General features: G+C 60.9%; 2 protein-coding genes across 2 annotated transcripts in view; both read left to right on the plus strand.

Annotated features, from left to right (window-relative positions):
- The first annotated feature begins 13832 nt into the window (after window positions 1-13832).
- On the plus strand, window positions 13833-35466 carry ANXA5 (annexin A5). The gene is made up of 13 exons (XM_045831302.1): window positions 13833-13986; window positions 14142-14183; window positions 20323-20407; window positions 21561-21655; window positions 22672-22785; window positions 25614-25704; window positions 27554-27633; window positions 28043-28099; window positions 30934-31027; window positions 32041-32136; window positions 33603-33661; window positions 33863-33985; window positions 34962-35466. Exons 2-13 carry the CDS (start codon window positions 14175-14177, stop codon window positions 35022-35024), a joined length of 966 nt encoding a protein of 321 aa, XP_045687258.1. The 5' UTR covers window positions 13833-13986; window positions 14142-14174; the 3' UTR covers window positions 35025-35466.
- Window positions 35467-49630: 14164 nt separating this feature from the next.
- QRFPR (pyroglutamylated RFamide peptide receptor) overlaps window positions 49631-53945 on the plus strand; it is a 17650-nt gene continuing 13335 nt past the window's right edge. The window contains exon 1 of the mRNA XM_045830805.1: window positions 49631-49970. Within this exon, the coding sequence (XP_045686761.1) occupies window positions 49631-49970 (340 nt within the window). The remainder of the gene's footprint in view (window positions 49971-53945) is intronic.

Consider the following 53945-nt stretch of genomic DNA (forward strand, 5'->3'; position numbering starts at 1 on the left):
GGCTGGGAAAGGGGGCCTGCTCGCCCCGCAGCCGGCTGTGATTTCTGGAAGGTCGGGAGAGGGTGAGCCGGCCGGCGTCCTTCCACACAGAAGGGAGCCCGGCCGCCTCTGTCCCTCCCGGGGTCCCCTGGGGCTTCTCCTCGGGGGCTCCACCCCTGTCTGCTGCTGAGATTGTCTTCCATTCTGGATCCCGGCCCTTCGTGCTTGTTTTGGCTAACCTTTCGGTTAGTTTTCAGACGAGCGTGGTCCTGCAGACCCCGGGCTCAGTCCCTGGCCGCCCGCGCTCCCTCTCAGGACAGCGCCCTCCCCCGACTCCCTCCGGATTCAGCCTTCCCGACCAGACAGCTGGAATTGATCTGAACTCTCTCTCTCTTTCTCTCTCTCGTTTCAATGATACTGCTCCCTCCGTGAGGTTTTTGGTTTTTTCAAAATCAACTCTGTGACTAACTACTCCGTAGAACAGCCCACACATGTTTCCAGAACAAATTAAAAATGGCTCCTAGAAATACACACAAGATCACGAGGAGCGGGTGAAGGAGGAGTGCAGGACTAGTGGCAGTTGTGCTGTTCCTGATGTTTGCAGTGATGCCGGTCGGTGTGGGAGGGTGCCTGTGAGCGGAACCGTGAGGGGGGGGGGGTGGAGGGCGTTGGTGTGGGCCGGCTGGGAGGCCCCGTCTGTCCTCAGACGTCCTGGGTTCTGGCCGGGGTTGGGGCAGAAGTGACTCTGCTGCTGCAGACACGTCTTGGTGGATTCGGGGGTGCGCCGCTGTTCCCCGTTGCAGTTTCAACACCCCACCCCCGTGCGTTCTGTATTCGAGCCGAGGTGTCGGAGCTGGTGAAGGACGCAGGAGCGGTGCTGCGAACGTGTCGTCACTGTGCTTGGCACGGGACCGCGCTTCCTCGCCCCCTCTCAGCACCGCTGCCGCTCTCTGCGCACTGCCCACGGCGCGACTGTACCGCGGGGAACATGCCTGTCTCGGGCCCGGGCTCGGGCGCGTGTCCGTCACCACCCCAGCTGAGTGGGGGTCATGCCAAGGGCCCCCGTGAGTCCCCCTGTGCACATCCGCCTCCCTGTGCCTGCCATGGGACAGCAGCTTTCCTCTCCTCCCGAGGAGCCTGACGTGCCCAGGTGGCAGTGGTGGCTTATGGGACTCGCGCTGTGTCCCCTGGGGGGGGGCCCTAAATGCACAGGACCCCGAGTTGAAGGACAGAACAGGAAACATATCCTGCAAGCAGATCACCGGGAGTCACAGCAGACGAGCCATTTCTGCTTGCATCCCTCAGCCCTGGGCTCCGAGGTTCCACCTGCTGGGGACGCAGCGCCATCGGAAAGCCATCCGATGTGGCAGGTTCATCGTAGGGTCTGGGGGTGAGGCCCCACCCTTGCAGAGCTGTCTGGACAGGGACGTGCTGGCGAGAACAACGCAGGGAGGCCGAGGGAGAGCCGCGTGGGCGGCCGGAGCATCAGGGGTGAGGGCGGCGTCAGCACGCTGTGGCCAGTGACGCTGCATGGAGATCTAACAGGAGGAGGAACCTGGGGCTGGGGCGCACCGGCGGGCGTGGGAGCAGAGAGAGCACAGGTCTGTGCTGGAGTGTCCTGGTGTGACCCAGGGGCAGCGAGCGATGGGGCTGGCCGGCGCCGAGAGTGGGAGGGAGCAGCAGTGGTGACAGATGGCCGTGCCAGGTCCCTGCGGCAGGCTGACTTCCACCCTGGGTGGACTGGGAATGTGCAAAGATGGGTGCAAAGACAGGACTTCTGTTTCCCCGGAGTCTCGGTGGCCTCGAGTCGAGGGCAGACCCGAGGGCGAGGGCGAGGGGGTGGACGCACATACCAGCTGTGAGGCTCCTGCAGGAGGAGGCAAGGCGTGGGGCTGGGCTCAGATGGGGGTGTGGGGGTGGCCTCAAGGACCAGCACTTCCAGCGGCACTGTGAGAGGCGGAGAGAGGGGAAGCCAGATGGCTTCAGGCCTTGGCCGGAGCTGCTGGGGCGGGGGTTGTGGCTGATGGAGATGGGGGGCCAGGGTGAAGGCGCCTGCGTCTGGTGGGAGCAGCAGCAGCAGCCCGGCTGGGGGCGCGTGAGGCTCGGGGTGCCTGCGGGACGTCCAGTGAGCGCGTGGGGCCGTGGGCCTGGAGGGGCCCCGAGTTCCATGCGTGGGGACAGCTAGCGCAGAGACGGCACTCGCAGCCCCGAGCACCAATGGCAGGGCTCGGGGAGCCTGGGGGGAGTGGGGTGTGGGCAGGAAGGATGGAGGCCGGAGCCGCCGAGACGGAGCCCGCGCCTCCCCTGGTGGGCGTTGGGGGGCGCGGGGAGGACCCGGTGGTGCAGGACGGCAGGGGCAGTGGGGACAAGGAGAGCAGGCTGCAGCGCTGTCCTGGGTGGGAGCCGGGTGGGCGGAGTGCTCCGGAGGGAGATGGAGATGGGGGGAATGAGGTCCCGGGGACTCTTACCCAGGCTGGACTGGGCTGGACTGGGTGCTGGGGCCCGAGTGTGCCAGCGTCTGGGCTGTGCCAGTCGAGCGTTAGAGGACGCAGGCTCTGTGGCCTTTTGGAACCTGGGCAGGAAAGGTCCAGCCTGCCCCTGCCAGCCCGACGGTGTCCGAGCGGAGGGAGCCGCGCGCAGAAGAGGGTCCTGGCACGCCACTGGGGCCGCGGTCCCGGCATTGCTGCCTTTCTCCAACACGGCAGGTAACAAGCCGATTTGGGGCCCTTTCCCGGAGAGCTACGGAAGGGCCGGCAGCTGTGTGTCCTGGTGAGTGCGCAGCCCCGCCCCGCCCCCGCCCGTGGGAGGCCGTGGGGCCCGTGGCTGGGTTCTCGTGGTGGCTGGGTTCTCGTGGTGGCTGGGTTCTCATGGTGGCTGGGTTCTTGTGGTGGCTGAGCTCCGCCCGCTCAGAGGCCGAGCCCGGTGGAGCGCACCTGCCGACGCCTTCGCCGCAGCCGACTTCGGGGAAGCTCCGTGCTCCAGAGACGAGGCTCTGAGGCGAGGAGGCAGCGACGGGCGGGCGCCGTAAAGCAGATGTTTTCAGAGGACAACAAGATTAACATATGCTGCTGTTAGTCATTTTAAATAGCAACGTGAAATCGCTTTTTACAAACGTAGTGAAAATCACCTTTTCTGGGTATGGGTGCCGTGTCTGACCGGTGCCGTGTCTGGGGAGGATGTGGGCCGGCCGTCTTCCCAAACACGCTCCCCCAGACCCCGGCGTCGGGACCGGCTCTGGACTCACGTAACGGAGAGCCCACGGCAGTGCGGGTCCCGGGCAAGGGTCCCTGCTGCACAGGGGAAGCACTTTAAAAACGTCTAATGCCGTTTGTTTCTAATTTCAGTGTTATTCACGGGAAAGCTAATGAGAACTTTGTACCTCTGAGAAAATTTTTTTTAAGTTAAAGGAAACAACTTTTTTTTTTAACTTTTAAATACCTTAATAGGCAATTGTGGTCTGCAAGTAACATTAATTTCTAGCTTGGTGAGGCAGGTGTTGTGAACATGAGTGGCGGTTACCTTCTTCAAACTCTGGGTCTAAACAGGATCAGAAGAAACGCGATGGACTTCACTGTTGCCCAGACCCCAAACCACGTGCCTTCTCCAGCTTCTCCAGGGATCCTCTGCCCCCTGCGATCCCGGGAGAGACCACCTGGGGGCGACATCGCACAGCCCGCCGCCCCACTGGCCCCGGAGAAGGGGCGGGGCCCGGCCCCAGGGCTGGAAGTTTGGTTTAGAGTTTGGGAGAAGGCAGCTCCTGCCAGGCTGTTTCCGTTTTGCCATGTCAGCCTGAGGCAGCGTTTCCCCCGTGGAAGCGGCTCGCTGGCCTGTGGCTTGAGGCTGCTGCTTCTCCAGTGGGGTTTTTCCAGTGGGTTGTGAAATCAGTGTGTGGGTGAGAGGGAGCTGCTCATACCCCCGCAGGGACAGCGCATGGGGCTGCCGGGACAGACTGGGACTGGCGCTCACCCACTGTTCCAGTCCAGCATTTGTGTGTGTGTGTGTGGGGGGTCAGAGCAGGAAGGGGGGTCAGAGCAGAACACACGGACCCTGGGGCTCCGGTCCCGAGAGACTCTCGCTGGGAGCAGGTAAGCCATTTCCGCTGGAGTCACTGGAGCCCCAGCCCTGGGTCACACCCAGCACCCCCCGAACACACCGTCTCTGCTTGGAGGGCGATGCTTTTCCTGTCGGGGATCACTGAGGAACATAAGCGGCTCATCTGGTGTGAGGATATCCAAGCTCGAACTCTGGTGGAAGAGAGGCTGGCGTGAACTTTCCCCTCCGTGCACTTCCTGAGGGCTGGAGCCGGGGGAGAGGCCGGCACCAGGCCGACCGGCCGGCGGCCTCGGGCCCTCTCGCTGGCCCCTGCTGGTCTGATGGCCAGCGTTCTCTCCCACAGACCCCGATCGCTGCGTGTCGCCTACTTACTACCAAATGTCTGGGGCAAAGGACCACGAGCGCCTGCCTGAAACGCGTCCAGGATTATTGATCGGAGCGTTGTTATTGCCTAGCATTCATCGCACTAATCACACCCGCCGCAGCGAGCGTGTGTAAGACGGAGTGTGCCTGCATTGTCCTCTGGGTTTCACGCTTACTAACTCGCAGCCCTGTGCAGGAAGTTCTGTTATCTTAACGGATGGACGGGGGACGGACGGGGTTAATTGTGCAATATCGCACCGCTGAAAAGTGGGGGGGCGGGGCGGGCGAACTGAGAGACACGGCCGCCCACCCGCCCGCAGGCTCCTCTTCCTGGCCGGCGGGCCTCACCGGGGACGGACGGCCGTGCGCTGTGTGTGACGCGCCCAACCAGCACCCGGGGAACCTGGGTGGTTGGCTCCAGGCAGCGAAACCGGGAAGACAAAGGACACTTGCAGCCCCCGCGGAGGTCACAGTCCAGAGCCCCAGACAGATGAGCAAACAGACGGCTGCCGTGAGTGTGACAAGGACAGCCCCGGAGGTCGGTGTCGGGTGTGGCATTGCACCACAGCGGCGGCTGAGTCCTCCCAGACAGAAAGGGGCCCCTTGGGGGACGAACCGGAGGCAGCCCCAACGGCGACGTGTCCCCAGCAGTTGCCACAGCCGCTCAGATGCAGGAGTCCCTGAGTGCCCTGGCCTGAACCCTACGCAGAGGCCAGAAGGTGACATTCGTCACCCAACTACTTGTGGGGGCAGCCCTTTCGACTTTGAATCGAGGTGCACTTGAGAGTGGGTCTTTTGTGTGTGTGGATTTCATCTCCATGGCATCTAGTATTTACTCCTGTTCTTTATGTATTTACAGATTTATGTTTTAATACATTTTTATCGTTGTTCAAGTACAGTTGTCTCCATTTTGCCAGCTCCACGCCCTGCCCCGCCCCACCTCACCCACCCCCACCTCCCACCCTCGAACCCACCCCCTTTGGCCTTGTCCACGTGTCCTTCACACATGTTCCTTGACGGCCCTCCCCTCGCTTGCTTCTTCACCCTGGACCTGCCCCTGGCAGTGTGAGACGGGGCCCCAGTCCGGCCCGAGAGCGGGTCCTGAGAGGACGGGTCGGCTTTGACCTCACCTGCGCCGGTCTGTGCCATCCAGCCCCTTTCACTCCGCCCTCGGTCCCTGCGTGGCTCCCGTCCCCGCGGCGGCAGCGGCCCTTCCATCTCTCCTCTCTCCCCAAGGAGAGGTGAGCGGGCTCTCGGGGCGGGAAGGGGACTGAGCCACGCTCCGCTCTCACAAGGGTGTCTGTCCTGGTGACAGAGCCAGACTCCCAGGAACAGGCCTGCTCAAGGTCGGACCGCTGATAAGCGATAGGGCCGCTAATCAGTCAGTGATCAATGAATGACTCACCGAGGAACCCAGCCAGGCCCCATCCTGTCCCTCCCCGCGGCGGCCTTGTTTAAACAGAGGCGTCTGCCTTTGCCACCTTCCTCCCCAGTCGCACCAGCCTGTAGCGGCGTCTCTGGTGACTCAGTGTCGTGTCACCCGCCCCCCCCCCCCCCCGGGGCCTGAGTGGAAAGCCAGCTCAGGGGCCATCCCAGGAGCCCGGGGCCGAGCGCAGGGCCAGCTCCTGGGCCTGGTGTCTGGGAGACCAAGGCTCAGTTTTGACGGCAGCCAGACTGCCCTGTAAAACCTCTTAACAGCCTTGTAACGGTTCGCTCCCGGTCGCAGGAGAAACTCGGGGAGCAGACGGGGGTGTTACACGCGCAACCCGCTGCTGCTGTTGGAAAAAGTGGGTCCCGGGGCCCGTCCTGCTGACACTGGTCGGGAGGGTGGCTGGCCCCCGAGGGAAATGTGGCCCTGTGGGCTGAGCACCGCGTTAGGGGACCCTCTGCTGTCCAGTACAGAGGGGACGAGGCCGCAGACCGCTGTCCACCCAGGGAGAGGTTTTAACTGTGGCCTGGGCGCTCTGGGCCCACCACGTTCCCTGACCGCACGAAGTAGACTGGTAAACCCGCGAACACTCAGGCCCGCACGCTGAACAGTTGGAGCACAGCACGCCCCCGAGGCTTCCGGGCGTTACCCAGAGCAGCGGGAGGACACTGCTCAGCGGAATCCGGCTCTGAGAGTCGAGGGGTTCACTTTACTCTCTCACCAGCTTTATTCGGGTCTGCTGCCATGACCATTGTGCCAGTTCTGCTAAAATGCATTTGATTCCTTTACATTTCTCCGTTGCTACCCACATCACTGAACCTAATTATAAAGCCATCAGTTACTGAGCACCTACTGTGCGCCTAATGTCACCCTAAGCGTATTCCTGCTCTGATTCCGTGCCTTTCTCGGAAATTCCGTGCGCTGGCTCAGAGCGCTGTCTCCGCGCTGTGCTGACCGAGCAGGCAGCAGCCCTGGCGTTCATGTTCAAAGTCATCAGGACTCGCGCTCCCTAACGCCCCCGCCACAGGCTGCCTCCCCCCCCACCCCCCGGGGAGCCGGGTGGGCCACTTCGTCCACTTCCAGGAAGGCAAAAACGATGGCAAGTGTCTGACTTCTCCACGTAAAAGAGACTCAGAGGAGCCAGACCTCGTGGTAGGTTCTTACGCTGGGAGTGCCGCGGGGTCGTGGTGGCGCTCCCTGGCCGCGTGCCCTGCCCGCCGGCGGTGAGTGAATGAGTGAACTGTCGTGGTGCGGCCGTGAACCCACGGGCGGTAATTACGGTGGTGAGCGGGTGCCGGCCGAAGTGTGCAGAGGGAACCGGGGCAGGGGCGATGGCGCTGTCCGGGGTCACCTTTCACAGTGCTTGTCTTTGTTTTCTATGTCTAGTCTGCCTAAAATTAGACGCTCTCCGCAGCGACTCGTGCCCTCGGGCAAACATGGGGCGGCGCGGACGCAGAATGCATCTCTGTGCGGCGCAGGCTGAATCGGGATGCTCACGCTCTCGTGAGAGCGCGGAAGACGTGGTGGAAATCTAGGTGGTTGGCCCGGGCGGGGTCCGCCGTCCCTGGATCCAGGACGTGGCCAGCCGGCAGCTGCCCCATGCACACGCACGGCGAGGCGTTGTTATCAGGGCCGGGGCTCTGTGGGGCGGCCTGGGCCCCACCCCTGGCTCCACTGTGGGCGCTCGCACACCATCAACGTGGCCGCAGAGACAGAACCCCCCCCCCACCCCGCCCCGTCCCTGAAGGCGAGCCTGGCTGGAAGCGCAGGTGCCGCTGGGGGGTCAGTGGAGGCCCTGCCAAGAGTCCGCACACAGGGGACGCCCCTGCCCACAGGGCCCGGGCCCCTCCTCCGGCTGTGCCGGGCGCAACCCCGTAGAAGCTCAGATGCAAAAAGTGACATCAGGTCCTGACTTCTGTTCCCTGTCGAATTTGCTACTAAGTATGAAGGCACATTAAAGACAGTTCAGACCTGCAAGTCAGGAAAACTATTTGCCCACTTTTCAGAAAAACGCTGGAGATCGGTTTCACAGCGGAAGGAAACGAACCAGGAGGGAAGGGGGTCCGGGAAATGGGACTGGAGAATGGGGACAAGGCCGAGGGACACCCAGGTGGGTCGGCCGCTCGTCCAGGTTTCCAGTCCACTGGGGCCAGAAGGGGGCTCTCCGCGGTGAGCCTGGGCCCATCCCCGGCAGCCAGCCCGTGTCCAGGACAGCGGGGAGGGGCCCCACGTGGAGGGCTGGCCGCCGCCTTGCAGTGACCGGGCCAGACAGGAAGGAGGGAGTGCTCCAGAGGGGGGTACCTGGAGCCACACCAGGAGAAAACATGCACACATATGCACACACACACACGTATGTGCGTGTGCATCTATTTCCTGGGGACTTTGAATGCTGCAAAGAAACCCCTCCTGGGGGGAGAGTTTCAAGTAAGCACGCTGTGGGCGTGTCCCAGGGGATGGGCCCGGCCCTGAGTGGCCCGGCCTCGGGCTGCATGCGGGTCCCTGACTCCAGGTGGGGAAGGTTTCACAGCACGGGCTCAGGTGACCGTGAGGGCTCGTTGGTCAAAGCTGGGGCAGGGGGACGAGGGCGGGCTCGGAGCACAGGACGCAGCGGGAGGGCCCAGGCCCAGCTGCCTGAGCTCAGGGGGCGTCAGAGAGACAGGGGCTTCAGGGACAGGCACGGGGAGGGGTTGTCCTGAGATGCACTGCCCACTGCTCCCCTGGGTGCCAGTCTTGGGGTCCCTGAGAGCGCAGGGGAGGCGCGCCTGTGGGGGAAGAACAGAGGGCGGAACTTGGGGGGGGGGGGGGGGGGACGGCCGGGCTGCTCCAGGAAGGGAGGGTGTGTCCCTGGGTCCTTGGTCCTCAGGCTCCCCTCTCTCGCCGCAGGCAGGGACCTTGGGGGCGGAGTCCTGTGTCCACGGAATGCACACGGGGCTCCTGGTGTGCCCTTTCGAGGTCGTGGTCTCCGCTGATTGGCTGGCGCCCGGGTCCTGACGTCACCGCCCGGTTTTGCGGCTTCTCTGGGCCTGGGCTGACGCGCACCGAGGCCTGGATGTTATCTCGGGGAGGTGACCTTCTGCACCCAGCTGCAACGTCCTGGGCCCGCGGGTCCAGCTGTCTGCCTGAGCGTCCCTCCCTGCCCTGGCTCGCTGGCCGCCTCAGCCACAGGGGCTGCGAGAGCAGCGCGGTAGCGGGGACCACCGGGGGCACCAGTCCTGGAGGAAGGGGCGGTCGGAGGGCATCAAGTGAACACGGCTGCTCCGCGAGTGGTTAGGTACTCGGCCGTGACACTGTCCACGTTGCCCAGGCAGGGGTGAGAACCGCCGAAACCCGGGGGGACGAGGAGCCGGGGGGGCTGTGGAGAGAGCTCCTAAGTGGTTCCCCGGCGTGGTGTCGGCAGACGCTGGCCTCGGGGACAAAAATGTCACCTGAACACATGGAGCCCAATTCCAGGAAAAAAACGTAGTTTAAAACGTTGAGAGCCCTGGCTGGCGTAGCTCAGTGGATGGAGCTCAGGTTGGAAACCAAAGCGTTGCAGGTTCAATTCCCAGTCAGGGCACATGCCTGGGTTGCAGGCCACGGCCCCCAGCAACCGCACACTGATGTTTCTCTCTCTTTCTCTCTCTCTCCCCCTTCCCTCTCTAAAAATAAATAAATAAAATCTTAAAAAAAAGTTGAGAAAATGTACTTCTGGAGAACAGGAATGAATAGTGGGACCACGTGAGACGAGAGACTTCTTCAATTGCAAATGTGTTAGAAAAGCTTGTCTTTTAAGATTAGGAACTTCAATACCTTTGAAGGAATTAACATGTAATTCCAGTCGCCGCGTGTATTGTAACTTCATTTGTGTAACATTTTATCATTCCAAGTTGTTATTTTAATGTAGCCAAATGTGTTAGTTTTTTTTATGATTTGTTCTTTGTGGTCTTAATTTCTTCATTAATACAATATCAAAACACAACGTGGGGTGAGAGAATTGCTACAGTATACATATGTGTGTATGTATATGTAGTATGTCACTAATTATGTGAAATTTGAAACATACCAAGCAATGCTACGTATGTTGTTTTTTATTAGACACATAAATAACTAAGATCCATGAGAAACAATAATGGTAATGACAGGGGACTTAAGACTTCGAAAATTTTAGCTTAAGGTAAATAGCCATAAATCTAGCCAGTAATGTGTATGTTAAGCTTTCGTTTCAGAAACTACAGATAAGGCCCATCCTGGCGCCTGGGAGAAGCAGCCGACCTCCTGGGGCACTGGCTGGAGATTACTGCCTGGAGACACCCGTACCAGGAAGAAGCAGGCGACCACCCCTCCCCCTTGGAGCAGCTTACGGCCCAGGACAGGAATGTGACAACTGCTGAACCTCAAAGCCCTCACCGCACCTTGCTTGTCCTCCCCCACCCCCCTTATAAAAAGATCTGGCCGGGAAAGAAAGGGGAAAGTGGTTTGTTGGGGTATGAACCCTCCATCTTCTTGGCCATCTGAATAAAGCGCCCATAAAAGATTCAATCTCTGTCATTGCTTATTGGGTTTGGTAGTGACAGGCAGCCCGAACGCCGGTGTCTTTTCCGGTTACAGTAATACTATTCTGTCTGCAGCACTTTATTTCTTTAGTTTAAAATCCGTTTCCTTAATGAGGTATTCACTGTGAGAAGACTTCATCGGGAACAAGACACCTTTTTCACTTTTCTGTAGTCTAAAATGTTTCACGTTGAAAAGAGAATCCACCGGCAGTCACAACACACGCAGGCAAGGCTCGCAGAGGGGAAGGTGCTTGGTTCTGGGGACCCGCAGAGGCCCCTCGCCCAGCCTGGGGCTGGGGGCCAGCTGGGGAGGACTTGGGGGGGGGAGGACATCCGAGCGACAGCCTGGAGCTGGGGGCCTGCGGGTGGGCCGGGCGGTGGAGCGGCATTTGCCTAGGAAAGGACCGTGTGTGACGTGTGTGTGTGTGTGTGTGTGTGTGTGTGCCGGGGGAGACAGTGAAGGCCCTGCACCCCGCTCCGGCGGGTCTGGGCCTCGCCCCCGGGAAAGGGCGGCAGCAGGGCCCGGAGCCTTGGTGGGCAGCGCAGTGTCCGTGCGTGACCGGTCGCAGCTTGAGCTCTTTCCAGGGTAGTTTCCTCCCGCGAGACGACGCCCTCGGGCCTCTGGGCCGGCCTGCTCTCGTCCCCCGCCTTCCCCGCTGCGCGCCGGGCCCCGGGGCTGCTGCGCCGGCGCCTAACCCCTGTCCCGTTAGTCATTCCGAGGGACCCCAGCCCTCCCCGGCCCTGGTGTGCAGCGGCCCTGTCTGTCTGCCCGTCCCGTGGGGCCCCGGCTCGCAACCGTGAGGCCCTGACAAGGTTCTCCCCCCTTTCTTCTGCCTTCCGTGCCCAGCCCCCTCCTCCTCTGCCCCCGTGGGGCTCCTGGGCCCTGCGTGCCCGCGCCCTCCGCCCTGGCCACCTGGCCTCCCTGCGCGCGTGGAGAGCCCTGAACGGAGGTGTGTGGGGGGCCAGGACAACCGAACGTGTGGTTTCCCACCCACGTCCCGCTGGAGCGGGGCGGGGGGGGCTGCTTGTGCTACGCACCGGCGGGGTCATCGTGGCTCAGGGGCCGAGGCGCGCTGTCTCGGGGTGGTTCTGGGGAAACACTGGGAGACACCTTGCCTCACCTGTGCGATGGGAAAGCCCCTCTGGTTGGCACTCCGGACCACCCCCACCTTTTGCCCTGGGAAGAGAGGCAGCCGTCCTTCCAGCCGGGAAACACGACCTGACTTGGGCATCACGCACTTCCTGACTGAGACAGCACGAACCTCTACTGACTGCCGCCCAGGGCACCACCGTCCTCACACACCATGCGGGCACACTGGGGAGAGGGGAGGCGAGGCGGCCGGTGGGCAGAGGGGGCCAGGCCAGGACCCGGGCGGGTTCTTGGAGCCCACCACCTCCCTTGCGGTGGGCGGGGCGGGGCCCGGGGGGGGGGCCCGCGGCTTGCAGCCCTGGGGGTGCAGGGGTGCCTTTGCTTCCTGAGTGGGAGGGGGGCGGGGGCTGACTCGGCCGCACGGAGGGTGAGGGGGTAGAAATTGAAACCAGTCTTCCTGTTATTTCTGGGCATTCAACAAGTGAGTCTCCTCCTCAGCACCACCCCAAATTAGGGAAAAATCAAGTCACAGCCCAAGGCTGCACCCTGGGAAGACCACACAGCAACACTGGGCGCACCCGAGGGGCGAGCTCTGTGGGATGCAGAACATCCACCTGAGCACCCACCCGCCTGAGCGCCCACCCACCTGAGCCCCCACCCCACCTCCGGCACAGCACTCTGCTGAGTTTTCCGAGTACCTGGTGTGTCACCTTGTCCCCACCCTTCTGAAGATCAGCCGTCATTCAGTGAACAGCAGCCCATTCAGTGAACAGCAACCGCTGTTAAAAATACCCCCACCCCCACCCCATACCACAGTGGGTGCGGTCATCCACCGGGCTCCCACTCAGAATGCTCAGAGAGGGCCACTCGAGCCGGGCGGAATGCTGGGGGTGGGGGCCGTGGCGGTGGGCCGGAGGCTGGTGCCGGTGGGCCGGAGGCCGGTGCCGGTGGGCCGGAGGCCGTGGCGGCCCTCCCACCAGCAGGCGGAGAGGACTGCCCTGGCTTCCTTTCCCTCCCAGCCCCAGGGAGCTTCGCCCACCTAAAACACCGCCGCCGGCAGGATTCCCGGGAGGACCTTCCACCTAACTGTTTGCCCCAGACCTGCGTTCCAGGCTCCTGCTGGGCAGGGTTTCTGGTTCTCGGGGTACACACGCTGTTTTGAATGAAAACAGTGAGGGCACGTCTCCAGCTAAACACCGGAGTGGTCTCTGCTGTCAGTTGCTGGTGGGCGCTTGGCTCCCAGGGAGGGGAGGGTCACCTGCCCCCGTGTGTGGGGGGGGGCACTGCCGGCACAGGATGAGGTTCTGAGACGAGCGGGGACCCACTGCCCCTACAGGCGCTGTGACCACTTAAATCTAAGGGGCCAGGCCGGGAAGGGGGGCCTGCTGAAGGCCTGGGGCCTCCCAGGGTCCCCGCTGGGACTTCCCCACGGGAAACAGAGGGGCAGGGGGCTGGGCTGGGTGGGAGGGGCCCGGAGGGAGCAGAGGGAGCGAACAGGCAGCGAGGACTAGACTCGGAGGGTGGGTGCACAGAGCAGACCCCCCCGTGCTGGTCAGTTTTGCCGCCCGGCCCGCTGGGACTTGGCCAGGGCCTGGTCCGGCTTATGCTCTGGTGTCTAGAAGTTCCAGACAAAGAACCACACCAGCTCTCCATTCTTGACAAAACCTCCACTTTATTCCCCGAAGGGGACTAGATTCTTTCGTCTTATCCTGAATCTCCGCAGGAGCTGCTGTAGCCCAGACCATCCCGCTGCGGCCTCTAGCGCTGCAGACTTCTGTCCAGTGGCCTGGAGGCCGCCCTGGCCACCCCCACCGCGCCCCCTCCCCCGCCGCCCCAGCACCTGGGAGTCTGTGAGGGGCCCTTCTTTCTAGCTTTGCCTTGTTGCCCCCGCCCAGCACAACCTCCTGCAAATGCGCTCTCTCTCTCCTACATTTGCATTTTAAGTTGCATCCAGGCAGGGCAGCAATCAACCCCGAGTCACATCACAGCTGCAGGCCGATTTTGAAGATGGAAACCGACACCAGGCAGAGGTTTGGGAGTTTCCCGCCTGTGCCACCCAGCGCCCAGGGCCACCTGGGACGTCCTAGCCATGGACACTTTGGGAAACAAAGACGACCCAAAACTTAAAAAGAAATTGGGAAATGCCCTCAAATCTTCTCTATCCCAAGGTCGAAGTTGTCCTTGGCATAGTGACTGCCTGTTCCCGCCAAAAGACACCCACGCACGGCTGCATACTAGCGGGCAGAAGGTCCAGGACAGCGCCCCGCGCCTGTCCCGCCGGCCTTCGGGGAGCGGCGCCCTCTCGGGTCCCACCGCAGCAGCCACAGCCCCGCCCCACCCGCCTGCCCCGCCGGGACGGGCGGTGCCCCACGCAGGCGCACTGAAGCCGGCAGGGGTGGGGGGGGGACTGGGCGGGGCAGGTGGCCCTGGGTGTTTCCGTTGCCCGGAGCAGCCGTCGGAGCCCTCCCGCTGCATCCCTGCCTGGTCCGCGCGCTGCGCTCCACTCCGCTGCTCGCCCGCAGGCTCTGTCTCTCTGTCTGGTGAGTGCGCCCTGGCCCGGGAAGGGTGCCCCGCGGGCGGCTCCGGGCCGGGAGCGGTCTCGGTCCCCTCTCGGTCCCCAGCGGTGGGGAGGGCGGGTCCCAGCCCCGCGGCCCAGGGGTCCGTCCCGGCTCCAGCGCTGCCCCTTGTCTTGCAGGCCGCACCCCTTTCCCGGACCTGAGCAGTCGCCATGGCACAGGTAAGGCCGCGCGCCCGCGCAGCGCCCCAGCGTTTACCAACTTCGTCACCCGCGTCAGGGGACTCCTAGAATCTGCCCGAAAGCCAGCGAAGTTTGGAGTAAAGAGAACCCGCCCCCGGGAATGCGCGCCTGGCTCGCGGCGCCTCTCCCAGTCCCGACTCCCTCCCGCCGCGCGCCCCCGACCTGCTCCGGCGGCGCCTCGCCTGCCGGTGACGTGGCGGGGCTTTAGCGCTCTGCCTTTCGCCCAGATCCCGGAGAAGGGGCCCTCCCCAAACCCGAAGACTCGCTAAAATTAGAACCAGAGCGCGAGCAGCTCGGTCATGTGAGGCGAAGGCATTTCCCCCCCCCACCCACCCACCCCGGCCCCCTTGGTTTCTGTCCGCCAAGTCCCGGGTGTTCTGATACTACGGGTGGGCGTTGGCCCGTTCCCGGCCGGCCGGCCTGCCAGCGCCGCGGCTTCTCCCGGTTGCTCAACCACGTTGTACTGAAGGGAACTGTTCCTTGGGTCGGCTCTGAGGGTTGGTTTTTTTTTTTTTTCATGCAAAACATTAAACAGAAGATCTGCTTTCCTTAAGTAATGGACTCGCGGAGCCGGTTCTGAGTCGAATTTGTCTTGGTTCTGTGTCAGAACTGGGTGGCTTATAATACTGGCTTTCCTGGCCGTCCTCCACGTTGATCACACATGTAGGAAAGAAAATCGTCTGGTAGACGTGCCGGTCTTTAGACCTTGACCATGTCGTAGGGTCTTTTGTGCATGAAAAGTACCACTGCTCAACACCCCCCCCCCCAAAAAAAAAAAAACCCCAACAACTTGCTTTACGGATCTTGTCAATCTAAATGGCTTGTCCGAGTTCAGGTCATTGTTTAAACAAGTGTGTTCCATGCCCACACTGCCTTTTCTCAGAGTTCTCCTTCTCTCTCTAAATCAGATGGGCTTACCTAAATGGCATGGGGTTCCGTGGTCTTTTCCAAGAGAAAATGGGAGGGTTACGATGAGTCGGCAGCTCCACTAAACTCGCACAGGGCCGCTTTCTGACTTCCCCCGTGCACCTAAGGAGTATGACAATGAGCCAGTTCTCACGTTACTCCCAGTGGAACCCGGGGTTTCGGTCCTTCCCCGAGTAAAGGATCCGTTCGGGGGGTTGACTTTCCCCAGAGTTACTTTCCCCGTCTTGATCCGCGGGTGCGGCGATGGAAGGGCGACTTGGCAAGCCCCAGAGAATAATTCTCTCTGTCCTTGCTCATTGGGCCGTTTCTCGGATCTACCTCTTGTACGACGTGTACCCGGTGATGCCTGACGGTTTTCAATCAGTTCCTTTTAATTATGTAGACGCTGTGCCCCAGAGAGCATCCGTGGGCCCAGCTTTCCAGTTGTGGCCGTGAACAACCAACTTCAAAGAGTGAAATCAGGGTCAAGGCCCTTAGAGACACCTGATGAGGGAGAAGGGGGTCTTGTATGAGATGATTATGTGTGTGATTTCTATCACAGTAGCACACCGGACTGTTTTCCTTCCTTTTTTTTTTATTAAGATTTTATTTATTTATTTTTAGAGAGAGGGGAAGAGAAGGAGAAAGGTAGAGAAACATCAGTGTGTGGTTGCCTCCTGAGCACCCCCTACTGGGGACCTGACCCACAACCCAGGCATGTGCCCTGACTGGGAATGGAACCCGTGACCCTTTGCTTTGAAGGTCGGCACTCAATCCACTGAGCCACACCAGCCAGGGCGCACACCAGGACTGTTTTCAAATCAAAGCCACGGTTTTTAGTTACCATGAAAGTTACAAGTACTGTTCAAGATGTGGCGTTGAATTTGCGCTGGCTTTGTGATGAGTCATCCTTGGCAGCTCTTCAAGTACAGCATATTGTTAAAATATTTAATATTAAGACGGGTTATTTTGCCTGTACTCACATGGTGTGCAGAAAGCCCACATGATGGGATCGCACTTGTCCCGTCTGCAGTCTGCAGTTTCCTCCGGACCCCTGTGTGCTTGGAGGGAAGCTTCGGTGTCCAGTTTCAATTGCCCTAGGGTCTACGGCGTCACCTCTCACCTCTGGTTGACCTGTGGGTGTGGGGACCAGGGACCGGGGATCCCTGCTCTGTGGCCATCTGTAGACTCACGGCATCAGTGCCTGAGTCCTAGAGGTGCACTTTTGGCAGACTCAGTCGTGTTATTAAAAATTAATGCCTCACTCATGGAGCCGCTGAAATGTAGCCATCCGCAGCGGTCACTCTCCATGGGCGTGAGCATCTTCCATGCCCGTGTTTCTCTCTGTCCGTAGCTCGGGGCCCCGGCTCACTCCCGCGGGCGCCCGTCTCACCGGGTAGCGGGAGCCAACTTTTTTTCCTAGACAGACTCATGTGTCCTACTTAAGTGCTTTGCTGGGGCATTCTGCACTCCCGGTTTGGGGAAACCGAGATTTGGCCGTATGTCTTAGGTGAACGATCCATTTAACGCATTTTCCTTCGGTTTAAGACTTTTATAGCTTTATTCCCTTAAACATAATGAAACTTTAAACAATTATATTGGGACCGTCTGAATTTAGTTTCATTTATACGGCTAATTATAAAGAGTTAATAGATTCAGGGCAGCAGGAATGTTGTAAAGGCAATACCAGACTACATAATTTTTTGCCAGAAACTTCATGAATATTGGAGTTACCTCCCGGGGGTGCAGTTAAACCGGGCACTGTCGGATTAGAAATGTTTTGGTTGGTTTGGAATCCCTGGGCCGTGGGCCTTTACGCAGGCCCAGTGCAGACCAGCAGGGTGGATGTGAGTGAGTGTGAGGGGAGGGTCACCCCCGCAGAGGGGGTGAGTGTGGCTGCATCTCTTCACGCCGCTCACCTTGAGTCCAGTCTCCATGCAGTGACCAGTCCCCACCTCCCTACACCAGGGTCTTAGGTGGGGTTATCGGTCACCCACGGCCTCTTGTCCTCGCTTTGGAGGCTTAGAAAGCACTAGGTCCCGCATGGCGAGGCTGCCTTGCAAGCCCCGAGGGGTCCCTGGCATTGGGGAGCCTCCCCCCCTCCCCTCGCAGTGGAGCCCTGGGCGGGGGGTCAGCAGTGGGCATGGGGGCCCTTCCTCTGGTGGTACCTGGGGAGTTCAACACGGTGGGCGTGTCACTGTGTTCTTGCGTCGCAGATCCGTTCCTGAGTAAATTTGGTTCACACAGCCTGGGCACTATTCTGAAGCTTCACAAACACGTTGTCAGCTGGGCTTTTTTTTTTTTTTTTTAAATGAATGCCCCTAAGACCTGTCTTTAAGGTTGTTTTTTTTTGTTTGTTTTTTTTTTTTTGATCCAGCCTCTCTGTGTCTTTAAATTCCATGTATAAAAAAGCAACCCTTCACTTGCTTTTGGGTTTAAGTTTCTCCATGTTAGTTTGGCACACCTGGTCTTCGAAGGTAAAGGACTTTTTCATTTGGAGCAAGAAAACAAACCCAGAGGGCCACCAGGAACGTGGGTAATCCTGAAGGTGGCACTGGAAGGGGATTGCGTGTTCGGCCGGGCACTGTCTGAGCCTGCGTGTGATGCCCTTGCGAGGCCGCAGGGGGCAGCGGAGGGTCGGCATCTGGAGCAGCTGGAGGCCCCTGGGGGACGAGGGGCTGAGTGACGTCGCAGACGCAGCCGCGGGGACCACAGGAAGGAGGGGAAGCCCTCTGGCTGAGTCAGGGCGAGTCACGGGTGCGCCGGGCAGGCCGCTCTGTGTGGGCGGGACGGGGTTTGGACCGGACGCCCACCCCAGGGCTCTGCCCTCTGACTCATGCCTGTGAGTCACGTCTGTCCCCAAAACCACTGCGGGCCTTTGCCGGCCTGGGCGGTGACTCCGGTCCTGTGGAATGTGGCAGATGTGGCCCCGCTGCTGGAAAGCCTCGGAAACACCACCAGCAGCCCGGTCCCCTTCAGGGCTGGCGGCCGAGGTTCCGGGGATGCCGCTCTCCCTCCCACCTCCCCCCGGGGTCCCTTCCCCTCAGGGGTCCCGCACCTCTTGTTTGGGGACGTAAATCTCTGCTGTCTGCTCTGTCGCCCACCCTGCCCCTCGTTGAGCTTCTCCCTCTGTGGCTCCTCCGCAGCCTGCAAACTGGATCCAGTGTGTGTTTTTAACACTGTTTTCATGAACCATCGTTTGTGAAATGGGAGCCCCCAGAGATGCTCTGCCTCAGGTCACTGCTCAGTGTCCTTAGTCGGGCTGTCCCCCCCACCCCCCCAGGCACCAACCTCTCTCCCGGGGCCCTGTCCGGTCATCTGACCCCTCCCTGACCTCCTGTGTGTTTGGACAGCCCTTCCTCCCTCCCTCCCTCCCTCCCTTCCTTCCTTCCTTCCTTCCCTTCTAGATCAGCTTCTCTTCCGCTTCCATCCATCATCTTCTTGGGTTTTCTTTTTGTTTCTGGGAGGCCGTGTGGCATTGAGGTCAGGACCCCTGTCCCAGCTCAGCTCCGCCCTGGTCTGGTCACTCGGTGATCCGCCAGACCTTGCTGGCCAGGGAGTGTCCCCCCTGCACCGCGGGGCTCCCCCCTGCATGGTGGGGCTCCCCGGGGACGGCCCGCAGGCAGTGTGGGGGGAGGGGCCCGGTGCTTCTCATCGCCCCGCTGTGCTCATGGGCAGGTGCTCACCGCCCTCCGACCGCAGGTGCCCTTCTCCTCTGGCTCTGGCTGCTGCCCCACCTTCCCTCATTTCTGCCTGGTGACGGGCTCCGCCCCCGGCCCCAGTGCCCGCCCAGGGGGCCTCACAGCCTGCTGGGGGTCATCGAGGGTCCGAACTGCCTCCTGCCCGGGCCTGGGCCTGGCCTTTCCTTTCCACCGCAGCCGCTCCCGGCCCCGAGGGCCCCTCCCCGCCTCCTCCGGTGGCAGTGTCCATGCAGCCTCCCTGTCGCCCGTCACCGGCAGGGCCCATCTTCCCGACTCCGCCGCTGCGGCCCAGGGGACACGCCTGCGGAACTCCCCAGTCCCACGTCCCGAAGGGCCGCCCTCGAGGACAGGACGGCGGGCACCTCCCAGCCCGCTCTGCAGCCCCCACCCGACCCCCCCGGGCTGGCGAAATACCTGCCCCTTCGCCGGGTCGTTGCGTCCTTCCGTGGTTTTATGCCTCTGAGCTCTCCCCTCCCCAGCCTGCCTGGCTGCCTGCCTGCCAGCGCCACAGGCAGCTCCCCGCACGGTTTGGGGAAGTTTTTCCGGTTTCTTCCCAGGCTTCCCACCTCAGCCCTTCCCCTGGTGCTCATGCCCCCCCCCCCCCGCCCCCCAATCCCCCCGGAGAGACCTCTGGGCCGCCCCGCACCTGCTCCCTCTGCTCCCACGGCCGCTGCGTGCTCTCGGCTGTACCCACCCCGATGTTTCCCTCGTGGTCGGCACAGTGCGTGGCGCGTGGGAGGCGATGAAAAGTGGCCGCTGAGTGAGAGAAGGAGCAGGTACCCGTGACCTAAACCATCGCCAGGCCCGAGTCCCCACCCCCTACGAGGGCTCGTGCGGACTGCCCCCTTTTGTGGTGACCCTGGCGGGTCTGCACGGAGGCCTGAGGGGGTCCCACTGGGCAGGGGCAGCCGCGTGTCAGCCCGTGCCCGCTCCCACGGGCCGCCCTCTCGGACCCCAGCGGGTCCCCGCCCGCGCTGCCGCCCCCGTAACGGTGCCGGGCCGTCTGCGGTCGCCGGTCCTCAGCCGCCCGGTTTCCCTGGCACCGGTGTTCCCGAGAGCCTTCCCGGCTTCGTCAGGGCGTCTTAAAGTCCCCTCGAAGTGCTCAGAAGCAGGGCCGGGGCACAGTCGTGTGACAGAGTGCGCTGAGCGTGGCCTGCCCGGGCCAGGTCCTCGCCGCCCGCTCCCCGACCAGAGGGGCGGGGGCTCCGGGGGGGCGGCAGCAGGGGCTGGGGGCTCACCCCAGGGCCACGCCTGCCCCACACAGGCCCGGTGGGTCCCGAGGGCTCCCGGGGTTGGTGCTGCCGACCCACAGGGTCTTGGCCCACTTCAGATCGGCGGCTGCACAGAGCGGATGGGCTGGCCAGTGGGGGCCAGGCTGGACGCGATGGGGGGTGGTGGCTCGCTGTCTCCGTGGACGTGGTTTGACGTGGTTTGCCGGTTCAGCCTTGCTGTGAGCAATGTCACCGCCGCGTCGGCCTCGCCGTGAGTGACGCTGCTGTCTCCTGCCGCAGGTTCTCAGAGGCACCGTGACCGACTTCCCCGGGTTCGACGAGCGGGCGGACGCTGAGGCGCTCCGGAAGGCCATGAAGGGCCTGGGTAAGCCCGCCCCCTCGGGGTCCTGGGGGACAGCGGGGCATTGGCTTTCCCAAACACGAAGTTGCTGATGGGCAGGGGGGACTCACCGGAGAGTGTCTTGGGCTGTGCAGAGAGAGAGAAGGGGCCCCGAGCTATGACCGAGTGACAGGCCTGGCCATCGGTGGCGGTCAGTGTCGGGGTTGGTGGCACGTGGCGGAGGACAGGAGTGGACGCTCTGGGGGGCCGGCACTCCGCAGCCCTTCCCTGTGTGCGCCCACGCCCGTCCCGCTGCCCCGAGCCCCGCACGTCCCGAGCCGGTCCGCTCTGCCCCGCCCCCGCCTTCCAGACCCTCAGGAACCTCTCCGCATGAGGGTCCCCGGGCACACGGATCCGTCCCTAGGCCCCTGCACCAGGGCCCGTGGGTGGGACCCCCTTCCCCAGATGGCCGCCCCCCGGTGAGAAGCGCTCCCCCTCGCCGAGCCGGCCAGCGGCGGCCTTGGGCCTGGCAGGGTGTCTGAGGCGCTCCAGCCCGCCCGGTCCTGTCCGCCCCCCCAACACCGTGACCTCTTAGACAGCACCCTGCTGGGTCCCTGCTCTTCCTCCTCATGTGACCGTCTGTCCGTCTGTCCCGTCCTTCCATCCTTCAAGGCGGGTGCTGCCTTCTCCGTGCCGCTTTCCCCAAGCCCCTCCACCTCCTGTCACTCCGGGACGCCCCTTTGACCCCCCACTGAACCCCAGACGCCCCAGGCCCTGGCACATGCTGCCCTAGCTCCTGGGGGCCGCGTGTGCCTGTGGTTGTTTCCCCAAATTTGTTCCCCAAATTTGGAGAGCGGGCCGGCTCTGCGTCCTCGCTCAGCCCCCGGCACTCCGGGGCTGTGGACGGCCGTGGTCCGGGCGGCTCTTTGTCGCACCCCAAGAACAAGCTGGTGCACCCGGTTTTTGAAAGTCAGGGCTGTTTCCCCCTCCTTCACCGCACAGCCGGGGTGGGGGTGGGATGTGTCGGCTGATACCCCTGGTGTAAACCGTGCGGTAAGTTTTCTAGTTTAATCAGCCACGCAGCGCAGCCTGCCTTCCGGGGGAGGCGCGGACAGTGCGCGGACAGTGCGCGGCTGCAGAGGCCCTGGGGAGAGGGGCGGCTGGGCGCCCTCAGGTGACTGGGGACCCTCCCTCGCAGGCACCGACGAGGAGACCATCCTGACCCTGCTGACCGCCCGCAGCAATGCACAGCGCCAGGAGATCACGGCCGCCTTCAAGACGCTGTTCGGCCGGGTAAGGCTGGCCTCCCCCGGGCGCCCCGCCGGCGGGGCGGGCTTCAGCGGGGTCCTGGGGCCTCGCGCCTCGGGGCAGACCACACGTACTGCACGGGCCCCGCGTTCCTGCTCCTTCTGTTGTGCTTCCAGTTGCGTGACGGTCCGCGGCGGTGGGCGCACAGCTGCTTCTCCTCGGGTGGTGCTCGCAGGGGCAGCCCCTCCTCTGAGCCTCCCCAGGGCTGTTCCGGTGTCTGTTCCGGGCTGCCAGCCTCGGTCACACTGTTTTGTTGTGAGGCGGGCACAGCCTCGGTTTATGCTCCGGGAGCGGGACTTTGAGGAATGAGTTTTTATGTCATGCATTTAAACGCTCTCACCTGGTTTACAATCCGAAGTGGACATTAAATTTGTTACTAAATGGATGAGGGCTTAACACGAAACACTTAGACGTCCTTTCGATATTCTGGAAATTTTCATTCGTTGTTTCATGGAGAAACAAACCCAAAGCAAAAAAAAAAAAAGTCCGTGTGGCACTGGCGCTGGGGTGGGTGAGAAACCTGCTCCTGTGTGATGATGGGAGGCCAGTGGTCCCCCCCACCCCTCCCCCCGACCCCCGCGGCCTCTGCCCTCAGGAGCGGGGTCTCCTCGCAGGAGGGGAAGCCGACCCTGGTGGGGTGGGAGGGGCCAGACTCTGCCCTTCGTGGAAATGCATCTATGATTTTTTGGGGCCGGAATTCTCATGCTTCTCAGGGCAGTATTTTTAAAAAAATAGATACTTTTTAGCATGCTTTGAAAGTACTCCTCCATTTTTTAACTCCTGAAGTAAGGAAAACGTCCCCTGGTAACCGTGACCTTGGACACGCGCGTGACTTGGCTTTCCCTGGTGGGGTGGGTGGGTGTCCTTCCCTCGCGGGCCCCCCCACCCCATCCTCGGCCGCGGCCCCGCGCAGAATTCCTCAGAGCGGCAGCCCTGCTCCCACGCGGGGAGAGCCTCTGGAGGGTTCTGCCCGCTGACCCCGGGTGTCTCCTGTGCGGCAGGACCTCCTGGACGACCTGAAGTCGGAGCTGACCGGGAAGTTCGAGAAGCTGATCGTGGCGCTGATGAAGCCCTCCTGGCTGTACGACGCCTACGAGCTGAAGCACGCGCTGAAGGTGACGGGGGGGCCGGCGGGCCGGCCCGGCGCGGCCCCGGGTGGCGCGGCCCCGCTCTGTGTCGGGGACCACCTGGTCCTCTTTTTATGTCAGGCACGGTGGGATTAGCCCTGCCGGGGTTCCTCGGCGCACAGAACCGGGGAGGCAGCGAGGAGAGAGAGAGAGAGAAAATCCCGTCCGACCAAGCCTTCCTCCCCCAGGCACAGAGGCCAAGACTGTCCCACTGTCTCGCCCCCTTCTCTCTTCGGGACCCCTCGCTCCCGCTGCCCCCTCCCCCAGGCACACCCCCCACCCTCTCCTGCCCTCTCCTTCCCCCGGGCTCAGTTTCTGCCTCCTCCCCTCCCTCCCGGCCTGCCTCGTGATGCTGCGCTCTCGGGGCCTGCACGCGGGCACGTACCTCCACCTTCCTCCCCCACCTGTGCTGAAGGTGCCTCTTTGGGGAATCCGTTCCACTGACTGCGTCTCCTGCGGCTCGCTTCTCTGGGGCACTTCTTGCTACGCCGGGCTCCGTGCAGGCACCCAGCGGCCCTGACTAAGTTCTCAGGGTGGGGCGGGGTGGGGGTGGGAGGCCCTGACGTCTGGTGCTGAGCGCCCGCCCAGCTTTGCCGTGGGGCGTTGCTTGGGTCTGGCCTGCTGCTTCCTGGCACCTCCTTTGTGCCCTGGGATACTGCACCTGTGCCAGACCAGGATGGCGGCTTCTCTCAGCCCCTCGCCGACCACTCCTCCCCACTCCTCTCGCTTTCGTGCCTACGACAGAGGCCTCGGGTCCTCCTTTTCCCTGCGCCCCCCCCTCCTCCTACCGGAATGGGGGGTTTTTCTCTCTTTACCTTAGTCTGCACTGCCCACCCCTGCCACTTCCTCTCCAGGGCCTCTCTCTCCCCTTTCTCCTACTGTGCCTTCAACCAGAGACTTACTGGACCAAAACAAACTTCCCCTGGCCCCTTTCCCTCTCCTCCCTGCAAGGTAGCTGCTGCCTCCCAGCCTGCACTCGGCAAGAGGTCCTGACACCGAAACGTCAGCCAGGGCAATGTGGTTATGGGCGTGCTCAAGAACTGTGTAAAGGCAGCTGATATAATAGGTTCCTCCCTTCCCTGCTGCTTTCCACCCGTAGGCTGTGCTTTGCTTTTCTTGGAACAAGGAAATAGGAGAAGGACTTCCTGAAAATCTATCTCATGTTGCTCTGATGTTTGCTGAAGGCTCACAGTGAGTGAGGACGGTGTTCACAAAGGCGGTTAAGCACCTTGCCTAGGACACACTTCCGGGTGCTGGCTGCAAGCCACGCTCTGAACATAACACACTGTGTACGGCACTGGCAGGCCGCTGCTCTCCCGTCCATCCCAAGGCTTGCTTCCACAACACTTTACAGCCTCGGGGCCGAGGGCCTCGTTTAGTCCCAAGCTGCTGTGCAGCCTGTATCATAGGCCCAGTGCTCCTCAGGTGCTAATTCATAAGGAATAACTACAAAAAAAAAAGAAAAAGAAAAAGAGAAAATCACAAGCATGTCATTTAATCCTGATCATGCAGTTAACTCAATAATAGGGGCTCTTTACATTTTCAGTAATTTTTATAGCCTTTTATCTTTTATTTTCACGCCTGTCTTTAAAACATTACAGATTAGGTATTTTATCTTTTAAAACAGAGACTTGGCTGATGGGGTAACAATCACACCATTAATCATTATGGGTTAAAAAAATAAAGCTTCACAGCATTTTCAGAGAGGGAGGTGTAAACGCTTTCCGAGAAGTAGCGGGTCAAGTTGTTACAGTTTCAGTGTAGCAGGTAAACTGCTGGGCTTCCCTTGACCGGTGCCGGATACATTGTATCAACACCAGCACCCTGTGACATTCCTTTGGACTGAGGGGGTGGGAACTGCTTTGAGTCTCAAGGAGAACGGAAGGGGACTGAGCAGCAAGGACACCCGGTGGTGGGGGGGCTGGGGGGCCCTCAGGGAGCCTTCTGGGAGCGGGAGCGGGAGGGCCCGAGCTGGGAGCCACTCTGCGCTCACCTCCCCCCCCCTCCAGTAATGGCCATGTTGGAACAAGCCCAATCGGAGGTCATCGGAAAAGGGCATCTCTGCACAGCGCTTCTCAAGTGTTAGCAGTGGCGGGGCTTCTGCCGGAGCAGAAATCTAGGTCTTCCAAGTGCTTGATGTTTGCTCGAGAAACAGACACACGAGGAGGAGACTAATGCTTGAACATCCTGTCTTTTAAAACCCAGTCCGGCTGCATGGTCGCTTGTGTCTCCTAGTGTATCGGTGTCGGCGTGACTTTGGCAATCAGGAAACGGGAAACTGACTGAGGTTATTTTTTAGAACCCAGAAGGGCAAGTCCCAGTTCAATGCACAATCGCTGAGCGGCCCCTGCGGCCCCTGCAGCCCCTGGGCCGGGCCTGTCTCTGCCCCACGGAGGACCTAGTGCAGGGCGGGACTCGGGTTCGGAGATTCAGGTTGTTTACGAGGCTCCTCCGCGTGAATCCCTGCAAAGGTTACATTGTTCCTAGTTCAGCCTTTTTGTCACGTCCCGGGTCATCGAAATGTTTCACTTTTAAACTGTCTAGAAGTAAACAGATAAAATCACAAATTTGTATAGTCCCTTATGTCTATATATGCACGCTTACGGAAACATTGTTTCTCATTAGACAGAAAGGGGTGCAGAGAATTAATTGGCTATTTCTTGTTTTGGTCACCAGCGGAACTCACTGTACCTGGAAGTGAATGTTACGTTGGTTACTCTCTATGTACTTCTGCAGCGGGGGTACCGTCTGTTCTGGGAAAACCACTTTCTTTTTGGCCTCACTGACACGTTTTTTCCTGTGAAACCCCCACCCAGGGCGCCGGCACGAACGAGAAGGTGCTGACGGAGATCATTGCCTCCAGGACGCCCAGAGAGCTGGCGGCCATCAAGAAGGTTTACGAAGAAGGTACCGGGTTCCCCCTGAGTTTCCCTGGCGCCCACTGGAGCGAGGGCAGGCCCGCGGTGCCCGGGCGGCAGGCGTGGGCTCGGGGGGCCGGGGGAGGGGTGGGGGAGGGGGAGAGTGGGCCTGTGCCCAGCCCTCTCCTCCAGCCCTGTCTGTCTTCGTGGCTGGACGGGGCCCAGCCGGGAGGCAGAGGGAGGTGCGTGTGGCCGCCACCTGTGGCCGCCTGGGAGCTGCGTTTGGTGTCACGGCCGGACACCCTTTCTGAGCCTGAGGGGTGAGCCCGGGTGCCGCCAGCGACGGGCGGGGTGTCCCGGGGGCACCGTGCCTGCTGGGGTCCCCACTCAGCCGCATGGCCGTCCTGAACCACTCAGGGGACGCACCCTGTGCAGTCCGGTCCTCGGGCGTTTGCTGTCTGCTTAGGGGTGGCACGGCCTGGCAAAGGGCACCAGGGTGGCGACCCTCACACCGGACTCAGACCCCAGAAACATGCAGTGCAAGAACCCGCTCAGTCGTGGCCGTGGGTGCCGGGGGGAGGCTGCGGGCGCAGCGGGGGCTGAGCAGGGCGTCCACACCGGGCGCGTTTGGGGTCGGGGAGGGAGGAGGGTGTTTTCAGTCCCCCGCCGTCTGCGGCGTCCTGGAGACCGGCCTGCAGAGAGCGTATCCAGGGAGCAGAACCTGGCTGTGCGGGGAAGTGTGCCCGTCCCTGGGGGAGGGGGTAAACTGAGGCAGCGCGGCCAGGCTGCGGCGGAAGGTTGCACGAGCGGCTGGGGAGAAGTCGCACTTGATTCAACGGCACCATGGGTTCCGAGGGGGCGTGGAGGCCCGCACTGGGCAGCTGACTGACTTAATCACAGCACTCTCTGGGGCCTTTTCAGTAGAAGCTCCCGGCTTTTACCCCTTCTCTGCTGAGCCGCGCGGCGAGGCCTGTTAGCGCCCCGGAGCGGGGAGTGCCGTCCCCGGGGCTGGCCGTCCGGGGGCCGGCGGGACGGGGCGGGCTGGGCTGGGCGGGCTGGCGGCGCCCGAGCCCCCTTAGTCTGTAGCTGGGAATCGCGGTGGGAAGGGACACATTTAAAAATGTCACTGCTCTCTCTCGGAGTTAAGTGTGTTTGCGGCAGAGGAAAAAGGTCTTTTTATAAACGTGGAAGGAAAGGCCATGCCCACAGAAAGGAAACTCAGGCCATGAGGGCAGCAGATTCAGCCCGCGCGCCGAAAGAATGTTTAGAACCTGCCGCAGCTGGCTGTCCACTCCGGGGCACGACCCCTTGTCCCTGAGCTGTCCATTAGAAAGTGACACCAGCCAGCACAGCAATAGCCGTCTTGTGTGAATGAGTCAAAACTGTATGCATTTTTTTGTGTGATGCTGGCAAAATACATGTTTTTTGCTGCGCTGCAGGGTTTTAGTAGTTAGTGCCCGTTACTAACGGAAGCAGCTGAAAGAGGGGGAGAACCGCGGTGTCAGAGGACGTGAGACCTTAGGAGCAATGCAGGCCACTGAGGGGAAGCAGGGCCAGGCTCGGCTTTGGGGTCGATGGTATCGCGGGGGCTCCCTAGGCCTCCCATGTCCTCAGACTCACAAGCACCGCGGCCGAGAGCATCTCTGAGTGGCCGAGTCACGGCTCGGGCTTGGGCTTGAGCTTGGGCTTGAGCTTGGGCTTCCCCTGCTCCGGGGAAGCTGGGCTTTGTTCATGCGCAGCTGCCTGCGGCCGTCGGAGCGCCGGGTGCAGTGCAGAGAGCAGGCGCGCCGGCCCGGTGTTCCCCCTCGTCTGTCCGCCCGGTGGCCAATGGGGCGGGAGGGCTCTCTTGGGGGAGGGAGCCGTGAGCAAGCTCAATGTCACTTGTCCCTCTGTTGCAGAGTACGGCTCCAGCCTGGAGGATGACGTGGTGGGGGACACCTCGGGCCACTACCAGAGGATGCTGGTGGTGCTGCTGCAGGTACGGGGGGGCGGGGTGCGTGTTTTGGTGAAAACGTCAGAAGCCTCAGTAAACTCACCCGAAATGACTTTCATCGCGTCTGGCGCTTGACCCTTCTGGCCGCCCGGTGTCCTTGTGTGCCGGTGTTCCGGAAGATCTGGCCAGCGCTCTCACCAGCGGACGCTTAGCGGCGTTTGGGGATATCACTGCCCTCTTCACGTCTAGACCCTAAGGTGAAGACGGGCGGGCCGGTGTTGGCCAGTGAGTGCTGGGCGACAGCGCGAACTGTTGTGAGGACGGACACGGTCTTGGTAAACGCACGTTGTTCCAGAGCAAAAGGCTTTGTCCGTGCGGCCGTCGGGGGCAGTCGCGTGGCGTCTGCGCGGCGGTGCTCCCGGAGGTCGGTGACGGGGCGCGTTCTGTCTTCCAGGCCAACAGAGACCCCGACACGGTCATCGACGAGGCGCAGGTGGAGCAGGACGCGCAGGTGAGTGGGACCGAGGGGCGGTGGCCGTGCCGTGACCGACCGGTGACAAACAAACCCGTGCTCACGCGGCCTCAGGACTGTCCGGTCGCCACGGCATCTGGGACGGCCCGCAGAGCGGAGGGCCCCTGGTCAGGGGGTGGGGTGGGGGGGGAGCACCGTGTGTGGCCGTGTATCATGCGCACCCGTGTCTCTGTGCACATCACAGACACGGGATAGTCACGCCCAGCAGTACAGCCGTGGCGTGAGGTCTTTATGCCCACGTGTAATGCGTGTCCTTATTTTCCCTCAGAACTTGGGGTGAGAACATTACACGCAACAAAACACGGTACCCTCCTCTCACGTCTCTCATGTGGCCAGCAGAATGGTTTATCCCGAAGCTGAGCTGAAATAAAATAAAAGTCACACAGGAGTAGTGAGTTCCGCCTCGGTACGCTGCTTCTCTGGGGTAGTGGAGCACCCACAAAACAACCAGCCACCTGCCCGCCCGCCCGCCCACAGGTGCTGCTGCTCCCAAGGGGGCGGCGGGTCTTGGGGCGGCCTGCCCTGAGGGTAAAGACGGAAGTGTTTTAGGGGTGGTCGGTGCCTTACTCTGCAGCAGACGGCAGATCGTTAGGGCCCGGAAGCTCCTCCGCCTGTCCTGTCCTTCGGCGGCGTCCCCAAACGGGCTTGCCGTCTGGCCGGCTGATTTCTGGGGACCCCCCCGGGGGACAGCGCCCGCGGACGGCGGAAGGGCCCTCCCGTAAGCCCTGCTGCCCTGCTGCCCTGCTGAAACCCGGCCCGAGAGTCCCTGTGCGTCGCCGCCTGGGGGTGGAACGGGCCTCGGATGAGCCGCTGTGCTTTGTAACCGCGTGCGTGCCACACGGACCGGCCTCCTCCCCTGCCGCGTCCCGTGGGTGCTGTCTCGGAGGGACAGTTGGCCTCGAGGGGGGAAGGGGAGCCGGAGGCGGAGGGGCCGTGCTTAGCGAGCCCCCTGGTTGGTTGCCTGGCCTCGCAGCCGGTGGTGCCGTGAGCTACAGAGTTTCCGTCAGTGGCAGGCGGAACCATTGTTCCCCCTCTTCTGCTCTGCAGCTGAGGGCTCCGCGGCCCAGGGGGGCACCGGCGCCTCCTCTAGGGCTCAGAGACCAGGACGGGCCCCGTCTGCCTGACTCCGGAGCCTCTGCCCTTGGTCCTGAACCAGGGCTCCCCAAACCACCGTGCTCGGGCTGCACGCAAAGCCCCCTGATGGGGAGGGGACGGGAGGAGGGGTGAGGGTGCCCCTTGCAGGTGGCTCCAAGGTCACCGGCCCCTCTCTGGCGCCCAGCCAGACGAGAGGGAGCTTTTCGGTGCCTTTGCCGTCACTGCCACCGTGCACGCCGGCCGAGCGGTGGCTCTAGAGCAGACGCCGACCCCCACGCCGCCGCTCCGCCCGGAGATGAGGCCACGGTGCTCAGCATGGCTTCTTCACGGATTGTCCCCCTGCAGCAGGCCTCACTGCTGTGCCCACCGGAGGGAGTTCTAGAAACCGGGGCCGTTGGCGACAGGGAGTGTGTCCCGGGCCGGCAGTGCCCTGCGGGGCACCCGCCTGGGTGTTCCGGTGCCCGGGGCCTCTCTGTGTCGGAGACGCCGTATCTCTGCGACGTCGCCGTGGGTGGCCATTTCTGTTTCCTCTGTGTTTTTTTCCTGAAGTGACGGACTTTTCAGTGGGCGCGTGTTACTTCTGTGGTGAGACCCGAAGGGCCGCTTGCAGAGCGCGCTGGAGCACCATCCTCCGGAGCTCCTGCAGGTCCCCGGGGAGCGCTTTCCGGTTCCACACGGCACGCCCCCACGACCAGCGTCGCTGTCCTTCGTTGTTTCTGTCAGGAACACAATTTAAAATTGGGTGTAAAGCTGTGACGCTGCTTTGCATCCTCTGGAAACAAGAGCAGGTCTGCACGGCCACAGCCCGTGCTCCTGGGCACGCTGGGCTCACCCTGAGTGGTCCGCGGCGCGAGGGGGCGGGGGCCGCCGGAGCCTCGAGGAGCAGCCCCACGCACCACCTCCGTCTGGGCTTCGTGGGTGGGCTTCCCGTGACGTCAGCGCTCGAGAGGCTAGTGTAGAGACGTCGCAGAGTCCTCCGTGGGTGTGAACAGGTTACCCACGTCTCAGGACGTGGGCCCCGACTTAGTGATGGTGTTTGTATGTCACTTTGTGTCTTCAGTAGTCACGTGGGCACAGGGAAGCATGCGTTTTCCCGTGTAAGGAAGTACACGTGGAACGTGAACTCGTATGGGACCAGTGCGTGGGAAGCGCCTGCCGGTGCTGGGCACGGTCCTCCATCCACGGCCCTCACACGCGCACCGCGACCCTGCAGGACTGTGGGGCCGGCTTGTGCTCCGGTCACCTTCCCGGTGTGGACAGGGCATGGGACGTCCCTTTCCGTCGGGTGGCGCAGGTGGTAGCTGCACCACCACTCAGGCGGCTCAGCTGCAGCGCAGGCCCAGCCGTCAGGGCCCACAGCCCAGCTGTCGGGCAGTGTCTTCCCTGGCCCTGGGCGGGCGCCCGCAGCTGCCTGCAGCCCCGCCCTGGCTCCCGAGAGACTGGACGTCACGGCAGACGCCCTGGGGACATCCGCCTCATGCCGGGGCTGCCTGCGTGTGGAGCTTGGACCCGCCGGCCTCCCGTGCGGGCCCCGGAGGAGCCCCAGACACAGTCCCCGGGTCTCACAGCAGGGGTCCTTAGACCCGGAAGGCGTCGGGTGGGGGGTCAGGCGGGTCGGCGTCCAGGGCGTAGAAGCCCCGTGAGTCTCGGAGCCCAGGGACTGGGGGTGGGAGGGGGGAGGAGCGGGCCGCTCACCGAGGCTGGCATCTCTCCTGCAGGTGCTGTTCCAGGCCGGAGAACTCAAGTGGGGCACGGACGAAGAGAAGTTCATCACCATCTTCGGGACGCGGAGCGTGTCCCACCTGCGCAGGGGTGCGTGCAGGGCAGGGCGGGAGCCAGCACGCCTGCTGCTGGGCACTGCCGGGATGGGCTGGGGTTTGTGTGTCTTCTTTTCCCTGGCCTTGAGAGCTCTCACCGTTCCCTTCGCTGCTGTTGTGGCTTTCTCAAAGCCCGAGGTCCTTCGTCCACCCAGTGCTGTCGGAGGGGGAGGGAGCGGCTTCTGGACTGTCACCCCCAGTCGCAAACCACGGGGCTGTGGTCCCCTAGACGCATTTCTGTCTAGATGGTGGTGACCAGAACCTCATCTCTGATAGCCATCAGTGCATGTCATATCAGGCAGGCATGAGTGGGGGGCTAGTGACAGAAAACCCTACTGATGGTGGCTGTAAAACCTGCGTTTTCTGCCTGGCTGGTGCGGCTCGGTGGATTGAGTGCCGACACGTGAACTGAAAGGTCGCTGGTTCGATCCCCCGTCAGGGCATATGTGTGGGATGTGGGCCAGGTCCCTAGTAGGGGACGTGCAGAGGGGTAACTGATACACATCAATGTTTCTCTCCCCCCCTCCTCCTTTCTCTGGAAATAAGTAAATACAGTCTTAAAAAACAAACAAACTGGGCTTTCTGTGGTAGGATTCCTCGGCTAATTTGGCAGGACGTGGGCTCTTTCTCTTGGCTGCTCCACTGTCCTTAGTGGTTTGGTGCCTCATTGTCACAAGGTGGCTGCTGTAGCTCCAAACATAGCAACCATCTTCCCAGCAAGAAGAAAGGGGTAAACGAATCATATGTATGAGTTTTAGTAAAGAGAGAGAAAGATTTCTCAGATCCTTTCCAGGAGATTTAGCTTCAGGTCCCCTTGGGTATAACTAGTAAGGAGCGGCTGAGAAATCAGGGAATAAAACATCCGTAACCAGTTGTTCAGGGCGAGGCACAGTGAGGCTGGGAACCAAATCAGAGACTCATGTTTGGTGGGGCCGCGCCTGGTTGGAGTAGATGTCTTCTCTCCGGGATTCGCGATCGTTCGGTAACGGCCGCTGTTCTGCTCCGCAGTGTTCGACAAATACATGACCATCTCTGGCTTCCAGATCGAGGAGACCATCGACCGCGAGACGTCGGGCCATCTGGAGCAGCTCCTCCTCGCTGTCGGTGGGTGGTTGTGCGACGCATGCAGAGTGTCTGGTGTTGAGAGCTACGTAGAGTCGTTCCCTCCGTTTAGGCTGTGTCTGGAAAGAGCCACCTGTTTCTTTGTGAACACAATGGGAGGCGAACTCCTCCATTTCCAGTGCCGGGTCTGTTCTGATGAGGGAAATGCATGACCGTCCGTCCGGTCCGCTCCCCTGGCCCTGCGGGAGTGCGGGAGGAGCTGTCTCAGAACCGTGCTGACGCCGCACGCACCGAGAGTGCTGCTGCTGCGCCATGAGCCGGGGCCGGGGCCAGTGACCAGGGCTTTCTCCCAGAAGCGTGTCACTGTCGTCCTGGGTCCTGTGAGGGTCAGGTCCCTCCCAGCGCCATCCGCCCTCCTGCTTGGCGGCAGCCGGAGGGACCGGCGTCCGATGGGGTGTTTCAGTGTAAAAGCTTTGGGACTTCACTTCAGCTAAAGGTTCCGAACGACCTGGAAAACCTGGAGGCCCGAGGGAGACCGCTGGTTGTGGTGTCGCGGGCCCTCCCAGTCCAGGGACAGTCTCGCTGGCGAGTAAGTGCCCAGCGGTGGTGGTTCCCACACTTTGGAGTTTGGCGTGGACGTCTGTCCGCCGCTTGCTCCCAGCTCCCGGTGTTGAGCGCCCGCTGTGCCCTCGTCCTGGGTGTGGGGGGGGGGCACTAGCCGCAGGCTCCGGGGCAGCAGCACCCACGGGGGCCTCTCACTGAGTCCGCAGCCTGTGGGCGTCTCCCTGGATCAGAACACACTGTTTGATCCAGGCTGTTTGTGCAAGCATTGGGAAGGGGAATTTTCCCCGTCCCCCTTGAAGGATTGTTAGTTCTGCACAGTGAGGAATTTTCACGTAAGAGTTTCTGGAGCTCAGCAGACGGAGGACTGAGCAGCCCTCACCACAGACGGGCACAGGCTCGGGGGACGTGGTGCCTGTCGCCAGCTTCCCCGGGGGTTCCCACTGCAGGGGGCGCCCCGCCTGCCGCTCTGCGCGAGTCCCGGCTGTCACAGGGCACGGACAGGACACTAGGTCCCAGTCACAGGCGGACAGTCCAGGGTCTGTGGAAGGCTCGCTAGTCTGGCCGTACGTGCTGGGCTGTGCTGGGCTGGGACTTGAGGATTCCTCGGCGATGCAGGAGGCAGCAGCAGAGCCACCAGAGCTGCCACAGCTGCTAGAGCGGGCAGGTGCTGGGGGACCGAGGGGCTCGGCCCCACGCCCCCTGCACCCTTGCCCCCCTACACCCTACATGTCCGCCGCGTGCGCCTGAGGACTCGGAGGGTGGCCCAGCCAGGCCCGCGTCCGGCAGACCTGTACACAGGAGCTCCGCCCGCTTGCCGCGCGCCCTCCCCGCGCCGGTTCTGCGCACTCGCACGCGAGGGCACCGCGGCGGAGCGTCTTCGGTCTAAGGCGGCCTGAGCCGGTTCTCACCGGCTGGGCCCTGACGCGCGCCCCCTCTCCCCGCAGTGAAGTGCATCCGCAGCGTGCCGGCCTACCTCGCCGAGACGCTCTACTACGCCATGAAGGCAAGTGCGCCCCTCCCGGCCCCTCTCTGACTCTCTCTCTCCGGTCATCACCTTCCTGCGCCTGCGACTGGGTGCTAGGGGACGGCCTGGGGGACTGCTCCGCTCTGCTAAGCGGTTCCACTTTACTGGGTCACCCTCCCCGTTGGGGCGCGCGGTGCTCCGCCGCCGTCAAGCCACGTGCGCCTCTTGTCCCTTTCCAAGGGCGCGGGGACCGACGACCACACCCTCATCCGCGTGATCGTGTCCAGGAGCGAGATCGACCTGCTGAACATCAGGAAGGAGTTCCGGAGGAACTTCGCCACCTCCCTTTACTCCATGATCAAGGTGAGGAGGACCCTCCCGACCTTCTGCCTGGAAGGCCGGCAGGCAGTTCTGAGGTTCCGTTTGAAGCTGGGGGTGGGGTGGGGGGCGGGGGGCGGTGCGGAGCCGCGCAGGGAGAGGCTGCAGCGCGATGGGGCGGTGGCGACCGCCGCCCCCGCACACCCACCCCTCCCGGGGAGCACTGCGTGTGTGCTGTGTGTCCTTTCCCTCCGGGCCTGTCCCCGTCCCCACTCCCAGTCCGGGGAAGAGCCAGCTGGCTCGGAGCGCGAGCAGGTGAAGGGCCGCGGCATCGCTGCAGTTCTGCCGTCCTGCCAGCAGGGGCGCTGTGGCCGGCCGGCAGTTACACTTGCTTGCTCGCGGCCCTTCGACTTTCTCCTCCTCCCTCTTTCCGTTCCGTCTTCGCTCCCCTGGCCCCGCTCCCCCGCCCCCCCTCCCCTTTGTGATAAAGAGGAACGTGGGCGCTGTGGCCATCAGCCCCACGGCTGTGCTAGCTTTTGACTTCCCGCGTGTGGTGTGGCCGGGCAGAAGGGCCCGCGAGCCCACCCACGCGCTCTGGCGTGGGCATCAGTCTGGCGCGCACACCGGTGCGCAGGCGCCCCACGCGGTCTTGGCGGCGAGGCCGTGCAGCCAGGCGGTGCCCCCACCGCCCGGCTTGGCCAGACACCCGCTGGGTGGTGCTGTGGGATCGCGCTGGCGCTTATCCACGACGCTGGGCGTGAGCGCAGTTGTGGAAGGTTCCCTGTCCCCTGGGACGCCAGAGGGCAGAGCTGCGTGCGCCTTCGAGGGGCGGACCCGGGGAGTGAGGCCGCAGTCAGGTCGGCAGGAGACTCCCGCCTGGTGTCCCCCGAGCGACCGTGGGGGAGAGATTGCCCACGGGGGAGAGAAGCCACATGCACAGGCCTTCCTGCCGGCCGTTCTTGGTTTTCACTCCTGGGGGGCCTGGGAGCCGTGGGGGTAACGGAGAGCTTCTGGGTTTCAGGGGGACACGTCTGGCGACTACAAGAAGGCCCTGCTGCTGCTCTGTGGGGGCGAAGACGACTGAGGGGCCGCACCTGAGGCCGCTGCACCGCCGCCCTCCGCACCGCTCGCCGCCCTCCGCACTCCACGGCCCGGCTGCGCCTCCCCCGCGCCGGCACCCCGACCCAGCCCCGGGCGCAGGATTCCCGGGCGGGCTGCCCCCCCCCCGCCCCGCCCCGCCCCGCCCCAGATCCCCCTGCTGACCGTGGCAGTCCCCACGCGCACTTAGGTACTGAGGCTGCAGTCTGCGACACTTCAGGTGCCCTTAGGAGGTCAGACTGCTTTTAGCCTCTTCAGCGACTTCACTGATACTAACTCGATAACCATATCACCTTAACTGGAAGCTTAGCCTTGACCTCGTGAACCCCAGGACGGCTCGGCATCAAGGCCACCACTGAATTAACCCTGGAGAATCATGGTAGCTGTATGTGAAGATTAGCCATAAATAAACGTGGCTTCTCCCTGCATCACGTGTGGGCGTGTGTTTAGAAGGTTTAATTTATCTCCTTGACAGCGGCGTCTGTTTTCAGGCTGGTCGGCGACCGTGCTGTGTGCGCGGAGCGCGAAGTGCAGCACCCCGCACTGGGAACCGCCCGTGCCGTGTGGGCGGGTGTGGGGGGGGGCTGGGTTAGCTGGGGTGCATTCATGGGGGCTCCGTTTAGTGGTGTTCAGGATGCTTAGGAGAAAAGTTAATTTATTCTATTTATTTTAAAAAATTATTCTTAGAGACAGGGGAAGGGAGAGGAAAAGAGAAAGAGAGGAACATCAGTGTGTGGTTGCCTCTTGTGCGCCCCCTACTGGGGACCTGGCCCGCAACCCAGGCATGTGCCCTGACTGGGAATCCAACCAGCGACCCTTTGGTTCTCGGGCCAGCACTCCATCCACTGAGCCACACCAGCCAGGGTGAGAAAAGGTGATTTTAAAACTTCACCTAAAACTTGAGAGTGCTATTCTCCTCTTTCCCCTGTTAACCTGTGTTTCCTGTTTTTTTTTTAAGCTTATGTATTTACTTAAAATTTTTCAGCTACAGTTGACATTCAACATTACCTTAGTTTCAGGTGCCAAGCGTCGTGGTTGGACGTTTCTGTGACCTAGGAGGTCAGCCCCGGTGCCCACCGGCGCCGTGCGTGGTCATCACGACGTGGCCGACCATGATCCCCGCGCGGCCCTTGCCTTCCCTGGACTGGGTACACCCCCAGCTCCCTCCCCTTCCCCCTCCCCCTCCGCCCCTCACGTGCTCTCATCCCACAACCCTCACTTACGCTGTGTGTCTGCGAGTCTGCTTTTGTCTTGTTTGTTCATTTATTTTGTTGCCTAGCTGCCACATGTGAGTGGAATGGGGTGGCAGCTGTCTTTCTCTGAGTGGCTCATTCCCCGGAGCATTATACCCTGTAGGGCCACCCGTGCTGTCACGAAGGGTGAGATTTCATTCTGGTTTTGGACAGCTGAGCAATGGCACACTGTACGTACCTACCACATCTTCACCCGGTTGGGTGTCAGTGGGCGCTGCGGCTCCTTCCACACCTTGGCTGTTGTAGACACAAGGGCGCCTGTATCTTTTCGAATTGGTGTTTTGGATTTCCTCAGGCAAATACACAGAAGTAGGATTGCTGGGTTTCGATAACCTGCTGCCTTTACTGTGCCTTTACCTTTCCAGTGAGATTTTAACTTTCATATGTTTTCTTGCCACTAGTTGGTGCTCTTTCTTTTCAGCTTAATGGGGCCCCTGGAACATTCCTGGTAAGCCCGGTTTAGTGGTGATGAACTCCTTCGCTTTTGCTTGTCTGGAAAACTCTCTCCCCTTCAATTCCGAAGGACAGTGTGCTGGGTGGAGTATCACTGGGTGGCAGGTTGTCCGCCCCCGCCTGCTCCCCCCGCCCCCCCCCCCGCCCCTGAACTTGGAGTAGAGCGTGCCACTCCCTTCTGGCTGCAAACTTTGTGCTGAGAAACCTGCTAACAGTCATATGGGGCTTCCTGTGTTCATAACAAGTCAGCTCTCTCTTGAGATTCTCTGTGTGTCCTTCACTTTGACACTTTAATTATAATGTGTCCAGTTGCCGGTCTCCCGGCTCATTGGAACTCGGCTTCCTGGACCTGCTGTCTGTTTCTTCTCCCAGGTCAGGGACCTTTGTAACCATGGTCTTCCGTAAATACATTCCCTGGGACCCCACCCCTATCCCGTGGATGCTGGCCGGCTTGCTGTTGCCCCCTAAGTGGCTTCAGCTGTCTCTCCTCTTTTATCTTCATTCTCGCTGCTCTGAGTTCCTCTGTCCTTTTCCTGCTTCGTGCAGTCTGCTGGCGAGCCCCCTCCGCTGGAGTTTTAAATTTCAGCCATTGTATGTATTCTTCAGCCCTGTGCTTTCTGTTCGGTACCTTCTTATGTCTTTTCTCTCTCTGAAATTCCCTGTCTGTTCATTGTTCTCTGAGTGTGGCGGGCATCTTTATGGCCCCGGTTTGGGGACGTTTTATGAGGTAAGTCACTGATCTGCATCGCATTCAGGGTGATTTCTGAGGTTGCATCTTGTTCTTCGTTTCCTGGCCTCTCTGCTGGTTTCTGTGATTTGGTAAAACCGCCCCCCCCCCACTCTCCCCCACTCTCCCCCCGCCCCCCAGGGCCCTGGGAGACTCGGCCCCGGCCCGCGGGGGTTTCTCCGTCCTCTGTGCCTGTCCCCGCTGCCCTCCCTACTCCCCGGGCTGAGGGTGGCGCTGCCTGGGAGACAGACCCCCCGCTCAGGCACGCGCACCTCTCCCCGGGCGAGGCTGGGAGATGGTCCAGGTGTCTGGGGGTGACGGCCAGGCAAGAACTGCTCCTTGGTTTGCCCCTCGTCGGACGGGTGAGCCTGACCCCCACTGTCCAGCAGAGTCCGGCGGTGAGGGGTGGCCCCCGGCAGCCGGCGCAGAAGCTGTCGTGCGGTCCAGGGGCCCAGCTCCCAGGACCCACGGCGACGGCAGCTCACACTGACACGGAGCGTGAAGGCGGCCCCCTCCCGCCTGTGTCCCCCGCCGTGCCCCAGTGGCCTGTGTAAGTGTGCCCCGGGAGCCTGGCCCAACACAGGCAAATGGGCCGCTTCCACCAGCAGGCTTTCACAGAGGGGTTGGGTGTGTTTCCGTTCGCTGTGCCGTGTCCCGGGGTGGCCCTTGCCAGGAACTGTCATCTGTTTGGTCCAGTTTCATTATTTGATTTTGTATTACCTGACCTGCCCTGTCTGTGGCAGTCCCTCCCATGCCCAGCAGGTGGCGCTGTTGGCATAAACTTCCTTCCATGACGTTCAAACTGCTCGTTTACACTGAAACTTGAAAAATTTTCAGCCCCAGAGCACATTCTTCCAGAGTCTTCCTCACGCCAACCCTCAGGAGGGAGCAGATCTGAATTTTAACCTCCTGCTTGGTTACTCGTCTGTAACCCTGGTTTAGGACGTTCAGTGGGTTTTTTTTTTTTCCCCAAAAGCACTGTTTTTTTTCCTTGTGATACTTTACAGTCTGATTAGTTCCCACCTCCTCTCCTGCTCCCGATGGCTCGGTGGAGCGCAGGGCACACCTCTTCCCTGGTGAAGTCTTTGGAAGTTCCTACAGACGAAGTACATTTCTCTCCTCCCTTAAACCCGGTGACGGTTAGATGCACAGACAGGGGTGCGCCTGGGAAGAAACCCTTTCATGCACCATGAGTCTGCCTTCTGGGCTTTGATATTTGAAGTGGGAGAATGTTCTAAACACTTGCGTTTACTCCCCCCCCCCATTTTATTCGCACACACAAATGTCTGGAACTGCTGTCCTCTCTCCTGCAGACAATTTTCCTTCCCAGGTTCTGTATTTCTGGCGGTGGCTCTGACATCCTTCTCCATACGTACGGGTCTCAGAGCCTGGGGGCGACTTTCACACCTTCCCTCCCTGTGCCCTTCGTGTTAAATTAGTGAGCACAGGTGCAGGCCATCTTCCCGCCCTCTGTCTGTCACCCCGCCTCCCCCTCCTGCTGGGAACCCGGGTTGGGAATCTCCGTGTATTTGGACGACCTCAGGGACTTCTTTGTGATCAAGAAAAAAAAAAACCTTTTATTTTCATCAACGCAATAAAGACACCAGTGTAAAAAGTCAAACAGCATGAAGTTCAGGGATCAGAAGCCCTTCTCCCCCGGCTGCCCTGCCCCATCCTGCCCTGCCCTGTCGGGGAGGCGGTCACCAGCGTGGACCATTGGTGTCACTTTCCCTGTGGGTGTTTTCCAGGCCGCTCCGCCTCCCTGTGGGTCCCCTGCTGTCCTCCACGGGGACCCAGCTCTGCACATCGTGACTCTTCGAAGCCCCTTTCTCAGTGACACATCTGTTCCTTGTTCCGGCAGCGAGGGGGCCGCCCGGAGACTCCCACTCGCTCAAAGGGGAGGGCACAGGGACGCTACCGCCCCTTCCGGCCCCTTCCACCTGCGGGCCCTGCCGCCTGTGGCTTTGCCTTTTAAGTAAATCGGGGTCGAACCTGCTGGCACTCCGTTTGCTGGCCCCAGGACGTCCCTGGTCGTTGGTGTGTTGGTTCCAGAACTTGGGACCGCACAGAAAAGGTGCGACTGTGGACGACGAACAGCTGATCTGTGATTCTGTTTCCGGTCCTGGGCGCGGGTCCCCCGCCCCCCTGTGACATCTGCCCGGGTTGTTCCTGTGTCTGCGGGCATCGAGCTTGGGTGAACTCCGTGACGCCTTCCCCACGTCGTCTCCTGGAATCTCTCTCCCGGAGCCCCTGTGCTCTGGTCGGATGGATTCCCCAGGCCACACAGGGGACCTTCCAACGCCAGTGCGGGGTGGCCCAGCTCCCGGGTGGCTGACTCGTTCATTGACATAGCTCTCCTGAGACAGGCGGTTCCATCTATCATAGAAGACCCCCCCACCCCCCCACCCCCGCCCCTGTCTCCCTCCGTGGCTGGGGAAGGGGAGGGCATTGAGCAGAGGGCCACCGAGCTCCAGGGAGACTGGAAGGGGAGGGGGGCGGGGTTCAGACCGTGCCCCGACCCCTGCAGGTGCCGGGGGCCCTCGGGGGCTCTCCCGGGCTGCTGGGTTCATCCCCACGAGTGACGGACACGCAAAGAGCCGGGCCCAGCGGGAAGGCGGTACGAAAATGTGCCTGGTGACAAAAAGCAGCGCGTTATTGGGAGGTCCAGAGGCTCTGTTCATGACACAGACTCTTTAAAGGAGGCAGGAAATCATTATTTGAAGTTTCTTAGTGATGAAATGGCTGTTATTTTGCTTTGCATAATTCTCTCTCCTGCGGGGGAAATGAAAGATCTTCTGTAGGACACGGCTTCCCACGCAGTGTCCCAACTGACTGCACTTTATGCTGAAATCGTGCAACATAATAACACCATTATTATTTTAAGTGGGCAGCTGTCGGAGGAGAGCGTCTTGAGGAAGTGGGGGGGTGAAGAATGTGACCCACGAATTATCTTTGGTCCTGAGCAAGGAACAGACCTGGACCGCTGGGCTGCCGGCTTCCTCAGGGAAGGGACTGGAAGGCCGAGACTCACCTCCGTCCCCAGGGCCCAACACGGTGCCTGGCACAGAGGAGGCGCCTGCAGCTCCTTGGTTTAATGGGTGGATGGAGAGGAAGTCTTAGAGCAGTTCCAGCATTGACCTCCAGGGGGCAGAGTCCTCATCAGTGTGGATAAGCCAACTCCGCTCCTGAATCTGGACGTTAACTCCTGCAAGGACCCCCCCAGTCTCGTCACACATGATTCCCTGGCGTGACTGTTTGTTATTTTGACTTCCCTTTTGCCGTGGCTACTCTCTATTCAATGAGTTTGTTGAAAAAGGGTGTCTGCGACGTCCTTAAGTTGGTGCACATCTGTGAACGCCATGTTGTTGTTCTTCCCCTGCGAAACGACTTGGCTGTTTATGAAAACCTCTTTTTCTCAAAAGCTGGAGGTGTCTCCTTTTTTCACTTAGTAATGCAGAAGAGATAAAAAACCGAAGGCCAATCTCGGTAACTTCCCCTCCTCCCTTCACCTCCATCAGCGTCCATGTTTATAAGATGTTTTCATTTATTATTTTAATTTTTCAAAATTAAATTTTTTTTTTTACCAGGATGCACCTAATGATGAATTTCTTTTAGTCGGTTTTCCTTGGAAAGAGGTGACTTGTTTTAATCCGTGAGCCCAAGACTCTTTCAAATGGAGCAGCTGTTTAATGAGAGATTTGAATATTTCCAGTCCTTGTGGTCTCTTCCCGAGGAAGAAACATACTTCTTGGGTTGAATCTCTTTTTTTTTTTTTTGTATTCTTCCTGGTTTTCCTTTCTTTATCAAGCCCTCTGTGCCCGGAGAACGTCTCAGATCTGTCCGCCCTTTCGTCCTCCCAGGTTTCTGTGATGCTAATTCCGATCTTCTCTGCCTGGGGCGCGAACTGTGCGGGCGGAGCGTTTGCATCCGAAGACGCACCGCCCGCTGCTGCCTCCGTGGTCCCCCTATCTGGCTTCCGCCCGCCCCGCGGGCCACCTCACTTCAGGGTGTCATTTCCGTCTGCCGGCTGCCCCTTTTTTGTGGGGGCCACGGAGTTTATTCTTGTGTAGAAAATGCCTAAAAGTTTCATCACTTTTAATAAAAACTCTGGTTATCATTTTTGGAAGACCGCTAAATCTTATTCCTGCGAACACAGGCAAGTTTTCCGAAAAGGAAATGAAGGAAATCGACAGTGGCTTCCCAGAAACTAGTGCTGGCTGGAGCTAATTCCGCCACCACGCAAGTGCGATGAGTGCGTGTTTGTGAGACCTCGTGTCGTTGGGGTGCCGCGTCTCAGTCTGTCCAGGGGGTGCACACGCCTCACCATGGTCAGACCCTCGAAATCTCCAAGGTCGGAGGGAAGGACAGCTGGCGGGGAAGTCTCCTGGCCAGCGGCAGGGAGCCCAGCCTGGCGACGTGACACCCTTCTTGCCACCCCAGAGACGCCGGTGTGGCTGTCAGAGGTCTCGTCCCCTGGCTCACACGCCAGCCTCCTGTCTCAGCTGCGTGTGTGGCTGCCTCCTCCGTCCACGCCTCCTGGGAGAAGGACGCAATCGGAGCCTTTTCCAGGCACGGCAGGGCAGGGTGCTGGCAGGAACAGGGGGGTGCTCGCGGGTGCCGCTCCGCCCTCTCCTCGTGGAGCTGCTCGGGGCCCCCCGAAGTGTGCAGGGTGGGAAGGAGGAGAAGTCACTTCACAGTGCGGAGAGCTGACGGGCACCTCGGCCCGGGACCAACAGCCACAGCCGTGCGTCGTGGGGACAGTGGGTACAGTTGACATGACGTGTGTCTCCCTCCTCAGCGCCTGCAGCTCCAGTCACGGGAAACGTTGGGCAGGTTCCAGCGGAGCGCCACCCCAGAAAATCCCTGACCAGCACCCTAAGATCAGTCAAGGTCCTCGAAAACAAGGAAAGCCACAGTTCACAGTCACAGTCCAGAGGGACCTGGGGAGCCCTGGCGACCCAATGTGACGTGGAACCCTGGAACAGGGAAAGGTCCATAGGTAGCTACTGAGACGTCTGAATAAAGGACGGGGGCAGGTTATTAATAACAATGTGTCGCTCTTGGCTCCTTAATGTGGCCAATGTATCAAAGCAACCAAAAGATGCTAATGAAAGGGGAAACCGGCTGGGCTGTTCCGTGTATGGGAGCAACAGTTTTTCTGTATCACTGCAACTATTCTAAGATTTTAAGAAGTTACTAAAAATAAGTAGATTTAAAGAACTTTAACAGTGCTGTAGTCAGAAACCAGAGAAGAGCAGGCTGGGGTGAGATGGACCCAGGGACGCAGGGTGGGGACAGGGACAAGGACAGGGTGGCCATCTGAGTGCGTGAGGGGCGGGCGGGGGGGGTCGCCCGGCTGGCGGCGGGGACGCAGGTCCAGACGGTGCCTGTTTACAAGTGGCGGCGTCTGAAGCCACAAAGCCTTGTGGGAGCCACTTACGAGCTGGCGTACTTACATTTTAGCAGGCTCTCATCCTGGGGAGATAGTGACTCATGGTACTGAATGGCATCTTGGGGCGGCTGGCTCTTTATCCTTTTAGAGACTTTTAATACTTAAAGTTACCACTGCAGGAGCAGAGAAATGCGCAAAGGTTTCAAGACCCAACAGCACTCATCTGGGTTCGCTAAAAGTAGATGTGCATTTTTTAAAAACAATGTATTTACTTTCAGAGAGAGGGTAAGAAAGGAAGAAGGAGAAGGAGAGAAACATCAACTGGCCCCCCTCCCTGGGACCGAACCCCACACCCTGGCACGTGCCCTGACCAGCAACGAGCCGGTGGCCTGTCGGTTCGAGGGGCCGCGTCCCACCCACTGACCGAGCCGTGCCAGGCAGGGCACAGTAGGTGCACGTTCAGTCCGCAGCCCTGCTGGCTCCTGCTTCGACCGAAACCCTGCACAGGATGTGCGCGGTTGGAGCGCGGGTTAAAGAACTGCGTGTGAGCCCTGGCTGGCGTAGCTCAGTGGATGGAGCACGGGCTGCGAACCAAAGTGTCGCAGGTTCGATTCCCAGCCAGGGCACATGCCAGTGTTGCAGGCCATGGCCCCCAGCAACCGCACATTGATGTTTCTCTCTCTCTTTCTCCCTCCCTTTCCTCTCTAAAAATAAATAAATAAATCTTAAAAAAAAAAAAAGAACTGCGGGTGGTTGGTCGGGGGCGGGAGGGGAGACTCATCAGAGGTGTGGTCATCTGTGCCTCCGCTGCAGCCCGGGGCCTGGGGCGGGCCGGAGACGGGGCGACGCCGGTCTCACTGCAGTGCCATGCATGTCCGGCCTTGTGGCGTCTCTGCGCCGCCCTGGAAGAGGAAGAGTGGTCTTGGGCCGCACGTTAAATGCATTGCAGCACGCAATCACAAAAAAGTCCCACGATGTATGAAGTAAATGTATGATTTTTTCTTGGGCCCCATTCACAGTCGTCCTGGGCTGCAGGGGGGCCGCTGGCTGCGGGTTGGACACCCTGTCTCTCTCTCTGTCTCTCTCTCTGTCTCTCTCTGTCTCTCTCTCTCTGCTGCGGTGCTGCGACCACATGTAGAAACCGCAGTGGGAACCCGGAGTGTGCGCTGCCCAGCCTCTCGAACTCACAGCCGTGCTGGAGAGAGGCCCCCGGCCTCGCCCTCCGGGATCCCTGGCCGGGACCCTCACGCCTGCTCTCCAGGTGCTCGTTACAGCTCTGGCCCCGCCCTGGCCCGCAGGGGAGAGCCTGGGCCCACCTGCCCACTCGGGCCACTACCCCCTCAGCCCTCACTCAGCCCAGGGGCTCGGAGCCCTGGCGGCCGCCTCGCGGACACCCAGAGGGCTTCTGAGGTGCGTTTGGGTCCCCCACCGTCAGAGTGAAACGCGCCCGTGTGGCCCCAGCGCTCGTTTGAGAAAGTGGCTGGTACACGCAGCAACACCTGAGCAGGTGCGGTTTCCCTTTGCGCCGTTTGTCCGTGAATCTCCGGTGCACACGCTTGCCTCCCCAGCACTGCCCCGCGGGGGTGCACCTGGCTGTCCCCGCACCTGGCCGCCCCCGGTGCTCCCGCGTCCACGCGGATTCGGGTCCCTCTCCATCGCCGGGAGGGCTCCGCACTGCAGCCCGGGCCGCCGTCCACCAGCACACTCCCGCGCCTTCTAAGGCGCCTGCTGGGCCTGGGCTTCCTTCTGGAAACCGTGCCAGAAGGTGCTGTTTGTCAGGTCTCTCCCGCCTTTTAGGGTGTTGTTCACGGTGGCGTCCAGAGGTTTACCCTTGGCCCTCGTGTTCCCAGAAGCCCCTGGCCGGCCGTGGCGGTGGGACGGGGCTTTGGACGTGGGTTCATGGCAGCAGCGGAACCTGATCCCTCCTGGTGCGGCCTCGGGCCGGGCTTGTGTGTGCGGGGCTGCGGGGCTGGACTGCGGGGCTGCCCGGTGCACGCCGTCTCGGGGCCGCTGCCAGACCTGTCCTGTCCCCGCTGGCTCCACTGCGACCCTCTGCTGGTTTTCACAGGGCGGCCTCGCAACCACTTTATCCAGTCTGCTGCCCCTGAAGCCAGAGCCCACGGGGCAAGGCGATGCTGGGGGTCAGGCGTCACGCACCAGATGCCGCGCCGGAGGTCCCGCTCCGTGAGTCAGCGCCAGCCACGCTCCGCGGGGCCCAGCGTGCCCGGGCCCTTCAGCCAAGGACCCACAGCCCCCGGGCTGGACGGGGCTGTGAGCATGTGGGCCCCGCCCCTCGGCCACGAGCGACTCCGGTACCCTGCACTTGGGGACACTGCTCGTTGCCATGGAGAGAAGGGATCCTGTCTCCCTGATCTCTGCACATGCTCCCTCACACGCGCCTGCCGATTAGATGAATGCCGTGTGTTCTCCTGCCTGCTCGGGTCTTGCTTCCAGTCCCTCCCTCTGGTTCAGAGTTCTGCTTGTCCTCGCAGACCCAGGGCGAAGGCCCCCGCGGGGCGTTCCGAGCCCCCCGGCCCCGGCCCCCCCTGGCCCTCCACTGTCCCCTGCCAGACCCCCACGGGACCGTGGGTCCTCTTGACCGGTTCCTCCCCCGTCCTGGCTTGTCACGTCCTGTCGAGGCAGAGGCTGTTTCCTTTCTCGGTGTTCAGTGTGCTGGCGTGACGGGGGCTAGCGAGACGCCCCGGGTTTCAGGCGGGCGTCCCCGCGGTCCGAGAGCGGCGTGAGGCGCCGCGCGGCGCTGTGCGCCCGCCGCGCAGGGGTGTCCTCCCGACGTCTGCATGTGGGCCGTGAGGACGCCTCTCGCCTCAGTGGCCCTCTGTCCGTGGGCCTCGAGATTCTGGAACAAAATTCCGACCCCGTTGTGAGTCGTGATTACAAATTCCCAAATTCACTTTGTGCTTTGTGAGTGCAAAATCCACTTTAAAAACAAGTCCAGTGGAAAAGAAATAGAGCCATTGTGGGAAAAGACAGAAAATGCTTACGACCCAGACAAAGTAACTTGAGAGACCTGTCCTCACAGCGGCCGGAGGGAACCACCCCAACCCTCTGCCCGCTGTCCGTCGCTGGTGCACCTGCATTCCCGCACCCGCGGTCTCACACCTGCATTCCCGCACCTGCGGTCTCGCACCTGCGGTCTCGCACCCGAGACACTGCAGCCCCACCTTGTTTGCTCTCGGCGGTCGGTCCTGCGAAATCTTGCTGTTACTGAAACGACTCGTGGGGAAGTCGGCAGACATGGGCGGGGAGGGGTGGGAACGGACGTGTGTGCAGGCACCCGCAAGGGCCCGGGGCCTCACTGGCCCTCGGCTACTGCACCCGTCTTGTGCTCGGATCCTTAACCGGCGCTGGTGTTTGAAAGAAGGAACCTCGGGGGACTGCGAACTGGAGAGACGTACTCTCCAGCGACCATGGGTCTGGACACACAGAAAAAGTCGAACAAAAACGACAACAGCTCCTGAGGATTTTGAGCGCTAAACTCGGCACGTGCTTTGGAGCCCGTGCTTGCTGTTCCGAGAGAGGAAAGTCATTAAAGGCTGATGTGCACCGGCCGCTTCCCGCTGGGCCCCGCGCCAGGCACTGTCCTCGGAAGTGCTTGCGGGTAAGCGCTCACGATAGAGCCATTAGCTTTGCGCAGGCACCGGAATCCCTAGGACGCGGCCGTGGACGCGGAGGCTTAGGTGGGCGGGAAAAGCCAGCCGGGGCCCAGTGGCCAGCGGCTGTTCCTGCCCCAGCGGCCCCCCGCCAGTCTGGCGACACCATTTCAGTGTGCCGCGTCTCCATGAGACTTGCTGTCACCAGCAGCCTGTGCCAGTGACCGCCCTCCCTCTGGCACGTCCGTCCGGAACTGCACTGGCCGCACTCGCGTGGCTGAAATCCCCCCTTTCCCTCCTGGGGCAATGGCTAAGTCACCCACACTGAGCGGACACCGTTTTCCTCGGTGGTCCTCCGGGCTCCCCCAGGTTTTCAGCGGCGGCCCCCACCCCTCCCCCACTGCTCCATGGGTGCGCAGCCTGTCGCCGGCCTGGCCTGAGTCAGCAGGCTGCGCCTGAACGGTGGGTCGCATGGCTGAGCCCCTCAGTGTCTGTGACGAATCCACTCCCCGGTGGACACGGGGGGCCCAGCACACGTGCGCTCTTTCCAGTCAACCACAGACACTCCCTCCTTTAGCCCAGCCCGGGGCTCTGTCCTACTGGGCCCCTGTCTGAGGGCCGCTGCCGCCCCGAGCCAGGGCCGGGCTGCATGAGACTCGATGGTTCAGCGTCGCCAGAGAGCAGGGCGCCTGCATTTTCTGCTGCCGGCTCTGTGCACGGGTCCAGTTCTAGCACTGCAGACTTGACCCAGACCCCCGCCGGCATCCCGTTCCCCACGGTGAGCGGCCAGGGATGCTGGCCGGGGATGCTGGCCGCTCCTGAATACGCCCCGCCCTGTGCGCTCTGACACGTGCTGTGTCAAAACGGGGTGCTGCGTGCCCCCCAGAGCCCAGTGCCAGGACAGGGCTGGTCTCCCCTGACATGTCGTTTGCTGCCTCTCCTGACAGGCCAGCAGGATGGCGGAGCTCCTTGAGATTGTTCCTTGGGCCCCTCGTTGTCGGGAAACTGGTAGCCTCCTGTGGCCCGGGTCTACGGCCTGGACGCCTGCCCGGCTGCCTGAGTTGGCGGCCTCAGGCCCCCAGTGGCTCCCACTGGCCCCCTGCTTTGCTCCGTCCCGCCAGGCCAACACCCCGCTGCCTTGGAATGAAAACAGCGTGGGCGCAGCGTCTTCATTACGACGCTGGCTGCCTGGGGCCCAGAGAAGCACGCTGCTCACGGGGCTCTGCCGTGCGACGGGCGCTGAGTGGTCTTGGCGATATTCTGTCTCCCTCTCCATGTATGGGACAAGGACGCGGAGGGCCCTGCCGAGACCGCCCTCGTGAAAGTGAACCAAAGTGACGCCTGAGAGCGCGGTTCCCAGGCATCGCTGTTGCGCTCTCTTCCTTGGTGACAGGCTTGGGGTGAAAGGTACCCAGAGCATGAACTGGCCCCCCCACCGTGTCCTGGGGCGTGGCGGTGCAGCAGTGACCGCACGCTCGCGGGTCAGCGGAGCTCTCTGGCCCCCCAGCCCGAGGCTCTGCGCCCGTCCGAGAACTGCCCCCCCCCCCGACAACTGCCCCCCCCCACGCCCTGCTCCCTGCCATCCCGGTGCGGCCCGTGGGCCCGGCCTGGCTTGCCTGTCTAGAGCCCCCTGTTCAGTGTACGGATGTGGCCCGTCCCCCGGGCTCTGGGCTGTGGACACTGTGTGCACCTGCCTCTCCGACAAGGCCAGGGGTCGGCAAACCCGTCCTGCGAGGGGTCGGGCAGCCCCGTCTGCTGCTCCGGGGGCCGCCCTGTCTCAGCCCCGGAGTCCCGCCTCTGCGCTGGCGCGGGAAGCAGCCGCAGACACGCAGGGGACAAACAGCCGTGGTGGGTCCTGTCCAGCTTCCCTTTCTACAGACCCGGACACTTGAGTTTCATGCAGCTGCTGCATGTCATGAGATGCCGTCTCTTTAGGATTATTTTTCAACCATTCGGAAATGTAAAAGCCACTGTTTGCTCACGGGACATATGGAAACAAGCAGTGGGCCGTCCCTGGCCAGGCCGTGGTTTGCTGGGCCCTGACGGAGGGCTGCCTGGAGGAGGCGCCGTGTGCTCCGCGTCCCTGGGTGCAGGGGCCGGACCCTCGGGAGGCGGCCCACCTCCTCCCAGTGCGCGTGGACCGTCAGAGACCACCGCTCGCTCCTTAGGGCAGGGCTGCCGTGTGAAGCCGCCCTCTCCTCCAGGGACAGGGCTGTCCCTGCAGAAAGATCCCGAGAAACCCACCCCTCCACACACACACACGCACACACACACACACACAACCAAACCTCTAAAACGAATAAGGGAATTCAGCCACTTTGTAGGCTGCCAGATCAACGTGCAACATAAATCACATTTCCACACACTAGCAATGAATACATGGACCTCAACATTAGAAACTCAACACCATGCACCAACGCTTTAAAAAAGAAAAAAGAGCCACTTAAGTGCAAATCTAACGAAACACCCAGGGCGTGTAGGCTGGGAACTGTAAGATGCTTCACTGAGTGGAAAAAAGAAACCATCCAAAGGTTACCCCCTGTGTGGTTGGGAGTCCACAACCTGTCAAAACTGGAGTTGGGGGACAGGTGAGTGGCTGGGAAGGGGCGGGGCGGCGGGGGACGGGGCTTCCCCGTGACAGAGGAGATTCAATCCCCGTTTTGGTGGTGGTCCCGCGAATCCTCACTCGGGATGAAGTCACCCAGGCGCCCACACAGCACCTGGGCCCAAGTCCGGGGTTGTGCTGCCCCACAGTTAACTCAGGTGGAATCAGTGGGAGACAGTAGGTGGGGGACCCGCGGGACCTCTCTGTGTTAGGACTATGTTTTAAACAACTGAGACAGACGTGGCCTGCATTGTTTCCTAAGAGGAGAAACCCAGAGGCGGTGGAAAACGCCAGGACGCAGCTCTGCACATCCCAGGACTCGGAGGAGGGAGGCGCAGCGGCCCGAGGGGAGGGGGAGCCGGCGGGAGCCGGTGTCTATGCAGGGGGCGCCGCGCTCCCCTCGCTCCCCTCGCAGGCGCCCGGACGCGGGGGCGGCGCCCCTCCCAGAGGAGGGGAAGGGCGGAGCAGCAGCACTTTTCCGGGCCGCCCCGCCCCTCCCCGCACCTGCTGGTGCCCGGCGGAGCCTGGGCTGTCCAGGCATCAGACGCGCGATGCAGTCGCTCAACATCACCCCGGAGCTGCTGTCCCGGCTGCTGCGGGACCACAACCTGACCCGCGAGCGCTTCATCGCGCAGTATGGGCTGCGGCCGCTGGTGTCCGCCCCCGAGCTGCCGGCGCGCGCCAAGGTGGCCCTGGCGCTGGCCGGCGGGCTGCTGTTCGCGCTGGCGCTCTTCGGCAACGCGCTGGTGGTCTACGTGGTGGCCCGCAGCAAGGCCATGCGCACCGCCACCAACATCTTCATCTGCTCGCTGGCCGTCAGCGACCTGCTCATCGCCTTCTTCTGCATCCCGGTCACCACGCTCCAGAACCTCTCGGACACCTGGCTGGGGGGTGAGTCCCCTGGTCCCTGGTCCTGGCCATCCATGGCGGGGGGGGCCCCCCTTCCCCCTGCGCCCACACACTCCGCCCCTCCGACCTCCTGACGTTTCTCCCTAGCAAAGCAGTCAGGGCCTTTCGCAGAACTTCCTCACCTGCGCTCACGGGCAGATAAGTTTTTGCCGCTGGTGATTCTGCAGCATGGAGAGGTCAGGAGGGTCTCGCTCTGCAGGCGTTTCAGCTGCCCTTTTCATAGTTGCTAATATCTGTTCGAATTGTTAATAACAGATAAAACTATCCCCACGTTCCCAGCCTCTAGGCTCACTCCCCAACGTGCTGGTGTGGCTTTCAGGTGGCTATTTGCTGCCTAAGCATACACATGGACTTAAAACTGAAATACATTTGCAGAAAAGAATATATTGGACCAGTCGTTAAAAAGTGGGGGGAGGGGTTAGCAGGGCCAGGCCAGGGGAAGGAACCCCAAACCTCAGCCCTCCCTCCTGCCAGAAAGGAGGTAGCTTCCTTGCTTTCCTCAGTAGGGGCTGCAGTGGGGATGGGGGGTGGCGGTGGCGGGGGGAGTCCATGAGTTGTGCAGTGAGTGGAGGTTGGGAGAATAGGTACTGGCTTCCGGAAGGATCCAGTCCTTCCAGAGACAGCTGAGGAGGTGTCCTTGGTGCCCCCACCCCCGGCCCTGGGGCCTGCGGTGCACCTTGGAGCGGGGAGGCATCGGTTGCAGCCGCGTGAGTGGGTGGGCGCGTTCCTGTGGCCACCGGGACGTCCTCACAAGGTGGTGGGAGACAGAGGGGGGCTGTGAGGGGGTGGGCCAGGGCCTCCGGGCCCTGCGTTCCCACCCCTTTGCCAAATCTGTTTCACCTCATGGAGCGTGTGTTGTCCGTCCCGCCGTGGCCTCTGTGAGACCCTCGTGGCCTTTCGCTGGCACCGTCTTTCCCATTAATTTGCTCCGGGTTTATTGTTCATGGAGCAGGATGCTTCGACTCAGGACCTTTTGGTTCCCATCTCACCAGCGATGAAGAATTTCTCCAAATGCATAAAACACTGGAGCATGTAACGTGGCCTTGAATAGGACATGTGACGCAGAGAGCTGTGAATTGATTTATGGGTTCGAGAGACCCCTGTACCGGAGTGTTTGCCGGGTGCCCAGTGCCATGAACTCCCGGTCTCAGTGCTGGTGAAGACAGGTCTAGGGCGCGTGGTGGTGCCGCCCGGCAGCTGCAGCCCCGCGTCGAAGGGACAACCTCCCTGAGCAGCGTGGGACATCTCCCGGGAACCAGGGGACTTCAGAGCGGAGGGGCTGGACTGGGGCCTCTTGGGGTCTGTTTCATTGACTAGTGGCTAGAAAATTTCATTTGTTATAATGATTTTCCATTTTGTATACTATTTTGGAAACTTGAGGGTCCCTGGGAACATTTAAGGAAAGTAGAATTAATGAAAAAAAAATCAACAGTATTATGGGGCTTTTCAAACGTCTCATAATTGGGTGATGGACGTTATTAGCGAAGAACAGCCTCAGGCAAGCAGCGCAGTAGGAGAGAGGACAGGAACGCGGCGGCGGCGGCGGCGGCGGCGGTGGCGGGGGGCTCAAGAGCGGCCGTGCGTGGGCCGGGAAGTTAAAACCGGGCCCCTGGGGCTAGCCTGTGGGCGACCTGCCCTAGAACCCGGCGTGTGGACGCCGCGAGAAGAAAAGGAGCTAGAGGTTCAGAGACCAGGACGTTTTCTCGAGAGGCGGTGGGCGCAGCACCAGGATTTACAGAAAAGATTCTCTCTACTTAGCACCACGGCATTGCACAGTTAGTGCGTTTAGCCATTCTGCTATTTTTGACGTCTTTTATACTAATTCAAGGTTATTAGACATTTGGTAAGCACTTTAGTACAGGAATTACATAAAAATGCCACAGGTTGTTTTATTTCTGGGGAAGGACACTTGATGATGTATTTTTCTTTTTGGTCAATAACCTTCACATTGAAGACTTTTTTCCAAATATCTAGCTTGACCTTCTACATTTCTGCCCTCGTACACACACAAAAAAATCCCTCCTTCATTACTTGACAGTGACTTAGGTTAACATTTTAAACACCCTGAAACCACGGGGCCTCCTGCGTTCCCGTGTGAACGTTGTTCTGGGCTCATTTCATTCTGCGTTTTTAAAGCCTGTTGCCATTAGTGGGGAGGAAAACACCAGTTCAGTTATTTTTCTAAAATAGTGTTTGTAGCTCTTAGAATAATGGAAAATAGGAGAAAAAACTCCAGAAAAAGAATAATTTTTCTTCTTGTTTTCTGGCACAAACGTACAGCCAGAGGTTCTTCTCATATCGTGAGAGGAGGGTGCCCTGCAGGGCGGGGTGGGGGACTGAAGGGTGGGAGTGAGCTCGGGCATTCCGGGGGCTCTGAGAGACACAGCTCTGACGTAACACCAGGTGATCCCAGAAGGGGAGAAGGGAAGGACGGCTCAAGGAAAGAGTGCCCCGCACAAGGAAGGCAGGGATCACCCCAGTTTAACACGGCCATTTGTGGGAAGAAGTGTCACAAAGGACATGTTCTCATGGAGTAGCTTAGGCCTGCACGAGTCACACGGGGAGGGCGACGGTGTGGCCGGAGCCGACTGAGGGAGGAGTCACCAGGAAGAAGAGTAACGAAGGCGGATGTTTAATAAAGCACAGAGACAGCCCTTGCGCCTATTTTGCTTCGGGTTTCTAGACCTTGAAAAAGGATCTCCCCATTAAAAAGGGCAACGCAAAGGAGGTTAGAATAGAAATAAGGACCAAGATAAATTCGTTGGCAGCAAAAGAGCATCTACCTACTTTTAAAGCAACTCACATCTTCAGCGTAGACCTTGGTGGCGGAACTTCCCGGCAAACTTATGCTGGGACTTGGACGGAGCTTGGAGACTCTACTGGCGGTTTCTTAGGAAGCTGGTTGGAGAAGTGTCCGGAGGGATGAGCTGGACGAGTGCTGCCTGGATGCAGGCCGGGGCTAAGAGGGCAGGTTACAGAAGTGCAGCTCGGTGTAGAACTCGCACGAGATTATTCACAGGGTGACCCGTGAGCTGGTGGTCGGAGAGCTGCCCCGGGGCACGGGGACACGAAGGTGGGCGAGGGTGACGCAATGGGAAGACCTGGAGCCAGTGGCCGGGGCCCGAGTCCTCATTCCGGGACTCGCCGGGACCCCAGCGAGTCCCAGAACCCCTCGGGCTGCAGTATCTTTGTCTGGGAAACACGGTGGGGTTGTAGAACGGGGTGCCCTTTGGGGGCTGTTGGCCCACAAACGATCATCAACCTCAAATGTGCCAAGTTTACCTCAGTTCTGTGAACCCAGCTGCCTCACGATGACAGAAAAAGCTGCCTTTTATTAAAAACACATCCTGTCCCGGGGCTTACGCCCTGGTGTGCAGTACTCAAGCTGCACCCACGCGACAAGGGGGTGTTACCCATCCCTTTTCCAGGTGCTGACTTCGAGGCTCAGGGCACCTGACAAACAGGTCAGACGAGTCAGGGTTACCCTGTACCCTGACAGCAGGAAATCAGGTGACCGGTGTCCCATGCTTTATGATGGATGAGACGGGGAACACCACAGCGAGAGAACACTGCAGTAATGATTAGCATTTGTTTGGACACCTCCTCCTGAAATCGTTGAGAAAGGACAGGTTTGATAATGGGAAGTTTCTCCTGGTGCTCATTTAACCTTGACCTGTCCAGCTTTTATTTTTTTTTAAATAAACAATTTGCTTGAAAGAAGAGAAGAAATTCTGATCAAAATTTCAAACAAAGGAGAACTATCCGGATAAAGAACTTATTCACAGGTTCATCTATGCAAATATCGCATCCCAAATGGGATTTGAACTTAATTCATTCACAGCATTCAAACAGCAAAATATGTTAGTATTGAAGGTAAATCCCTTCTCTCGGCATCTGAAGCATCCTGCTGGACCAGAAAGGGCCTTCGCCCGGAACCGAAGGTGGAGGTGGGAGGCA

This window comes from Phyllostomus hastatus, unplaced genomic scaffold (genome assembly GCF_019186645.2).
Source record: "Phyllostomus hastatus isolate PE091 unplaced genomic scaffold, TTU_PhHast_1.1 phas_contig_159, whole genome shotgun sequence".
Lineage (NCBI taxonomy): Eukaryota > Metazoa > Chordata > Mammalia > Chiroptera > Phyllostomidae > Phyllostomus > Phyllostomus hastatus.

Coding starts and splice junctions, on each gene's coding strand:
- ANXA5 (XM_045831302.1), top strand. Junction 33,662..33,862: donor CGCTCTACTACGCCATGAAG/GCAAGTGCGCCC, acceptor TCCCTTTCCAAG/GGCGCGGGGACCGACGACCA. Junction 33,986..34,961: donor CCCTTTACTCCATGATCAAG/GTGAGGAGGACC, acceptor TCTGGGTTTCAG/GGGGACACGTCTGGCGACTA.